The sequence below is a fragment of the Acomys minous genome (assembly GCF_964271855.1).
Source record: "Acomys minous genome assembly, chromosome: 6".
NCBI lineage: Eukaryota > Metazoa > Chordata > Mammalia > Rodentia > Muridae > Acomys > Acomys minous.
The window spans coordinates 19,584,662-19,656,750 of NC_140487.1; the positions used below are offsets into that span (position 1 = coordinate 19,584,662).

At 40.4% G+C, this 72,089-nt stretch overlaps 1 protein-coding gene across 1 annotated transcript; it reads left to right on the forward strand.

Moving 5' to 3' along the window:
• Positions 1-1,092: 1,092 nt before the first annotated feature.
• Positions 1,093-22,259, forward strand: SEM1 (SEM1 26S proteasome subunit). Its single transcript, XM_084785775.1, has 3 exons — positions 1,093-1,289; positions 19,651-19,744; positions 22,053-22,259. The coding sequence occupies exons 1-3, from the start codon at positions 1,214-1,216 to the stop codon at positions 22,093-22,095; spliced, it is 213 nt and encodes a 70-aa protein (XP_084641901.1). The 5' UTR covers positions 1,093-1,213; the 3' UTR covers positions 22,096-22,259.
• Positions 22,260-72,089: the final 49,830 nt, after the last annotated feature.

The window sequence follows — 72,089 nt, forward strand, 5'->3', positions numbered from 1 at the left end:
ATAGCAATGGAAATGAAACCAGGACAGAGTATCTGTATAAAATAAGACATTTCCACAAAAGACGGTCTACTTTCTACTTCCTGATATATCTTTTTTTTAAGAAAACATACCACTTTATTCATACTTATATCCACAAATCACAAAATGATTTGTTCAATCATTTTTCCCATTCTTTTTTTTTTTTCCTGGCACAGAGGAGTAAGCCATTGAAGTGTATCTCTAGCCCCATGTTTACTTATTTGGGAACAGGGTTACACTAAGTTGCCCAGGCTAATTTTAAACTCATATTGTAGGAAGGATCCCTTCTGCCTCAGCCTCCTGAGTAGCAGGGATTATAGGCCCCGAAGATCAGACCCACTTCAGTGTTCATAGTCTCTAATGATTACACTTGCATTTATAATTACCCATGTTTTATGTAGAACCTTAACTGTGGTGCTGCAAATAAATAAATTATACCACAGAGAAATTAAGTAACTCATCTAAGACTCCTTTTAGAGGCCATAGAGCATAGATTTATAAGCTCTGCAAATACGTATTACTATGTGCTTAATTCAAGCACTAATCCTTCTCACATCTGTCATTGTCTGGTGTTTTTCCATGTGCCACAACAATTAAAATGAAGAAAACGACACCCAAATTGTGTCTTTTGAACAACAATAAAATGTTTTTTTTTTCCACGTGTTTATTTTACCTGTCACTGCCTCTCAGATCAGGAGGCATGGAATAAAGGGAAAAATCGGAGGACACTCAGGATTGCTTAGTATATGAGTAACTTTGGCTGCTTCTGGTCCTGAGTTTCCTGTGATGTGGAGATACAGACATAACAGCATGCTCAAGGAATTGGCTAAGCCATGTTAAGGGCCTGACTCTTAGCTGATGTTAATTACTTCATCTTTCTAGATTTCTTTTCTTGATTGTAAGGTAATAATCTTTAGTACTTTTAAACGCTGTAAATATTTCACAATCAGGCGACTACATGAATAATAAACGAACTAACAAACTGTAAGATAAAAACACTCTACTGTTTTCAAGCTACAACCCGCAAGGAAGAGCTGGGAGGACCTTCGATATCCCAGCATTCCTCGCGCTGCCCGGTAGCTCTTCCCGGCTAGTCTCTATGGTCGCGCCGGCGTTGGCGGTGTCGGCGCCGGGCGAGTTCTGAGGCTTCCAACTTTGCGGTCGACCTGAGCGGTGTGGGCTTTGGCGCGGCGCGATGTCGGAGAAGAAGCAGCCCGTCGACTTGGGTCTCCTGGAAGAGGACGACGAGTTCGAGGAGTTTCCCGCGGAAGGTAACCGCCAGGCCTCGGGCCGGGCCTCGGGCCTCAGGTGGGGCGGCGCCGGGCCTGCTCGCTGAGTGCGCGGATCCCGGCTCGGCCTCCCTCCGGATGTCCGGGCCTCAGAGTCCTGGTAGCCGTCTCTCCATGTTTTGTGCCAGTGCAGCCAGAGTTTTGTGCCTCATCGCGGGGAGGGGCCAGGTGAATGAAGCCGAGCCCCCACGCCGCAGCGAGGTTGTAGCCTTTTCTCTTCAGCCCGGGACTCTGCGTCTACACAGTCTCTTGTTTTGCTTCGGTTGTACAGCCTGCCTTTGGTATTAAAGTTCTCCATAATTCCAGGGTTGCCCCCAGGTAGCCAGTGCTGCCTACTCCTACTTAGGACGGCGTGATGAGCCCTGTGGAGTAGTAGGATGGCACAGTCAAGTGTGGTGTGTACTCACTACAGATTTTGCCTTGACTTCCGCTCTTCTCTGATGACGGCCACTTGAAATAACATAGCTCAGGCTTCCAAAAACTCTTAAACGTCTGCATTCCAAATTAACTCCAGTGCTAGGGCTGCTTTAGTTTTCTTACTGTGGGTAATAATACAGCTGATGTTGAAGAGATCGCTATGATCTTGGGACCGTAAGTGCTTAGCTTGCATTAGCATAATCTACTTCTACAAATACAGAAGTAAATACTGCTGTATTCTGCGGTTATTTACGTAAGGAAACTGAAGTTTGGAACAATCGAGAAACAGGCCCATTGTCAACACTGTATAGAAATGATGACGCTGAAATAGGAACGCCTTGGTTTACATCCAAGCCCTTAACCTTAGGTCTTGTTAGATCTCTTTTGCTACTTAAAGTTTTCAGAACTGGTTACTTTATTGGCTGTTTTGAGTAGGATTCCCAAATATTTACCTTTCTGAAGATGGTAGCAAGAGAGTTGTGGTTAGTGCACATATGTGGCGTCAAGCAATTATCACTTGACAAAAATTGTACCAAGTTGTCCTATCATCATCTCATTGTGCATAAAACCACATCACTGGAACATTTAGTCTGTTTATGTGTAGTGCAGTGTTTTAGTTTTAGTGAAAGAGAACATTAGTATGCATATTGCACAACCTCATAAACCAATTTAGAGCACATTTCCTCCCAGTTAGGCGAGTATAATATATTATGGGATAGTTTACCTTTTATTTTAGTAATGAAGGTATCTGTTCAGTCTGGTGTTTTGTTTTCAGATTAAATAATAGTGGCTAAATGAGGGCAGGGTCAGATTCCTATTCCAACTCCCTTTTCAGGTGGTCTTTACTCCTTATTACCTACAAGCTGTTAAGACACTTGATTTACATAATATGGTCTAACATCCCAACCTGAAGCAATAGAGGGTCACATGTTGAAAAGCAAACAAAAACTCTTGAATTTAGTCGCCAACTCATGATGTGACAGGTCCTTGTGACCACCGCAGCCACCCAAACTTACCCAAGTAGCTATTTAAAATAACTAGATAGTTGAGATTTGACCAAAGGATGTAGAGGTAACTGTTTACTTGATGGTGTACAAGACTCAGCACCTGTCATCAGCTTTGTGTAGTGTAGTATGTGTCCTTCAGAGCCTGTGTTTTGAGCAGTAGTCTGTTTAAAGTGTTGGCAGTCAATTGTGTTCCAACATTTCATTAAAGCTAAGGAAAAACAAAGGTTCTGAAGACAAAAGAATGCACAAGAGACTTATTAGTTGAAGCGGCCCTGTCATTTATTGATCTTTCAAATTCGTTGTCTCCGTTTGTATAGAATCTCATTTGTTGAGAAACCATTATGTTTAAAAATGAAAAGTAACATTTGAAATGCACCCAAGTCTCCCCTGAAATGAATTTGTTATTCAAGTGCATGTTTCTTCTCTAGTTCTCGGTTACATAGCCTTTCCTTGATTTGAATTGGAGAGATTTTACTCCATATAAAGTTAGTCTACTGGGTGAAACCACTAAATATTTACAAATTAAAACTTTTTATTTCAAATTCAAAGAAAAAGAAAGCCTGAAACAATATCACTGAAGAATTTTTTTGTTTGAGAGTAAACATGTTCTTTCATATTTTTGGTGTTGTCATGGTATGCATTCTCTGTTGCTGTTGGAATGTGGTACATGAACCACCAGATTTGGCATTTGCATCGTTGGGGAGAATGCTAGAAACACTTCTTAGAATTTGAATCATTCATTATTTGAGTTTTCTGTTCAGTTATTAGTACCCTGATTTACTTTCAAGTACTTTCTCTTTGAAAAACCTGTTTTATCTTGTGATTGCTCTTTATGAAAAATACACCATTGACAAACTCACTAATAGAATAAGTGAAAAGTTATCTGGAGTTATCTCTGTCCTCTATAGGATGTCTTACTTCCAAGAGCTTTGTTAATAGGAGAGTGCTATAGAGTGGGGCTGAGCACTCTGGGTTGTCTGTAGACTATGGACTGTAGAGCTTGTCACAGGCAAACCATTGATTTGTTTTCATAGTTTGTCTGTTGGGAGTGGTGTTGCTACAACTCCTTCTAGATAGGAACCTGCTGGCTGGGATTTCAATTTAGAAATTTTAAAGAAGATACATTTTATTTTAAAAAGAAAATTTAATGTTTGCACTGAGACGTCATTGTTTCGTCTTCTCTTCTTCTACGTGAAATATAACATCTGGACTGCGTCTCTGAAGGTACAAAGGAACAAATGTTCTATTCTCTCCCCCTACCTCCCAGTTCCCATGTTTAGTCTGAATCTGTTCACATTGCCAATTCCTTTCAATTATTCTAATTGGTGGGTATGTACATTAATGGTCATTAAGTAGGAGCTGTTACAAAATCATGTTTTGAATCTTTGTGGATCACATTTTACCCAATTTTTAGTTGTTTATGTTGAATGAGAATAGGCTTTATAAGGAAGCCATTCAAATTCATAGTTCTGGTATGGCTGATTATAATATATTGCTGGACACCTTCAGAAAGTTAAGAGTTTTAGACCCAGTTAACAACTTGGTCTAGAGAACATTTCAAATTTTATCCATTATGCAGTTAGTTTGGTGGTTACTGAGTAGGTTGTAACATTGAAGTTGTATGATTGAAACTTCTAACTACTTTTTCCTTGTCAGACAGATGCTGAAAGGATCTGCTGTAAAGTATTGCTAATTTCTCTCTACTAACATTTAGAAATGGGTGATGAAAGTGGGAAGAAACAGTGGTCATTTAAATTCTTTTGTTTAGTTGCTTTTTCCTCTTCCAGATCTAAGATGTTTTGGCTTATACTGTCTTTTTTAAAGAGTATTTAAGTGAAATTGAGCAACAGGATTTGCAAGCACTCTGCTATGGTAACTATTGTGTTTTTCCTGTAACCAGTAAAACATATGTCTATACTGAAAAATCAGGAGTACAATACTACCTACTACTTCCCTCTACTCCACTAAATTCATAGATAAGACCTTGGTATAGCTGAGAATATTGAGAATCAGTCTCTTGAGTCCAAGAGTGGATTGGTGATCCCAGAAGCTTCTGCTTAGTAACTAAAACCCTCTCACTCCTGTCTGACACAGAAGGGCATCTTGTAGAGTGTTTTCATGTATCACAGTCACATGACTCATAGAGGTAAAAATGGCCAGCATTTTGTGAGTGGGAGACAAGGAATTTAAATATGTAGTTAGAATTTTATTGCTGTGAAGAGACATCTTGACCATGGCAAACTCTTACAAAGGAAACCATGTAATTGGTGCTGCCTTACAGTTTACCGGTTTAGTCCATTATCGTCATGGCAGGAAGCATGGTGGCATGCGGGTAGGCAGACATGATGGAGAGATAGCTGAGAGTTCTACATCTGAATCCACAGGAGGCAGAAAAAAGAGACAGTAAACAACTAGGCCTAGCTTGATCTTCTGAAATCTCAAAGCCTGCCCCCAGTGACATACTTCCTCCAACAAGCCACACCTACCCCATCAAGACAACACCTCCTAATAGTGCCACTCCCTGTGAGTGTGAGCATTTTTATTCAAGCCACCATATGTGTGCTATACCTAAGTGTACTTAAGAAAGAATTGTCATCATTAAAATATTAACATGAACATTGAATACTAACTGTACTAAGAAATTATCAGAAGGATTTTTTTAGATAAATGTAGAAGGCAGACAGGGCCATGATTGACCACTTTTTATACTGTGCCAGTTGGTTTACCTAATACCAATGAGGGCTTTGCTGTTAATGATCATTAAATGTAATGCAGTAGTCATATAAACAAGATCCTGCAACATTTAAGTTAGTTGCATGGTGCTAGTATGAAAAAAAAATGTGTGTCATTCAAACTTTGAAAGAAGATATGTAGTCTACATGGTAAATACGAAGGTACCTACTGAAAGTCCATTTTTGGAAATTGTATTCTGAGCTAGGAAGATGGCTCAGTGATTAAGAGACTGCTCTTCCAGAGAATTGGGGTTCAATTCCTAGAACCCACATGGCAGCTCACAGTTGTTTGTAACTCCAGTTCCAAGGGATCTGACACCCTCATACAGACATTCATGCAGGCAAAACACCAATACACATAAAATATAAATATAAACAAACATTGTATTCCAAAAAGAAAGCTTTTGAATCACAATCAGTGGCTGTTTGTGGAATGGAGGTGTTGAGACCCTGTAAATATTAATTCTACCTCCAAACCTTTAATGCATTTATTTGTGTATTTCTCGTGTATTTCTCGTATATTTATCTTACCATGTGCTGACAGACTCTTAATTCAATGAATTATAATTGTATTACTTTTATCCTTACTCTCTGGTATGAGTATGGCAAACTCAAGCTTGTTTTTGTGGTTTTTGACATTCTCTGCATTTGCTTAGCTCATTTAACACAAGATGCTCCAAGCTAATCTTGTATTTCCTTACTTTGCTTGGAGTGGAGAACAGGATCTTGATTCTAGTTATGCTCATGGCTTTTAGCTGTTATTGCTCCCAGTGGAATGAACTAGAGAACATGCAAGTGTGTGTGTGTGTGTGTGTGTGTGTGTGTGTGTGTGTGTGTGTGTAAAACCACTTGGAGTTCAGAACCACAAATTCTTTTAGCTTGTTTTCCTTTTCAACGTTTGTAACTCCCTTCTCTAGTTACTACGAAACACCTGGCCTCTATATCTTAAATGTATTGTCTATTGGTTTATTCTGTTTTCTGCTGGCCTGTAAAGCTCTGCTCACCTCATATGTGCTTAGCATTGTATATACCAGAGCTCGCTCTCTCCTCCTCCTCCACCTCTTTCTAATATGGATGACTTCTCCACTGGCTCCAGGCTGTCTGTGACACACCAGCCACACATATTGCCTCTTCACAGAAATATTCTCTTTCATTAGCTTGCATTTTAAACTTAAACATATATCCTCAAATTTCCTTTGAGAAGAGTTATGCTGATAAGTATTTCCATTTACAATTCACATTTTTCTATTGTTATTTTGTTGTTGTTGTTTGTTTGTTTTTTACACTAGATATTAAACATTTTAGTCATTGACAATCTTTCGGGCTAGTTTCATTCTTTTAGTTGTGTGGTTGTGGGGTGTGTGTGTGTGTGTGTGTGTGTGTGTGTGTGCGCGCGCGCGCGCGCGCGCATATGTATATTGAAGCTCAGAGTTGATGCCAGGGTCAACCTTCTCCATCTTATGTTTGAAACTGGTCTCTCAGTGAACCTGGAACTCACCAGTTTGGCAAGACTATGTAGTCAGCAAACCTTCAGGATCTTCTCTCCTCCCTAATACATACAACAGGCGCATACCACCACACTCACTTTTCTACATAGGTGCTAAGGGCTAAACTCTGGTCTTCATGGTTGCACTACAGGCATTTTACCCAACTGAGCTATCTCCTAGCCCTTCTTTTCTGTTTGTTTATTTGAGTGAGATTAGCCATTATTCTTTTCCTTGAATTGCTAACCTTAATAAATAATGATTTATAAGTATTTTTTTTTTTTTAGTTGTGAAAGGTTTTCCTAATTGTATTAGCCTGCTTTGGCTGCCAGAATAATACATAGTAGACTTGATGGCTTAAACAACAAAATTTAGTTTCTCCCTCAGTCTGGTGAGACAAGTGTTGGCAGACTCATTCCTGGTAAAGAGGGAAGCTACCTTCTCTCTCTTCTACTCTAATCATATCACGAGCTCCCCACCTTCATGACCTCATTCAGTCCGAATTATCCCCCACCCCCACATTAATGTGCTATTCATATAAAATTTAAAGACACACAGATGTATGTGTGTATGCATGTATACATACATACATACATATGTCACATACTTTGCAAAAACATGTATACATTGTTTAGGGACTAAATAATCCCTATGGAGATAGGAGATAAGAGTTGTAAATTAGAATGCTAAACAGTATAAACCAGTTCTTTGGAAACTAACTGAGTAACTGTTTTAGTGCTTATGTAGAGTATGCAAACAACAGTTGTGATTTTTGTAGTGTTTAACATTACTATCTGATTGTTAAGCTTTGCTCATTGAAAGCTCAATTATGAAAACATTAAAAAAGAAATCAAAAGATCACATAATTTTTACAATTTTAAGTATTTAAAATTCACCAAATATCAATACCCAATTCAGTAGCTGTGGTGATGTCTTTATTTTGGGAGAGGTCTTTGCTTACATTTCTTACCTTCCTCCATGTGCTTCTGTAGTTAACACGTAACAAGGGATTTATTCGTGTGGTATAGATTAGCTACCTCCTGTAAGTCTGGTACTAAGGAATACAGAGAGAAAATGACTTTTAACTCCATTGCCAATCCTAAATGTTTCACATGTCCCTTTTACTGTTCGTAGCAGCTCTGAGGAATTGATATTTTACCAGAGGCTCAGCAAATAAAATAAGATAACCATTGTGATACTAAATAGACACTGCACTGAAACAGATTTTAACTCTATGGAGGATCTGTATTTTAGTGTAGTTAGGAATAAATACCAGTTGCTTTGTCACCAAGTAGAGTGCTTTAGTTTTGGGAAATGCCTATCTGGAGAGAATCTCTACCCTCGCCTCCCCAAGACCTACGTCCCTGGTTAAACTTGAACAGTTTTGGTTTAGTCTATATTACCTGTTGGGTTTCTGGGTTAGATTTCTGTTTCCTTCCTCTGTAGAGTGTATTTGTGTGTGTGTGTGTGTGTGTGTGTGTGTGTGTGTGTGTGTCTGTGTGTCTGTGTGTGTCTGTGTGTGTCTGTGTGTGTGTGTGTGTGCTCGCGCACACGTTGGGATATTAGAGCACAACTCATTGTAAAGTCCAACAACAGTTCCAAAAAGAGGACATTATTTCCATGTATTTAAGGCTTAAGTTAGCACTGTTGAACAGATATTTTAAGAGATGGAAATGGAGTGAACAGTGGGCTCAGTGGTTAAGAGCACCTCTTGTAGAAGACTTGGGTTCAATTCTCAGAACCCATGTGGCAGCTCACAAACACCTGTAACTCTGGCCTCAGGGGACCTGACCCCTCTTATGACTTCCTTGGGCACCAGGCATGCACACTAAGCACACATATGCGGGCAGAACATTCATACACATGATTAATAAATCTTTTTAAAAGAAAGAGATTGAAATATAGAAAAGAGGCTTCCAAAAGAAGGGATAAGTAAGTGCTTGGTGGTGAAAATATGTGTGTATTTACTACTTGTGGATGAGCTAGTACTGGTGAGGTGGGTAAAGATTTGCTCTACAAGCCAGATTGAGTGCACATGAAGGTGGAATGAGAGTCCACCAAGTTGTCCTAAGTTGTCTTCTGGCCTCTACATGACATGGCATGTGCTCCCCCACAAAAAAAGAAAGAACTAAGAAATAGTATTTGTAAACATAGGTAGCTAGAAACGTGATCTTGGAAATCTTTGAAGTCTTAACTAGTTTGGACTGTATTCTTAAATAGATTTGAAGTGGTTATAAGGGGTTTTATTGGTTTTTAAATTTTTGTTTATTTTGCTTTTGACAGTGCAGCCTGTGAGTTTTGTATAGGCAGTAATCTATTTGGGAGATATTAAACCAGCAGGATTAATTTGCAAAGGTAATACCAAAGTCAGATAGACTAAGTAGTAAATTATTGAATTAACTCAGATAAGAAGGGTCTCCACTAGGTTATTAGGAGTGAAGTCAGCATGATAATGCATGCATAACAGGAAGCCAGTTGACAGCTTTGGTCTGCTAATTATATATGGGGTGCTAGGAACAATAAGAAATCAAGGGGGTTGACTTTGCACTTTTGTGCCAAGGAAATAGATGATGGAGCTCAGTTTGGAAAGCACTGAATAGTGAGAATCAGGGTCAGAATTTGAGCCAAGAGTTTAAGTCATAAGGATGTTTTGAAAATAATGATTTCTGGCAGCCCTATCAAATTAAATTGAAGGTACTGATTAATAAGAACAAGGTGGAAACATTTTGTGAAATATGTTATTAATGCAAAGAACTGGGTTTGAACTTTTTCAAAGGTAACTATAAATAGCTGTCTAGGTTATTTTGAGCATTAGACATTCGTTTTGGACTCCTTGCCACAAGTAACTGAATGATCATCAGGGTCCTGGAGGTGCCTTTATGTGTGGATTGATTTTGCTTGTTTACTCTGAAGCTCTCCTTTGATATAAACTAGAGAAAGTACATGAAACAGTGGTGCTGTGCTAGGGATTAGGTCTTGTCTACTACATAGATCTGTAGAGTATAATATAGATGTTTGCATTGGGATAACCTATAGATACCAAAGTTCTGGAAAGAATCTACTCTGTTTTTGTGATCTAAAGGAGGAAAACCTCTAAGTTGATGAGAGTAGGTGTGCAGCCACCTCACATTTGTGTCAAGTGTTAACTTGTAATTGTTCTGTTTTCTTTTCAGCTCACTTGATAGTAAGTGTGAAGTTTCATGTTTTCATCATGTAATGCTCTGCATATGCTCATGTGTTTTTCTGTTTGATGAGATTTAGTTTCATTTATTTTAAAAATATTTATATGTTTTCTTTGAGAATTTCATACAGCACATCTGGTTGCATTCACCACCCCCTCAACTGTTCACACACCATCTCTCCTCAGCTCTGTGCACTCACTTCGCCCGTCCCTGAATAACCTACAGAGTTCAATTTATGCTGTCCAAATACATACTCAGGGTGTGGAGCCAGCCAGCCAGGAGCTACATCCTTAAAGAAAACCGACTCTCCCTCTTCCAGAAGGCATCAACTGTCCATAACCTCCGATAGGGATAGGGGCTCAGTAACCCCCCTTCATGTTGGCATTCTGCTGGCTTGATCTTGTGCAGGTCTTGTGCATACACCCTCAGCTGCTGTGAGTTCATGAGTGCAGTAGTCTTGTCAGGTCCCAGACACTGTTTTCTCCAGTCCTCCAACCCCCTGGCTCTTACAGTCTTTTCATCCCACCCCCTCCATGTTCCCTGAGCCTTGGAGAAGGGAGTATGCTATTCATGGCTCATTTGTGACTTAATGTTTCACAGATACTTTCATCTTTGCACTTTGACCAGTTTTAGTTAATCATCATTCACTGCATAAAGAGACTTCTCTCACAAGGTCTGAGGGTTGCACAGATATGCGGGGAGAGAGACATGAGCTTAGAGGAGCTCTTGATACTGTGTCCATGTGGCAGAAGAAGAACAGTAGATTCTCCCTTGGGGCTGATACAAAACATTTATAAACCATTACACTGCTAAGTAGAATTTTTACTTTTCTCCACGGAGGCATACTTTATGCCTTTAAGGAATTTGTGAATATATGTTAGAAGATAGGAATATTAAAAACATTTTCTAAGCAAAAAGCCGTTTTGACACTTAGATGTCAATGTAATAGATGAGATATTTGGTAGTCTCAGTTCTTTAAAAATTTAAATCATAATTTAAAATATAATTCTTGGTTGGAAATGAGAAGAAAGCTAACCTTAAGACAAAGTTATAAATGTAAAATTACTAGAAATTTATTTTCAATTCTTTTAAAAACATGGTACTCTCTTTTTAAAACAGTACACATCTGGAGACAGACATTGAAGTAAATAGCTGTAATTAATTAATCACAATTCTGACAGTATGGTTACTGTTGAAGTTAAAATGTATATTCATTTATATATTAAAGGACATTAAATATTAATAAGGCATTACTTAAGGCTTTAAAAATAAATGCTTAATAAAATTGCTTGTCAATATTGTGTTCTAATTGAAAATTAAAACACAATTCAAATATCTATTGCAAAAGATACCCGTGTTATACATTCAGAAATGACATGAATTGTAACTTAGATATATCTTTTGTATTTGGTATGGAGGATTTGTATGTATTGGAAATACTATTTGGAGATATTAGATTCTATTAAGCTTTTCGTAGAACAAGGTGAGTACATAATCCTATTTACTAAACAAAATTGCCAGTTCCCCTGTAAAATAGATGTTATATTCTGATTTGCCAGTATAACTAATTTTCCTGATGCTCTTATCAAATAATTAAAAATGCTTACTAGTTGTAAGTCAAACAAAAACTATTTCTTGGCCTCAAAAGATGGTGCAGCTGGTGAAAGCCCTTGCTGTCAAGCCTGACAATGAGCTCCACACAGTGGGAGGAGAGACCTGGCTTACAAGCTGCTTTCCACATGCACACGGTGGCAGGTGCCTTCATGCACACACAAAAAATAAACAAGTGTCCATAAGAAGAAATTTATTTCTCAGATTCTTCATTTATAGTAATTGGAAGGATAGGATCTGAATCACCTTTACTTTACTTTATGATACCTATGATAAGGTATTAAATTTTAAAAATGTGTTCACATTTATAAGACTAATGAGGAATTTGATTCAGTATTTCTATCTTTGTAACCAACAACAGTTAAATACCATATAAGAATACCTGGAAATGAGCTGGCAAGATAGCAGGCTCAGTGAGTAAAGCACATACTACCAAGCCTGACAACCTGTGTTTGTTTCTGGGACCCACATGGTAGAGGGAGAGAACCAGCTCCTGGGAGTAGTCTTCTGAATCCACATGCACACCGTAGCATCTGCACTCACATACGTAGCTGTACTCGCATACAAAACAATTTTTTAAACTACCGGGGAAATAGAGCTATTCTCATGAATCTTCAAGCCTTGCCTGTGAATTTATTGCCTTCCTTCCTTTGTGAGGCATTTTTCCCCCAAAGAACTTTATTTCTGCATTTTCCTTTCTCTCTTGTTAAAGCATGAGATGGCTGTTTAAAGGAAGGAAAGATGCTTTATTCTTTTATGCCAAGTGCTCATCTGTATTCAAGTGATACATTAGAAATCGTGTCATCTTAAGAAACAAAGACTAAGGTTAACAACTTTGACTCAGATTAAGAATTCACACTTCATAAAACAAATCACCAACCCGGTTACATTTCTTGTTGGTGATTCTCTGAAGCATTTGGTTACAAATTGAGAAGTTTCCCCCTCTCACAAAGCTAAAAGAAGTAAGCCATCGTGGAGACATTTGAATGACACCAAGTAATAACAGTATTGAAACCAACATTTTGAATCAAATAATAATTTGGATTAAAATTTTCTGGAACCCTATAATTTTAGTGTTTCTAAAAAGGCAATTGCTTTAGAAGACAATTAAGGTTCTGCAGTGCTTTTGAAAGACTTCATAAGCTTTATCAAAAAAATGCTATATTTTTATTATTTTATATTTTAAACTTACATCTTTCTACACATAATCATTTCCTTTTTAGGGACCAGTACAAATGGAAACTGCTTACTTAATAGGAAATTATTTAGCTGGAAGTGTTTCAGGGTGACTGTAGGCTTAATGTTTAAGTGCCCTATGTATTCTTCCATTGTAGTTTTACTCACGTTTCACTCCCTTTTTTCAAAAACATAGTGTAAAGTCTTTATTCAGGTTATTGTTTGGTAGTTTTGTTTTTAAACTTTTAACTCCCTTAGATATGATTATAAAAATTCCTCAAAGTATCTCAACAGGTATTTGACATTTCCTGTTTCTGTGCTTTAGCCAAACAGAATATTTACAGCCATGGTTTTAAAACTGGAGGGGTGGAGGATTAGTTTTTAAAAGTTAATATCTTTTTGTGAGGCAGCCTTTTCTTCATCTGGTTTTGATTGTGGTGGTAGTGATTATTCTCAAACCAAATGGGCTAATGTAGAGTGATCTTTAAGACCCTTTCTAGTTCCAAGTATGAGTAATTTTTAAATAGTCATGTCTTGACCATCTTATAAAAACTTCAAGTACAAAGCCTAAATTTGTTGTAAGGCAGTTTAGTGTAGTAGTTTCTTTTGAATTTTAATAAGAAAGGGTTTAGTATTACCATTTCTTTAGGCAGAGCTGGGGGATAGTTAGATTACTAAATGGCCATAGAACTACAGTTAATACGGTAAGACTGGAGGAAGGACAGAGAAGGGAGGGGGATATTATCAGCCAGCGCTCATTCCATGTAAAAGGATAATAAATTCAGTTATTCTCTTACAAGTTTGACAGTCAATACCAGGTTATTATAAACAAATCTGGTATTGTTTGAAGGCTTTGTTCAATTTAAATTAAAAAAGTAAAACCATCACATTGATCATTGGTGATTTAGTTACGTAGAGAAACATCTATCTGAAACGAAGTTTTTAAAATATTTTTTTATTTATGTGTATGTGCCTATGTGAGAATATGCCACATGCATGCTGCTTGCATGCAGGTGTACACAGAGGGCCAGGAGAGGATGTCAGACTCCCTGGAGCTGGAATTAAAGGTGGTGTGAGCTGTGGGTGCTGGGATCCAAACATGGGTCTTCTAAAAGAACGATGAGCACTTAACTGCTGAGCCAAGTCTCCAGCTTCGAAGTTCTTGTTGTATTTAAATTTTGATCCTAGCATCCATTGTCTCTTTCATGTAATTTCTCTCTCATGGATTTCATGTAATGGTTTTCTTCTTGTTATTAACAGTAAAAGGCACGGTGATAGTCCATGAAGGAAGTAATCTCATCCAAATTGACATAGCTGTGTTAAGTATAGGGAAACAAGGAGTAACTTAAGATATTTAGGAATTAAAATTGGAAAGGATGTGACTGGCAGTTGAAGGAGGAAGAGTAGCTAAGATGTCTTCCAAGTTTCTGTTCTTTTCCAGTTTGTGAAACAAGGTAAATGGAAGTGCCTGACAGAACAACTTAAATGGGAAACATTCTATTTTGGCTCACAGATTGAGGGAGATGTCAGCCCAGCAGAGCAGAGAATGCATGGTCCCAGGGTGCAAGGTAGGGGCTTGTTCACATGACTCTACTTAAGAAAGGTAGAAAGCTCGATTGGACAGCCGTCCAAAGCCCAGGCCTGGTGATGTACTCTCCCCAGCCAAGCCTACCTCCTAGAAGCTCTACAGCCTTCAGAAGAGTGCCACAGCCTGTGAGCTGATAGTTAAACATGGCCTATTTCAGATTCTAGCCTAAGATTGAAATCTCCGTAGCTGTTTTTCTTCTCCCTTTATTGAAAATAGATTTAATTTTCACATGATATATCTTGATTATGATTTTCCCTCCCAGTTCTTCCCATCTGTAGCCACTCCCTTTCTGTCTCTCATTAGAAAACAAACACGCTTCTAAGGGATAATAATAAGATAAATTAAGATAAAACAAAAACTAACCATCAGAACTGGACAAGAGAAATAGAGAAAAAGAGCCCAAGAGAAGGCACAAAAACACACTCGGGAATCCCATAAAAACACTAAACTAGAAGCCATAATATATACTCAAAGGACCTGTGCAGACCTGTGTAGGCCTGTACATGCTGTGTTTCTAATAGGTCACTAGAAAGATGAAACTAATGATTAGGACATACTTACAGAAAATACCCAGTTATTGCTGGGTTTTGGATGAAGGGGAGGAAAATTATTAACTAACAATTACTATTATCCAGGGTGTTAATAGTGATACTCAAAATTTCTACAAGGTGGTATTCGCCGAGGTGGAGTTTTGTGCTGACTATTTTTTTGACAACTTGACACACACTAGGGCCATCTGGAAGAGGGAACCTCAACTGAGAAACTGTCCCTACCATATTGTCCTGTACTTAAGCCTCTGAGTCATTTCCTTGATTATTGATTGATGTGGGAGGGCTCAGCCCACTGTGGGTGGTGCCAGTCCTGGGCCCTGGGTTGTTGACTTAGCTTGAAGAGACCAGAAAGTCTCACCTTCTCATTTGTCTTAAAGATTCAAAATTAACTTCATCCAGATCTACAGAAAGTGATCTTACAGTAGGAAGCGTGTGCTGCATTGTCTAACTTAGTGGTGATGCTGTTTGTTCTGTTGGCTAAGATGACAATGGCTCTGCTGCACAATTTCCTCTTTACAATGAGGAAGCAGCCTGTCCTGTTTACCACCCATTTTTCATTCCATAATTTTAATACTGGTTAATGAGCTTTCCTAAGTTACAATAAAGTTTTGCAAAAGATCACTTCTAATTCTGTACTTACACAAATAGAACTGTAAAGAATATTATCTTTCTGTCCAGTATTTGTTGAAGACTGGTGTGGTTTTGTTGTCCTTTTTCCTAATTCAATATGTTACTCCTTTAAGGAAGTTTCTGTGAGCTTTTACATGTTTTCTGGCATTAAAAAGAAATCTCTTAACTTGCTTAGTGGTTTGCATGTCACAGATTTGAAATCAACCATTTCTTCAGGAAGCTGTGGTAGCTTTTATAATGGTGGAATAAATGAATAATGTTTGAATTAAGTTCAGAAGTAGAAGTCAAGTAATGAATGGGTTTAAAAGCTAGTACAAAGAGATACAGAACAGCATTAGATGTTTAGTCATTTACAAAATTCTAATCTGGCACACAGGATTGTTGGGTGGGTCAAGAATTACGAATGCTTGCTTTGCATGCATGAGGACGTGAACTTGAATCCTCAGAATCCATAGCAAAGCTTGATTAACAGCTGTACATGCTTGTGACCCCAGAACTGTGGTGGGCAGAGATAAGAACACAGCTGCCTGCCAGCCTACTCCAGACTCACTGGCAGACCCTACCTTAATCAGGTGGGGGGGGGGGGAACCGAACACCTAATGACCTGGGCTTCCACACATGTGCACGTGCACTCCCACACTCACATGTATACCTATATACACCAAAAAAAATTTTAAGTAATTTCAAAATATGAAGTGTAAAATTAGGAGCTAATTAAGAATTAAAGATCTTATATGTCATTCTTCATTACAGTTTCTACATTAGAGGGATGTGCATAAGACATGACAAACATGAAGGAGCTAAGAGTAGATTTGATTATTTAAATTTTTTTTCTTCCTTTCTTTGATACTTCTAGTACAGGACTTTTCTACATAGCTGTGGCTGGCTTGGAATTCATGAACTTCTGCTTTAGTTCTGGGATTACAGCTGTGTACTGCCATACCTGGAAAAATAAAACAAATATATTAAACCTGTAATCATGTCAGTCAAGATTATAGCAGTTGTGTAAACCTAAGCAGGAGTTCGAGTGCATACACTTCTGTTTCTAGATAATTTGGTATCATTTAAAAAGAAAGAAAAGAGGATTAAAGTAGTATCTCTTTGGAGACTAAATTTTCATCAGGATATGAAGTGGAAAGAACAGGTGAAAAAAGGGTAGTGTTTTGTTTTGTTTTGTTTTTTAATATTTTTGAAATTACAATATAATGGATTTTTCCTTTCTCTTTCCTTCCTCTAATCTTGCCCTCCCCAGCTCTTTTTCAAATTCTTGGCTTCTTTTTTTCTGTTGTTGTTGGTGGTGGTGATGTATGTTCCTAAATACATAAATACAGTGTGCACACAGTCTGTGTAATGTCACTTGTATATGTATGTTTTCAGTGCTGTTTGGTACTGGGTAGCCAGTTGGAACCAGCTGCTGTATGCTTCCCCGGGGGAACACTATTTCTCCAGCTCTCACCATTCCTTAGTTGCCTGTAGTTCTTTCTTTAGTGTTGAAGGCTCATGAGCTTTCTCTCTTCCATCTTGCTATGTCTCTTGGTCAGCTCTTACTTAGTTAGCCATGTTTGTGAGACTTTATGGGTTTAGTTTTTAACATTTCTAAGAGACACAGTCTCACAGCAAACTTCCTATTCCTCTGGCTTTTACAGTCTTTGTGCCCATCTTCTGAAATGATCTCTGAACCTTAGGTGTAGGAATTGTGTTGTAGGTGTATCAGTTGGGGCTGGACATGGTCACTTTTTCTCTGAATTTTGATCAGTAGTGGTTTCCTGTAATATTCTGCATTTATTGAAAAGCAAATTTTCTGTGATGAGTGAGAACTTATCTCTGTGTATATGTGTAAATATTTAGAGTATAGTTAGGGGTTGGTTGTGCTGGTTTAGAAAAGTGGTGGCTGTAGGTTCTGCTCCCAAGGTCTGTGTCCTAGGATAGTTGCCTAGATCTGCAGTACCAGGCATGATTTCCCTCCTGTTTAGCAGGCCTTAAGTCCAATTCTACAGCATTTGGTTTACCATCAAACTATGTGCGCTGCTACAGCATCCTTCGGGATATGGTGCCAGGCTGGTCATCATTGGTTCATAGACACCAACGCTGGGTAGGACTATTGATTGCTTCCTTCCTTTTTAAGCTTGAATGGCACCTTCCGGTACCATGAAATACAGTCCTCAGATAGGAGGTAGAAGCTTTCAGATCACATCCAATTCAAGTCTTCTGGCCCATGTATCCCAAGTGCATGGTGTCTTAGCAATAGGGACTTGCCTAGTGTGAATGTTCGTTCTAGATTAAAGGTAATAGGAAGAGAAGATCAACTTTAGGATGATTTTAGGAGCTAAATAAGCAGAAATTGTTGCATTATAGAAAAGGGATTTTAGGATGATTACTTTGCTTTTTCTCCTGTAGGTTAGTTAAGTTGGATTTGTGTCCAGAGTCAGTTTTATGTAGTATTAGAAAGTGTAAAGGGTGGTTCGTCAGTGGAGCTACATTTGGAAATGAACAGTGTAGTGCTGAACTGTTACTGCGGGGTACACTAAAGCAGAGGGTGGTCAGCGATGCAGTTCCCAGTTCAGACATCCCATGAGATAGTATCCAAAAGCACAAAGAAAAAGATATTTGGAGGTAACTTATATTTCGCTGTATGTCTCTTACTTTCTGAAATAGAAGCACTAACTAAATGCTGGTTGTAGTAATGCTAATTGATTAATCCTTTGTTTGAATACAGAGTCATTTAGAGCTTCTGTGCTGTTAGTATTGTTTTAGCAGTAGGTATTTTTGTAAGTATATGTGTGTACATATATACAGATATGTGTACACATGTATGTCGAGGTCAGAATTGAATGTCAGCAGTCTTTCTCTATTCCTCTTAGCCTACATTGATGCAGGAACTCACAGATATTTCTCCATTCTGGGCACCGGCCACCGCAGGTGCTGGGACTCTGAACTCAATTTCTTACGCTTGCACACTTTATATCCAGTCTCTCCAGCCTCGATAGCTATTAACTAACCCCTTACAAGAACGCCTCAAGGTATTTATACAGGTGTTTTTCTGGTTCTGAGTAAAGCTGAAATCTATCTAAACCAGAAGGAAAAAGAAGAAGAAAAATATTAAAGTAAGACAGCGACACCACCCCCATACATTTTCTTCTGTCAAAAGTCAAAACGGGGCTTCCTGGTGCACATCTGTGATTTCAGCACTTGGGATATGGAGGCAGGAGGATCAGGAATGCAAGGCCACACTCTGCAGCACAGTGAGGCTAACACAGGGCTCGAATTGAGATCCTGTCTCAAAACACAAGTGCATGACAAAAAAAAAAGTCTAAATTGTATATTGTTTTTTATTTGCTAAGTATTAGTGGTGGCTTATCATTTGGATTAGTTTCTTTTAGTTGTTAGAGGCTTTCGTACAATGTGTTTTGTTCCTATTCATCCCTTGCCCCAAATTCTTCCCAGATGCACCTCTCTTCCCTACCCAGCCAACTTTGTGTCCTTTTTTTTTTTTTCCTACTCATCAAGTGCACATGCGAAGTGTGTGTTTCCCATGTATTCAGAATATTTGGCCTTCCCTGGAGCATGGTAACTTACTACAGGCTCTTAGAGAAAAACTGACTCTTGCTCTCAAAGCAGCTATTAGTTGCCAACAGCTCCTCAGCCGGGCACAGGCGCTCATGCCCACATCCCCTCCGTGCTGGGATCTGACCTGGTTTGTCTTTGCACGAGGATGGTGTGTGCTGACAAAATCACCTTGAGTTAATTCTGTGCAACTTCCCTGACTGTATGAGGAAGTGAGAACAAGATAACAAAAGCTTGGAGAAGTTAGAGGGAGATTACAATTTTTCTTAGGTAAATTGTTTTGTTTCTTAGGCTGTTGCTTTGTTTTTGAGTTGTGGGAGTACTTAAGGGCAAGTTCTCTGCAGTTTTTATATTTGTGAAAATAACGTGAAAAATACTGAGACATCTTTTTCCATTTTTAGACTGGGCTGGCTTAGATGAAGATGAAGATGCACATGTCTGGGAGGACAATTGGGATGATGACAATGTAGAAGACGACTTCTCCAATCAGTTACGGTAGGTTTTCAGCCAGAGTTTGCTATAGCTCAGTTTAATTCATTTTAAACCGTCCATATGGTTTAACATCCATAGATTGTTGCCCTCTTAAAACTTTAGAGATGATTCTTTCGTGATCTAAAATAAGACACATTACCTTCACCCTTTGGATTCCTAAGCAAGGCTATTTCAGGAAATTGCATACAACTTTGTTCCTTTAAAAAAGGTAGTGAAATAGAAGCATGTTTACTATTTTTCACTAACACGATTCTGTCAACATTTCTTTTCAGCCAGTATTGAATAACTGAGGAGAAATTAGAATCATAGAAGTAATTGGGGAATTCAATTAGTCATTCTCAAATTGGAGATTGAAGTTATAGTAGTCTGTTGTATTTAGATACAAATTCACTTTATTTGTCTATTCTGAACACTTCATGTAAATGTTATAAAAGATATGTTCTTGTAAATCTAGCTTCTTCTACTTAGTGGAGTCTTTCCCAAAATCAGAAATGTGGTAACATATTTTAGTACATTATTTTTTTTTATAACTCAGTGATTCTCTAATGTAGGATATACCATATTTTATGTATTTGCCACTTAGGGAACATTTTTGCTTTTTATATGCTGTGTGCGTAATGTGCTACTGTAACACACATGTGCATGTATTTGAGCACCTATTTTCAGGTTTCAGGGAATATGAAATGACATTTCTGGGTTGTATGGTAATTCTCTGTTTTTAACTTTTTGAAGAACTGTCAGACTTGTCTATAATCGCTGAAAAGTTTTCCCAGTAGCAATGATAAAACATATATTATTCATTTATTTTTTTTTTAATGTAGCCACCTTGTAAGTAAAGGCTATAAAGCAGTATCTCCTTGTAATTCCAATTTTAATTTTCCTAGTGACTAAGGTTTTGTGTACTTCTTGACCATGTGTAACATTTGTGGAAGATTAAGTCCTCTTCCCATTTTAAAAGGACATTTTTTTGTTGTATGGTGAGACTTCTTTGCATTGTCTTGGTGTGAATACCTTGTCAGATATTCTGCTGGGTTGTCTCCTTTGTCACTTGCAAAATTTTAAAGTTTGGTGGTTGAATTTATTATTATTTTTATTTTTATTTTTTGTTACTTATACTTTTGGCATCAGATTTAGGAACTCATTACCAAATTCAAGAAAATGAAGATTTATCCCTGTGTCTTTCTGAGAGAATTATATAGCTTAGCTCTTACTGCTAGGTCTTCAGTCCATTTTGAATGAATTTTGTTCTGTATGTATAACTCTCTTTTACATGTAGACATTCCAATACCGTTTGTTGAATAGGAACTCTTTCCTGTGTATAGCAGTTATGCTTGGGATAACTGTACAAATTGGTAAATTTTTGATATTCAAGTAAACTTTGAAAATCTCAAAGTTTTGTTCAAGTGTCTAAAAATACAGCTGAATAGTAGGATGTCCACCTTGCATGCATGAAGCACTGGTTTTAGTTCTTTTCTCCACCCAAACAACCAAACAAACCAAAACTTAACTTTTAGGGCTTGGGAAGATGGCTCAGTTGTTTACACACTTGATGCTCTTGAGGAGGACCCAGATTCAGTTTCTGGTACCCACGTTACAGTGGCTCACAACCATCTGTGATTCTGTTTCCAGGGTATTCAGCACCCTCTTCTGACGTCTTTGGGCAGGAGGCATATAAGCAGTACACACATGTGCATCAGGCAACTTCAGACACATAAGATTGATAACTCTGAAAGAATATTTTAAATTATATCTAAATGTACATTAAAAATAGGACTTTAGGTGATGGAGATTGATTTTCATTCAGAATTTTAGACGCATCAAGATAGGAAAGATGTTCTCTTCATGGCTTTCAAATACAAATAGCCAAAACACTAAGAATGTAACATTTATATAATTTCTGATTGTGTCAGGGTTATTCTTGCTGTAGGTAGTTTATTGTATATATGTGGAATAATATAAATGTATATGTAAAAAAATAAAAATTTTAAATAAAAAGAAATAGGACTTTAGTATAGCATTTGCAGGTTCTTAGAAGATAGGCTCTCATCTATTCTGTAAGTAGATTCATATATGAAAAAATTAATGAACATAAAATTTAGAGGATAAATAGTTTTTTAAAAATTATTATTATATTGACTGACACCCAATTTCCTCCTATGGTTTCATTTTAGGAACTAAAATACAGCTATATTGTAATGTTTTTAAGCTAGTGACCCAAGCTTAATTTAGTTACTCCACTGTGTCTTAAAAACAGCTGTTTTGGGATTTATCAGAAAGAGCACTAATACTGTGCTTCTTTGTCTTTTTTCAGCGCTGAGCTAGAGAAGCATGGATACAAGATGGAGACTTCATAGCATCCAGAGATGTTGCAAGAACCTTAAACATGGACTGTGGGTTAAATTCTAGGACAGAGAGACCAGGATGGGATACTTTGCAGAATGTTTATTTCATTATCTGCTTGGATTTATTTTTGTTTTTATAACAAAAAAAAAATAAGTAAATAAATGTTTTGATCTAATCTTTTGTTCAGATGTCTTGATCTTTTGTCTTTATTCCTTAATTTTATATTCATGCTTTTCAAGAAACTTATTATATTGTCACAGTAAAAGTTCACATTTTAACATTTTTAATATTAATCAAGTAGATGTTGGGATTCATCAGATTTCCAGGTCCAGTTTTACAAGATATTTCTTTTATATCACATTAAACCTTAATATTTTCTGTGTTTTGATATTGTAGGCAACATTTACTGAAATGTATAAGAGGGCCCATCAAACCCTGTGATTTTAAAATATTAATCATTTTAAATCTCTGTAACGCACTTAGCTCCTGAGCCATTAATAATGTTCTTAGTGGTTGGTAGAGACCATTGGCTCTTTGGTTACACTTCTCTTTTAAAATTAGGGAATTGAGCTTGGGACACTTTGGCACCATGTGTGTTCTCAGCTGCTGCACACAGTCATTTCACATAGTAGTGTTTTTGGAAGCTATTATTCTTGCTGTGCCTACTGCTTGAGTGAGATTTAATTTAGCGCATAAGGAACTTTTTGAAGAAATATATAAGATGATTTTAGAAATAGTTATGAACCTAAATGCCTTACTTATTAGGAAGTAGAATATCAGTGTCCATACTAACCAAGCTGAAATGGGGGAAAATCCTGCCCTGTGACAGAGAATTGACAGTTTGTACCACTTTGAACTCACCTATCCATGACATTGGGGAATGGTCTTGGGTTTGTTTGGGCTTTTTGTTTGTTTGTTTGTTTGTTTTTCCTTTTTTTATTTAGCTACTTAATGTCTCATGTTTACCACTCAACTTTAGCTTTCATCTATATTCTTTTCTTTCTTTTTTTTTTTTTTCATCTATATTCTATCCCTGAGTAATTTTAAATAGAAATTTTAGCTAGCATAAGTCAGTAAACAGACACTAAAAGTAGTTGGTGACTTGAAACACAATGTTATACCCTAAAATGGCTTTGGACACAAAGATGTGTATTCTTGTCTTGACTACCTGGTAGAACTGTTAAATAATGGGATGAAATAAAGAACAAAAAAGAATTTGGACAGAGTAAATGCCCTGTACACGTAGCTGGTATTTTTGCAAACGGAGTGCCACAGTCACCCAGCGGGCATGTGTTGCCTGGCTGTCGCTTCAGTACTGTTAAGGTAGCTCTCACAGCTCTTCTCAGCAGCTCCTGTTCTGGCAAGCCTGCAGGGTGAGTGCTTCCAGCTGAGTTGCAGCCTCTTTTCTGCATGACCTTCAGCCAAAGCATGCGGTGTTCTCTGCGGTAGAGACCTACTGTCTAGTTCTCCGCTGCAACCAACAACTAGCAATAGCCTTGACAGTTGATGGGTCCTCGGAGCTTTCTGTGGCCAATAACTAACTCAGAGAGGTGGCCCACTCCTAGCACTCTGATTTTCTTCCAGCAGCCCCGAAGGCGCCGGGGACTGTCTTTTCCACTTAAAGTACCTTGGTTCAGACTCCTTAGTTGCCTTTTCTACTGTCTCTCCAGGTGCTTTGCCAAATCTTAAGGTGTTCACGGTTTAGCCTCATATAATGAAGCCTTTTCACAGAGCCCACTCATACCATGCTGAAGAGACAGCTACCCTGGGCTTCTTCCTAGCGTGCCCCACTCTTGGGTGGCTTGAGCTTGTGTACCCTCGCCTCGCCAGGAATATGTAACCACTTCAGCACATTATCCCATTGCACATGGGGAAAGACAGCCATTGGGATTGTCTCTGGATACTCCACCGTCAAGCAATCAGCTTTAGTCATATGTCTAAGCATCCATTTCAGGGGTCCTGCAACTCCTCCCCTCTACCTCAGTTTTGGATTCGTTTTCATTTCTCTCGGTTTGTACCGTATTCAAAAGGATACCGTGTGCTTCTGCTCTGCCCTTTGCAAAAGGAGCCATCTAGCTTTCCCTTAAGGCCAGTGGTTCTCCACCCTCTGGAGGTCAAAGGATCTTTTCACAGGGGTCACCTGAGACAATTGGAAAACACAGATATTTCCATTACAGTTCACAGCAGTAACACTGTTATGGCGTGGCAGTGTCGATAATTTTGTGGTTGTGGATCACCACAACATGGGGAACTTCACTAAAGGATTGCAGCATTGTTAAGGTTGAGAACCTGTGCTTTACACAGAGAACAGGCAATTTGAAGCACTTCAGTCCACTGACATGGGGCATTGGGAATTGGTTTTGGATTTCCTAACAATGTGACTGTTCTTGAACTCTTACCTCTAAATCCTAGCTTGAATATAGTCTGCCTTGAGTTTATTCCTTTCTCTATCCATGTATTTTCTAGTCTCATCCTCTATCTGTGGCTTCTAAAAATGTATATATGTAAAATTGCAGATGTTTCCAGTAATGGCCTGTCTGTAAAACTAAACCTCGATCCATCAGCTACCTTGATTGTTCTTACCTTGACAAATGACTGTCTTCAAATTTACTTGGTAAAATTGGATTATCCTCAATATGGTATTTGGCTCAGTTTTGCCTGTCTTACCTTTTCTACCTGATTATTGAATACCAAATTGTAAGAGCCACCTTATCTGTTGTTTTCTGAAGCACCCACCTATTGGCGAGGTCCATCAGCCTTTCCTTCATGTTGCCAATACCAGTCTGTTCAGCCTCCATTGCCCTCCCGCTTTCATCCGGAATATATTTCCCCTGTTCTGATGGCCGTTCTTCTTTCACATATGCTCAGGGAAAACACAAACCAATCCCAGGTCAGGGTGGGCTCTGCTTAATCTTTAGCCAGTCCTGGTAACTTTCTCCCTTGGAAATTATTAAATAAGCGGTGGGCAAATTGAAAGAATTTTGACCCAGTGAAATTAAAAAGGCTGTGATGCTCTGGGAAAGGAAACCTGCCTGATGCAGTAACCACACAAAGCCAGCCTCTCCCACAGGATGTAAGTGTGGAACCCCAATGCCACAGTCATCTGGAAAGCAGTTTCATGTTGTAGGTGAGGACTCTTAAAAACTAATTAATTAAAAACCTTGTGAAAACAGGATTCTGGGCAGGTGAGATGGTTCAGCAGGGAACCAGATTTTGATCCCTGGAACTTATATAGTAGAATTCCTGCATGTGCTGGCCCTGTATGTATACATGCAACGTGGTATTCACATAATAAATAAATGGAATAAAAATGAACAGGAGTAGTGTATGTCCCTGAGCCTGCCCTATGCCTGGCTGCCTACAGGAGTCTATGGATTCTATTTCAATGATTTCTATATGGCTTTTTTGTGCATGCTCCATTTGGCAGTAGAAGCAAGGTAAGATCTGCCAGGAAGTTTCGCAGCTTTCTTCAGCAAAGATCATAGCACCAATAGCAAGCAGCATTCTGAAAGCACACAGAACTTTAAAAATTCCAGATTTTCTGCCAGGCATGAGGGAGTATACCTTTTATCCCACTAAAACTCCAGATTGTTATCTTGACCTGAGCCAGCACCTCTCCGTTGACGGCTGTGTAACTTTGTACTTTTTTCTCTCTTAGTGTTTTTGTTTATAGTATTTGCCAGGGGTCCCTGAAGAGGAATTTTAATCTGGCAACGAGGCTGCTATGGCAAGGGGTCACACCCAGAGACCTAGGTCAGTGCAATCTGGCTGGAATCCAGACACATCCTTAGTACACACCTTTAATCCCGATGAAGTCTAATTGAGGGGCAGACAAAGTGATGAATCAGAGAAGGATCTGATAGAATGAGTCAGACATAGGATATGTCCCACTCTCATAAGGACAGGAAAGAGGCTGCTTAAGGGCAAGCAGAGAGAACACAAGAGTCCATTGAGTGGAGCAGAGTACAGTACAGGAATACAGTGGAGTGGTGGACACAGTACAGTAGAGTTTGGAAGTACAGATAGGCTCAGTTCATAGAGTTCAGAGACAGTTTTTCCAAGCAGAGCAATTCAGTGAGAAGCTGAGAGAAGCCAGTTTCAATCAATCAGCTTGGAGCAGAGTTTTAAGCCAAGACAGCTGAGTCGAACCAACCAGTGAGAGTTCAGAAAAAAACTAGAAAGGGTGAGCTTATTTAGCTGAGTCTCGGAGGCTGGAAACACCCCAGGCCTAGGTTAGCAGATGGAGGCTGGAAGCTGAAGCCTTCAAGGTCTGGCCTTGCAGAAGATTAGTTTGTATGGAGGCTAGCAGCATTCAGGCCTCAGCCTAAGGATACTTAGAGATGGTCTGGGCACAGCCCAAGCCATGTGTATTCATAAAGCTTAGGTATGACTCTCATCCCCTCATCTGAGGAAATAAAAACTACAGTTACAGATCCCTTAAGACAAATCCTTACCAATGGTGTTCTTATCATTGAATATCCTTGTTTTCATTTGTCTTCTCTCAAAAGCAGGCTTTTAGATGAAGAGTGAAATTTTTCTGGTTTATTTTAAGGACACCAAGAGGGTGGGAAAGTGAAGTAGGAAAGAAGAAAACTAATAAATTGTATGTCAATCAAGTAACCACTGGGGCAACTTGACCTTAATGCCACTTGGGAGGGTATATCCAACACACTCTCAGTTACCCCTTCCAAGCAGCATGAGAGCCAGCTATTTGCCATATGAGTCAGTCTTTAGTTGAGGGCTACGTAGAAAGGAAACTTCATTTTCCCCTGGTGAGGGCTGTACAGGAGAGTAGCCTGGCTACCAACGTTACAGTTACTGATGTTGAAAGTAGAGGCTCTTTGTCCACAAATAGTAAAGAAGTGGGAATCAGAGGACACCAATAATGTGTGCTACTGCTCTGTAGAGTACTTGGTTGTCTTTTGTTTTTTGTTTTTTGTTTTGTTTTGTTTTGTTTTTTGAGACAGGATCTCTCTGTGGTAGCCTTGGCTGTCCTGGACTCACTTTGTGGACCAGGCTGGCCTTGAACTCACAGCAATCCGCCTGCCTCTGCCTCCCATGTGGTAGGATTAAAGGCGTGCACCACCATGAATGCTTATTAGAAAGTGAAGCTTTAGTACTTCCTAATCACTTTGTAATCTAATTTCTAACGTTGACCACAGATCAAAAGATAAAGACAGTTTGGCAGAATCAGCATAGAGCAGACAGTAAGCAGAGACCCTTTGCAACAGAGATGGCATTTGCCTGCCCTTTCATCTGCATATATATCATATGTCTGTGTTTTCAGCCATTTCACACTTCATTGGCTGTACCTAGACAATTTAAAACTTGCCTCCTGTCCAAAAAACAAAAAGCCAAAAAAACAAAAAACAAAAACAAACAAACAAACAAAACCAGATCACTAATGACTAGGAAGTATACTTTTTTGTTTCTGCCCAGGGTGAAATAACTTCCAGAAAATTTTTCACAGCTTGTTACACTGACTAAAATATGGTATCACTGAAGCTCAGTGATGATGAACCGTGAATCTTGTTTATATTTTCAAGACCAGTTTCTAACTTAAGGTAAAACGATGTACTCTTACCCACATTAGTGTTTGTAAGTAGCGATGACTAATGTGCACACCTGAACCTTTGAAAACTCACACAGCTTTGTGTTTGGCCTTTTACGCATACAACTCATGGCCAAGTCCCTACCCTTGTCATTTGGTGATTCTATGTCCCAACTGAGGAGTGGACAGAGAGTTGATTTATAAGCAAAGCTATACTCTGCTAAGGCTGAGCAAGCTATCACTACTAGATACAGAGATGCAGTCTGTCATTATGTTATGTAGTAATTTTCAATAAATTCACCTTTGGTGATTGTAAAAGGGTATATTCTAAATTACTTTGTCTTTACAGACATCTACATCATTTCCTTTGAAGCAGAACTGTTAAGAAATGATACAAGAAAAACAGCTAATTTTTTAAAAATTAGTGTAAAAGCTAATAACATGTATTGGAAGGTTTCTTTATATTTCATGGTTTGATTTATTAAGTCTGGTAAACACGTAGAACCTAAATTTTTATTTAAAACAATATTCTATATATTCTTAGTGATGCAGGGGATCAATTGCTATTCTTTTTTAGTTAAACTTTTGATAAACTTACAAAATGGCTTTAAGCCAGTTGAGTTTATTTCATTAAAGAAAGCCTTTTTGTTTTTTCTGTTGTTCTTGACTAAACAAGATTGCTAATCTCATTTTAAAACTGTGTTAAGGGACAGAAAAGTCTAGGCATGGTTAGTCAGAAATTAGATGAGTGATAACAAATGATGCCTCGGGGATTCTCTGGGAGAAGGTGAGGAAAAGGGTGGGGCCGCAGGCTCCCACCTTTGTTTCATCAGTCAGTATACTTCGACCTTTATTTGTGTTAGACATTGGAATTCAATGTTGGATTTTATTTGAAAAATTGATTCTACTGCCCTTCTTTTAAAGTTTGATAACAGTGATCTAGATTTTCTACGATATTGGCAATTTCTCCTAAATGCCACCAAGTAAGTTAGGTTTTACTTTCTGTCCAGATTCAGGGTAGAGCCACTTCATACTGTGAAAATTATAAACATCTTTTCTAAGTTAGCTGAGTCTCTGTCATCTGTATGTTTGTGACCATGATGTTAAACTTAGAGAATTGGACCGATTTCTAAAGAGCATCTTCCTCTACCGTTTCATTTTGTAGATGAAGAAAAAAATCCAAAGTGGTTGTGACCCATCCCCAAGGTCACACTGGGTAGCATCGAGTACGGATTCTGACAGACGTCTTGCTGTTGCCCCGAGCCTGTTCTTGTAGACACCTATGTCATCAATTTTGATTACAGCATCATTTGCTAGATATTGGGAAATAGAATCTGTATAAGGGGAAAGCAATGAGAACAAATTAACAGCTAGTCAAAAATTGTAAGTATTTGTACTGCGTCACGTACAGTGCTGCTTACTGAAGCTGGTCTACGTGTGCTTTAGTAGATGTTCTTAATGCAACAAAGACGATGAGCCTTGGCTTCTAGGGTCAAAACAACCCTCTCAGCAATGGTCACTGACTTCATCTTGGCCACCGGAGAAGCATTGTCCTTTATAGTGATAGCACCACCACATTCCCTTGTGGGGAATTAACAGTGCCGCTAGCCTTCCTCCTCCCATTCTACTCTCAACCCTTTCCTTTTTTCCCCACAGTTTTAGTGGGATCTCAAATCAATGTCTAGGATTGACGGCCTAAAGCTAATGCTAGACCAGTTACACTAATTAATATTTGGGACTTTGTAGTTCAAGCCGGAGGATACACATATGGGGAAATTTTTCGGAACCCATGCAGCGCAGACCACTGACTAGTTTCTGGACACTTTCCCCATGGGATATCTTGGGTCCTATCACTTTAAGCCTGGCTCTCTTACCTAACATTGATTCTCCTAACTCTCCCGCTTCAAGTACGCCCCACCCTTTTCTAAGTTAAATAGAATTCGTTCACGTTGCTTGTCACCAGTTAATGCCTATAACTGTGTAAAAGATTCCACAGTTCTTTCTCAGATGTGACAACACTGACTGCCCGGAGAAGAGTAACATATACCAAAGTTTAGGCCTTTCATCTCAAACTCTGAGCCACTGCACCAAGAAAAGCTAGCCCTAACCCCCACAAGTAGCTTTTGGATTTTTGTTCCATTGACAAGCTTGGTATTGGGGGACCTGTTATGCAATAAAGCTAATTCCTTTCTCTGCGTTATCTTTGCTCCAGTTAGAGCCGACTTCCTAAGAAGCCGTCCCGGGCCTCTCGGGGCTGTGAAGCACTGTCATCCTCTTCCCAGTGTTGATTTTGATCTGCTAAAGTACCATCGTGCTGGCCCCTCCGCTGAGTGCTGTTGACCTCGTTCGCTGATTGCTCTTAGTGATTCCCTCCAGTGATTGATAGAACTGACTGGACAGTAATGAAAACAGAGCTGATTCGCTTTATCTTAGCAGGATTAAAGCCTGAAAACAAATCTAATTTTTTTTTATGGGGAAGGGAAGTAGGAACAAAAGATTTTGATCAGCGTCTTAAAGTAACATGAAAGGAAGGGACCGGAGGGTTTAATATGGTAAAAGGAAACTTCGTAGAGGAAGGGAAGCGCAACTGTCGGGCTCCTAATGGAAGGAGTGTGGACTCTCGAGTTTCCTTTTTAGCAATAAATGTGGTCACATTCTAGGCATGCTGAATACGCCGGCCCACGTTGCCTCTGGATAAATTCAGGATCTAAACAGGGGCAGGAATGAGGACTAAAGGGAATGTGAAAGGACAAGAATGAAAGCGGTTGCACCAGAGCACTGGGTGGTGTGATCTGAGATCCTTGCCTCTCCACGATGTGTCACTGGGAAAAGGGAAAACATAGCTCCTAGGCCATTCAAGGAAAGTACTGCCTTTCTGTCGGCAGTAATGAATGTGAATGATTTGCTGCTAAACGCTATAGCATACCACCAAGCATTAGTTGTTTATAACTATTTTAGATTTAATTTAAATTTCAACCATTAGTAATTGAAGGTCAGTTACAGGTTAGTCTGTAGTGGGTCCTATCACGATAGGATGAACTATTTAAAAAACAAAAAAAAAATCCCCTTTCATTCATTTTTTTTTCTCGTGGAGATATATAGATAATTCAGTCATAGGCACAGCTAGGCTTCAGAATTTCAATGCCATGTCATTCCTCTTCTATAAACACACTTTGTGTCAACAGTTGGTCATTAAGCCTCTGTTTCACATGGGGAAATGGAGTAGTGTCAGTCAGAGGCCAAGCTGCCGCCACCCTATACCATGCCTTGTATAAATTGTAAAATGTCACCCTGTCTTTCCTCCTGGAAATTTGTTGCCTCATGAGCTTGGTAAATGAGAGCCAAACTAGATTCCAGGCCTCTGTCTAAAAAAAAAAAAAAAAAAAAAAAAAAAAAAAAGGAAGCTACGTGGCTGTACATAGCATGCTTGGAGAGAGAGTTCATGAATTCCCATAACAAAGAGCAACCCTAAAAATCTGAGACCAGCAAAGAATCCACTGCCAGGAGAGTGTAGGGCAGAGATGCAGAGGAAAGTGAAGATGTGGCAAGCTACTGCATGGCTGATATCAGAACCTTAGTTGACCAGCGTTTTGACTGGGGGGGTCAGCTGGTCCTCAGTGCTGCTGGGCCACATCTTTCGTGGCATTTCTTGCTCAGAATGTGCAAGCCGGAGGGTGATGTATGATTGCCTGGTCCCCTCGTCTGATCTGGAGCTTGTTGCCAGAGAAGGAACTTCTGAAGTGCAAATTGGCAGTGAGGTGGTATTCTGTGCCTCCTGGGAGGATCACGCCCTAACTGGCTTATCCCCAAAGGAATTCAGGGAGCCATTATGGTGCTGTAGAGCCATGGTTCTCAAATTTCCTAATCCTGGGACCCTTAAACACAATTCTTCATGTTGTGCTGACCCCAATCATAAAATCATTCTTGTTGCTACCTCATAACTGTAAACTTGCTACTGTTATGGCTCATAATGTAAATATCTGTGTTTCTCAATGGTGTTAGGTAACTTCTGCGAAAGGGTCCTTCAACCCCAAAGGGGTCGCAACCCACAGGTTGAGAACCCCTGCTGTATAGATATGCAGAGAAATAGGTGCTGTGTGACAGAAACCACAAAAGTCTCTTATAGATTTGGGGTATTGATTAGCTCTAAACATGTTCTAGACTTGGCTCCCTTAAAAGACTGCACTGAACAAAGTGTTAGAGCCCAGGGCACTTCAGTGACAAGCTTTCCTCGCCCCTTTGTTCTTTCTTAGTGTCTTTGTATATTTTCACCTGTGGTTGAACCAAAGGTATGTGACCCAGTGAGGCTCCATCTGGGCATCCAGTGACAGATGCCTAAAAAAACAACAGAGATGGAGCTACGTTCTCTCAAACAACTGCCCTTCTCTACCTAGTGCACCTCAAAGCTAAACCCTAAGAGAGCCCGAACTGACTGTAGCAGTGAAGACTGCTCCCTCCTCCTACAGCTTGATGCCCAACAGTCAAGGCAGCCAGAACAGGCATAGATCTTGGTTTCCAGCCAGTCTTGTTCTTTCTTTGCAAAAAGGGACTCTGAGTGTACTGTGTAGAAGCCCCAGAGGAAGAGACGAGTGCAGATCCTCAGGCAGGATGAGGGGCTTGTCCCTCTTGGAGTCCCTGCAAAGCTCCGGTCCAACACAAACAAAGCCCTCGCCAAGGGGAGTATTTTGGTTTTCTAAAATCAGAACATTTTTTCTTAAAAAATATATATATATACCCCCAGGACTAGATTCCACATCCTGATATGAGCATCGTATAATAACAAGAGTAGATTTTCTGAGCAATAGCCTTCATGGTAAACTTAAAGATTTTAATAGTGTTGCCCAGGCGCCTAGTCATCTCTGTTCTGGGATATCCTAAGTTGGAGGGTTCAGGTCAGGACTTGTGCTCCAGACATGCTCTTGTGTTTCTTGCCTCTAGACTTTGCTTCCTCATGCAGATCCCATGGGCTAAAGGGACATTTCCTCCTTTCCTCCTTTTTCCCTCTCCTGCTCATGCCATCTTCCTTTGGAAGCCCTTTGAACACTTGGTTTGGGCTCATTGCCCCTCTAGCTTTGTATTGTACTCACCATCTTTATCTTTTATTTTTGTTCCTTGACCTTGTTTTAATAAAATTATCTGCTTTACAGAGACCTTTCCTCTTTTCAAAAACCTAAAGCCCTCACAGTTAGGAGCTGTCTTTACCCAGCATTGTCATCTCTAGGCCAAATAACATGCTCAGCAAAGCAGGCAAACCAAATTCAAGTGTGTGAAAAACTCTAGTAAGAAGAAGGCATGAGTCTGTGCTAGCTTTGGAAGCTAGAACTGTTTCTGTTAAGTCATTTTTGGAGCAGAGGAATACCAAAATTAAACTCCATAATCCAGCCATCCCAGGAAAAGGTACGTAGAAGGACAAAGCTGGACCCGAATCTCCTTGCTGACTTCCAACTCTGACTTTCAGTTCTAAAGCAGGTTGTTGATTCAGTGCGCTTTTATTAGTTTGGCCGCTAAATGGCTGTGAATAGCACACTCGTGGAGTTACACGGGGCCTGCTATTCTTACTGAGTCAACATGAATGCAGCTCATCATGAGAGATTTTGGGCAGTTGTACTGACTTGACATTTTCCTGGAACCAACAGGGAGCATTATTCCCATGTGGCAAGCTACTGGATTTCCTCTCCTATATCGTGAGTTATAAACACACTTTCCCCATTGACAGTTATTAGAAAGTAACACAAAGCAGATTGCTGGCTTTGGGTTTGCACTCCGTGGACATTTTATATAAGGCATATATATACATTCTCCTTGTGCCAGGCTGATGGCATTCTTGCAGGTTAAGCCTTCAAATCCTGCTCCACCATTTTAATAATTTCGTTGACTTAACCTTTATATAGATAAAGTGCTTTGCTCCTCTGTGCTGGTTAAATGAATGCTTGAGGTTACACTTCAGTCTGGGATCTGTCAGGTGATGATACAAGAGGCTTGACTTGAAGACCAACGCTGGGGCACACACGGACAGGCTCCAGACACTTTTGTATTCTATTGTGCTGTCTTCTGTCTTCCTATCTGGAGCCTTTCTTCTTCTTCTTCTTCTTCTTCTTCTTCTTCTTCTTCTTCTTCTTCTTCTTCTTCTTCTTCTTCTTTCCATCTGTCAATAGACTTGAATGATGTCCTTAATCACCCATGCTACCAACAGGTCTGGGTTATTTTTCCATTGTAAGACAAGAGTGTATTATAAAACTATCTATTTTAAATTATTCTGTGTTTTCTCCATGGGCTAAGTAGCAGTTTATGACTAAGATTAGATCATTTTCTTTCTTGAGTCTATTAGTTGTGACAAAGAAATTGAATTAAATATTTGTGTGTGTGTGTGTGTGTGTGTGTAAGTGATGGGCAACTTTTTTAAAAATAATAATTTGTGATTTGGGAAATCAAATTAAAATTTTAGTACCTACAAATAGAAGTGTCATGGAACACAGCAACAACAACTTATTTACCTTTTGCCCATCACAGCTTTCAACTAACAGAGTTGAGTTTTGGTGGCAGAAACTTTCTGACATGCAAAGTCTGCAATAGTTCCTAATTAGCTCTTTGCGGAGAAAGTCTGATGTCCCTGACTTAGATAATGAAACTCGGATTTCATATAAGGTGTCTAGTGCAGATTTTCTATGCAAGGACTGGTCTGTTAGTCTCCAAATATTATCATAACAGCACATCACTTTGTGGGGCTCGAAACAACAGGATTCCTTGCTTCCCCGCTCTCAAGGCTGGGAATCAGACACCTACGAGATCGCCTTTCCTAGCTTCTCATAGTGGTCTTCGGCACTCTGGGTTTCAGTTGTGTCATGCCAGCCTAGCCCTTGTCTTCATATGGTGTTCTTGTGTGTCTCCAGTAGCATGGCCATCTTCTTAAAAGACACCAGTCACACTGGATCCAGGGTCTACTCTATTCCCATATGACTGTCTTCAATCATTTCATCCTCAATGGCCACATTCCAAATAAAATCACAAATAATAATAATTTGTGATTTGGGAAAATTCCATGAAATTAAAATTTCAGTACCTATAAATACAAGTTCATTTGAACACAACCACAGTGATTTGTTTACCTTCTGCCCATCACAGCTTTCAACTAACAGAGTTGAATACTGATGACAGAAACTTTCTGACATGCAAAGTCTAAAATATACTTGTTTAATTACTTTATGAAGTAATTTATCTGATAGCTGAACAACTCTTATTTTCTTAATTGCTACCACTTTTATTAAAACTGTATAAGGTGACATACTAGGGTCAACATTCCAACACACCTATTTTGGGGCGGGGTTAGAGGGAAGGAAAGGAAATTCAGCTTACAACAACTAAGAATTTGGATCCCAAAAAAAGGGTTCATCTAAAGGTACAGAGAGAGTGGTAGAAACAAGAATAGAGTAGAGCCTGGGACTCTTAAGTCTGTAACTTTTGGGTGACTAGGGCTTCCACTGAGTTTGGAACGCCGAATGAGTTCAAAGTGAACTAATCTTTCTCACCTAATGTACACTTACTTTTATGAAACACTTTTCAGGAAATACCCACTTAAGCGCTAATGCTGGAACCCACTATTCAAAGCTTCAGGGTGTAATTGGCCAAAACCTCCAACACTGCACATTTTTCTCATTGATAGTGGGAAAGAATGGGTTTAGTGAGGTTTTCTTATTTTTACCCTGATTTCTGTTGTCAGCAAACATTCCAGAAAACAGAATTGAACTTACTCAACCTACACTATTTGTCAGCAACTGTCAGGGTTTACATTCTTCTTTCAAATAATATCCAAATAAAAAAAACATTAAAGAGAAAGATAAGCAGTATGAGGAATAACTTGTTTAAGTACTTTAAGAAGTAATTTGTCAGATAACTGAACAACTTTTTTTTATTAATATCTACCACTTGTGTTAACTGTAGGAAGCTTAAAGTTAATTCTTTTTCAAGGTTATTCTAAAAGGGTGGGTTTCCACTTCCATTATGTCTGTTAATGGCTGTTTGCAAAAAGGCAATTTTTCAGAGTTCAGATATCATTAAAATGTGGAATATGAAAAGGATGCCTTTAGAACGATGGGCTCTAAATATCGTAGATAAAGAGAGAGATGGGTATTATGCCAAGACAAGGAGGGGGGTGTTAAATCAGGTATTATTTACTGATAAATACTATAAACTATCCACTCCAGTATTTTTCAAGTGGTTTCATATTCTGATATTACAGGGAAGCCTGGGTGGCTGGGACTAAAGAAAGCCACCAGTGTGACTGAGCAGTGTTGCTCTCTTGGGCGGCATCCAGGCTTTCTGGTTTAATGCCTTGGAAGATGCTCCCACTTTCATGTGCCAGCATCCAGGCAGCTGGGCATGTGGCTGAGAAACCCTGGAGACAAACAACCCAAATTGAGCCCTGAGCCATGAGACTCGGCCACTCAAAACCTAAGATAATCACAAGATGAAGCGATTGCACTCTGAGAGGAAAAGCTGACAGTAGCATTGTTACGGCACAAAAGAGCTTCCCATTTGCTGCGGCTGTGAGGTAATTAATTGGCCTCGTGTATGCCTTTTAAGTAGATGGAAGTGAGGGGAAATTACCCCATTTGACTGATAGAAAAACTGAGACAAGGGCAGCTAACTTGCATGTGGTTACCCAGGGGATAGTTGGCTGAGACGCCAGGATTCCTGACTCCAAATTCATTGCTGTAACCACCAGACTGAAACCAGCCGCCAAAGGCTATAATTTGGTCTTGAAGCTGTGGCTATAGTTTAGACCACAATAGTGAGAGAAACACACTGTAAGGAGGACCTTGAAAATCTCTCAAGAGAATTATGCCTCTTTATCGGTGTTGATTATGCAACACTTGGAATAAAAAGAAGTTTCTGTCCTTACCACATTTTGTGGGTTTGGGTTAGGCTGTGTCACTCTGAGGAAACTGGGAAGGGTGGCTTCGCCATTCAGCCCCGGTTTTTAGAAGAATTGTGTTGAGTTTATGATGCATGAACCAACGTGTTAACATTATGCTTTAAAATTGGCAAATGTATATGGGCTTTGATGGATATGGGAAGTTGGGCTAGTGAGGGAGAATTAGAGACTTGGATACTGGAAAAAAAAAAGTCATACTTTGTGGGGTCATGTGGGTAATTTGGATTAGACCTGAGGGAGACTAAAATTCTGCAGGGATCTAAGCAGACATAGGTCTCACAGTAAGACACATGTCTCTGGAAACAAAAGTGTAGTAGGATTCTATACTGAGTACCAGGCTATAGTCCTGGAAAGAATACCTCAGACATCACAAGAATTGAGTATATGTCTTTGGGTTCAAAGCTCAAGAGGAGCCTTGTCGATGTCCTGTCCTGACGGGGGTAGACTGGAGCAGAGGCATCAGGTAATAACCATTATGTTAGCAATCGCACAGCTGCGTGCCCTATGAGTGGAGTGCTACGTTCTTCATCCTTCATCTCTACTTCCAACGCTATAGTGTAGGGTTAAATATTTATAATTTATGACATGGAGAGTCTCAGAAGGGTTGACAAGTAGGGAGAATGTCATAGTGAGACATGAGATGGAGAAGAGATAGGAACCTGGGACTCCAATTCCACTCCCCAAGCATTGTGCTTATTTTTAACCACACAACGGACACACGAGAACCTGACTTCACAGGCGTAAGGGAAGGAACCTACTGTTCAAAACTGGCAGGTACTACTGTGAAACCAACTTTTCAATTTTAATTGTAAAGACAGCTCTTTCATTGTATAATTTCACAGGAGCAAACTTCACTAGGTATCTTCAACAGTCATTTTTTTTTTTTTAGCTAAAAAAAATGCCAACCTCACCAATACCTGTATCATGCCTATTAAAATTATGATTCATTAATATTATCTAATACCCAACCTTTGTTAAATATTTTTTAAATTAAACAGAAAAATGTCATCTTACCTATTGAGGTTGCTTTCCAGACAGTTGTGACACTGCCTCCTAAATATTTATATTTATATCCATATACTGCTCCCAACCTTGGCTAGAGAAGTTTCTTATTGTACTGGGTAGTGAGTAAAGCAGAGACTCATTACTACTCATAAGCCACTGTCAGTATTCAGCCGTAGATGTGACATCGACAGACAGACAGACAGAAACACACACACACACACACACACACACACACACACACACACACACACACACTCATCAAGGCTCAGGCAACATGACGGAAAAGGGGATGAAAAGAGTGCAAGCTGGTGGATGGGGGACTGTTGTGAAATACTGTTTTCTGGACATGTCGTGCCTGCTACAACATGGACATACAGCAGCCCTGCTTATGCACACAATATCAAGCTAGTGAATAGCTCCAGCATCCGGTGGGAGGAGTTTTCTAATCTCTCATCCCTAAGTGAAGAACTATTGTCAGTTGATGGGCGCTGGGGGAGGAAGGCCACTTTTCTTTGGGGATGTGGCCACTTGTAGGTTCCTCTCTCCTCAGTAAATGAATGTATGCCTGTACACACAATGGGGCCAAGCATGATGGCGCATGCCTTTAATCCCAGCGCTTGCGAGGCAGAGGCAGGAAGATCTCTGAGTTCAAGGCCAGCCTGGTCTACAGATCAAGTTCCAAGACAGCCAGGGCTACACAGAGAAACCTTATCTTGAAAACCAAATCAAACCAACCAACCAACCAGACAGGTAGACTAAGATACATTATATACATATGTGACATTTCAAAGAATAAAAAACTAATAAAAATAAAAAATATTTTATCTTAATGTAGTTAAGTAATATGATTTTGCTCTGATAAGTTACACTTTTTTTTTAATTCAAGACATCTAACTAACAACCACAACTCCTTTGCCTTTGTGCAATTAAGTCTTGAACACATAGTCCATATAGGAACTTATTTCTCTGTGGATGGGATAGTCAGTGTTGACAAGTTGATGAGATTTAGAATCACCATGGAAGTAATATCAGGCCATGTTTGTGAATGTGGGCGGCACTATTCCGTAGTCTGGGGGTCTGGACTGAATAAAAAGGAGCAAGTGAACCGAGCACAAGCCTCATCCTTCTCTGCTTCCTGAGGCAGGGGCAAAGTGACCAGCCACCTACTCCTCCTGCCACCAGTCCTTTCCTACCATGGTGGGGGGAACTCTCTGAAACGCCAAGGCAAAGTAAGCCCTTCCTTTTCTTTGCTTCTGTCAGGTGTGGCCCAGCAGCAGGGAGAGGAAAACTAAAACAGTAGACAGTGAAGTAGGATTTCACCTTTTCTCTATGAATAGCCAGTCACCCAAATACTATTTATTCAATAACTCATTCTGTTCCCAGTGATTTGCAGGGCAACTATCATCTGTAGTAGAAATGGCGACTACGTTGCAAGCCTCGCTTTCCGTACTACTCACCTGATCCACCTGGACAAGTTTCTTTTTGTGTCAGGAGAATAGCATCCCAAGTTTTAAAATACAGCAAATCTTTATAATTGGTAAAGGACGTCTCTCTTTATTTTTTTCTCCAGTTATATCTTAGCTTCAGTGACTATTTGTTTTTCATATGAACTTTATAACCAGTCTGTTATATATCCATGAAATAGTTTGTCAATATTTTGACCAAAACAGCATTGAATATAATGAAGAATTGTGGGGTTGATATCTTAATGATTAAAAAAAAAACTTTTCCAGTCAGAAATGTGGTACTCCACTCATTTTTTCATGTGCGGGTACCTTTTTTAATAAAACTTCATGGATCTCCAAGAGATTTTGCCTGCTGTTAGAGCAATGTGTGACAAAGAACAGTGGTGACAAGATCAGGACATGACACACTGCTGCCGGGACTAGCAGTACCTTCTGCAGGCTCCTGTGCACTCTGCATAGCTCTTTCTTCTTCATGTCGATGAGGGCAGTTGCGGTCTCCATTCCCCAAGGCCTTTGTGAGCAGTAAATGGATTGATACACGTAGAGGTATGAAAACTGCCTGATCATAGCAAGAACCATGCAAACGTTCCCTTCCAATATTATTTATTCCCAGCTTTGTCTCATTTCTCTTTATATTCAAATAAGGCAAGGTTTTTGAATTTTCATCTTTCATTTCTCCATTTCTTTATGCAATTGCTTGTTGCATATTAGTTTTAAGCCTAATTATATGGTGATACTATTCCACTTGTTTGAAATGTCTTTGGGATTGCTCCATTTGGTCAATTTTTCATAAATATGTCATGATTTCTTCAGAAGTAATCCTCACATTATTGGGTATAGATTTCTATATGTGTTTATTATATCAAACTTATGAATTGTTTGGTCAAGTATTATATGTTACCATATTTTAAATATGTATATTTTACAAGATCAGTGGTGAAACTGAGATAATAATATAAAAATATCACTAAACAATTTAAAAGTTTTTAAATGCATGTTGGAAATTTTATATACAATAACAATGTGGTTTTCTAAAATAGAATGTGGACTTGCTTTGCATTTACTAGAATTAAATCAAGTCCTTATGTTCATAATGAAACAATTTTTCATTCAAAAAATAATGAAATTGCAGAACAATTTTATCTTTATCTTTCAGGTAATTTTTTTTCTTTTAAAGTATCCTTGTACACTAAGGACAACAAGGTGTGTTGAAATATCCTACTGTAAGGAAGGCCCATTTCTCTCAACAATCTATCAACTTTTGGTCTAAAAGATTGTAAGTAGTTCTAGAACTATTATCTCTTCATGGGGAGAAGAGACTATTTTCAGGATGTCAAGACTCTATGGATCTTTTCTACGCTACTCAAATCTTATCTGCTATTATTATAGCTTTTTAATTATATTTTATTAGTTCTTGGTGAATAGTTTTCCCTTGCCCTCTTGTTTTCAATTACCCAGTTCCTTTTGTACATATTGAGTGTCCTATCTGATAGTTGTGTTTTGAGTGTGTGTGCCTGTGTACACATGTGTGCCACGTACAGCCAAGGGTTGGTAGCATGTGTTTTTCTCAGTCCTCCCCACTTTGTTTTGGAAACCTGTCCTCTCACTGAAGCTGGAGGTCATTGACTCAGCTAGACTGGTACCAGCGAAGCCCAGGGATCCGCCTGTTCCCACCACCCGAGTTCTGGGACTACAAGTGCTGGCTGTGATAGCCAACTTTTTTGTGAGCCCAAGGCATCAGACGAAGGTCCTCACGCTTTTGTGACAAGTACTTTACCAACTGAGCCATCTCTCTAATGCTGACACTGTTATTTTTTATGGCAAATTTAATACAATTACATTTATTGTGGTTTTAAAATATAATTTGACTTCTTAAAAAATCATCTTATTTTGTCCCTTTTACTTGTCTCTTTTATGCTGTCTCTGCTTGCCTTTGTGGAATGATGAGTTTTTTTTTTAAGTTTTGTTTTTGTTTGTTTGTTTATTTGTTTTTTAAAGATTTGTTTTAGAGCTGGAGAGATGGCTCAGTGGTTCAAAGCACTGACTGCTCTCCCAGAGGACCTGAGTTCAATTCCCAGTGTCCACAAGGAAGCTCACAACTGTCTGTAACTCCAAGATCTGATACCCACAGACATACATGCAGGCAAAGCACCAATGTACATAAAATAAAAATAAGTAAATTATTTAAAAGATATATTTATCTTCATTGTTTTTAGTTATGTGTATATGTATGTGGTGTGGGTAGACAGGTGTCTGCCCCTAAGTTGCGAGACTATTCTGATCACCTTCATGCCATCATGAGTATTTCTATCGCTTTGGGCATCAGAGTAAAAATTGTTATTTGGGGCTTCCCTGGTTAAGAAAGAGTGCTTCCTGCTCTTCCAGAGGACCAGAGTTCACTTCCCAACACTCTCAACAGACGAATTCTAACAGCTTGTAACTCCAGTTCCAGGAAGACTTGATACCCTCTTCTGGCATCCTTAAGCACCTACACTCATGTGGCACACACACACACACACACACACACATACACACACACACACACACACACACACATACACACCCCTTTACAAAAGAAATTATTAGTTTTTGCAAATAACTATATGTAGGCTTGGCTTTTCTTAATATTTGCTTTTCCTTTCTTCCTAAAATCATCCTTTGGAGGTTTTCTCAGTAAAGGTCTTTTAGTGATGATCTCACATTTGTTTGCCAAAACCATCTCATAAGCCTTTGTTCCTGAAGCACCATGCCTCGGGTGTGAGTTGGCTGTTACTTTGTGTCAGAACTTTGAAAATATTGTTTCAGTGCTTTTTTTTTTCCCCTGGCTTCCTGTGCTGCTCTGGTAAGTTTGCACTTATAATTTGTGGATCATTTTCTTTCCTGTTGCTTTAACAATCTTCCCTTTTGATTGTGCTGTAGAATTTTCAATTCTACAATTTCACCAAAATGTATCCAGGAATGGGTTTATTTTATAAAATTCTTCTTAGTACATACCAGACTTTTTTTGTGTCTGTGAGTTCATGTTTCCTCAGTTCTGGAAAATTTGGGGCCTTCAACTCAGAAGTTGGCTTTCTCCACGCTCCTGTCTTTGGCGGGGAGGAGAGGAACTTGCCTACTTATCCCAGGCTGCTTGCTTGTTCTGTCTTTGCTTCCCAAGTGCTGGGGGTGCAATCAATGCACCATGTTGCCAGCTGGGACTGGTATGGTTGTTGTTGCTGCTGTTGTTCTATTAAAAACACACCTAGGGGTTGGGGATTTAGCTCAGTGGTAGAACACTTTCCTAGCAAGTCCAAGGCCCTGTGTGGTTTCAGATTTGTGTCACTGACATTTAAAATGTGTTTTGGAGGTGACTAGCATTTTTTTTTTCATCATATAAAATGTATATACCAGAGCTGGGCGTGGTGGCACACTTGAGAGGCAGAGATAAGCGGATTGATGTGAGTTCGAGGCCAGCCTGGTCTACAAAGCGAGTCCAGGTCAGCTAAGGCTACACAGAGAAACCCTCTCAAAACAAAATGTATATACCAATGTCCTAGTGTGTGTTTACATACTGATGAAATGCAGGGAAGAGAAGCATTGAAATTTATACTCATCAGGTTTTGACTGGGCACTCATTCTGTGTCCAGGACTGGCCACTAACCACTAGGCTACATAGATAATATAGGGGTAGTAACAGGGAAGTCCCTGAGCCCTGAGCTGGGAGAGTTCCCGGCCCTTAAACAGTACAGCCCATCCTCTGATTTCACTTGGGACACATCAGCCTAAGTAACCTAATTGAGTGTCATAATTGACTTGGGAGACTCATTTCCTTCCTTGGAAATCATTAAAGGTAGCCATGGCATGCTTGAAGCTGCACTTTCTCTAATGGAATCCCCTGGATCTGTTCATGAGGAAGAAAGGCCCTGTCAGCAGGGGGCTGCTCAGTCCTGCTGGCCCATAGCCTGCCCAGACCTGCCCTCTCTACAAAGGCCTCAGGAGCTCCTCAGGCCTCCCCACTGGGCATCTTTCAGAGGACACAAAAAGGGCATATTGCCATTCCTAATGGAGGCAGCCTTCCTGGGCAAATAGCTGGCCCCTGGCGTAGTATTGGCCATCACCCCAATTAGTGAGACACACTCCATGCCGCTGAAGAATTTGTAGCAGGAAACTCCTTTGTGAGTGGCTCAGCTCCTTACCTCTGTGAAATACCTATGTGCTGTGACTCCCTTTTCTTAAGTCAGTCCTTACCTTGGAGAATTTTCCACCCAGCTGAGAAAACCCACTAAAGAATTGGCAATTCCCTCTGTTGATTTCAGCAGCAAGCTGTGAGACTTTGGAGCAGGCACTCAGCTCAGAAAACCTTGGAGTCATGGGGCGTTTGTTCATCCCTTCATTTAATCTCTACTCTGCTGAACGAAAAGTAAAGGAGGCGCATGAGCTCCATGAAAAGACACTGGGTTCAGGCTCACAAATGGAGTGCTGGCTGAGATTCAGTTCTGTGACATCCATCCTTTTATCTTAGTCTTCAACATGCATCTCTCTCTATGGCAGCATTGCCACATCCACACACGCACACACAGACACACACACATACACAAGCACACACGCACATATATGCACACACATGTGCATGCACACATACATGCACACACAGACACACACGCATATGCACACACACATGCACACACACGTACACACACACACACACACACACACACACACACACACACACACACACAGCTCCTAGTTTCAAGAATCTTCCTATTCCTGAGAGAGCTTCTGGTCTCTCAATGGCATGTCTAAATAGATCTAAGAAAGAATTCTTGGGTCAATGGTGGGTGACATGGGAACATTCTCCTTGTCCACTGCTCCCTTCAACCATCTCACTGTTCCAGAGTTCTTCAATGTGTTCAACTTAGATTTTCTTTACTATTTCAATGGGATAAATAATAGAGTTTTTATATTGTAAAGGCTTTGGGGCCAGTATTTTCTTAGTATACACCATCACAATTTACACTATCTTATGTTTTACATATATATTTTAATATATATATTTGTAACCTGCGCTTTCTGCAAGTGGACTGTCTCATTTCCAGCTGCTGGTAGGGGTGGGCACACATGGAATGTGCCAGAATGAGGCTTCATCATCCGTTCTTTCCCACAGGCAGGATTCACACGTTATTTTTGTGGCTTCACCTAGAATCACTGTTTAAATGCAGATGATTCTGATGTAAGGACCATTTCCTGAGTTTCAGTGGGAGAATCCTGCTTTTGTGCTATTGGGTCCTAAACTACCTCTGACACTGAGAGAAATAAACATAATTTATCATGGATACTTTCGAAATACAAAATGTGTAAGGGCAAAGGAAGCTGTGTGGGAAAATAAACGGCTATGCTAGGGTCAGCATAGTCAGAGGAGGTGGGCAGAAGAGGCAGAAGACAGATGCATTCTGGGTACCTAGGACTCTGAGGACCTAAGACAAAAAGGACCCAGCCAGGAGGCCCAGCCAGGCACTAGGGAAAGATGTACAGACCATAGCCGACTTGGAATTAGTGGGTGTAGTCAGCTAAGGGCTGTGAACTGAGACTAGAGGGACCAGGAGCCATTGACACACTCAGCAAGATGGATTCAATGTAGAGCTTAGGATCCAGGTGGGAGGATCCTGGATCCAGAGCTTGTCTCTGAAGGGACTGGCATGAAGATGGAGATGGAGATAAGTGGCCCGAGCCAGAACTTCCCTATATGACAATTTTCCTTACTGCACAAGTCCACTAGAATCTGTTTTGGGACTCTGGTCTGAAGTTTCTGTCGTCAAGATTAATAGTTACTTGCTTTGTTGCCAGTTCAGCCTTCACTTTTCACTCCTACAGAAATCTCTCTACTTCTTTGTTTTATGCTCTCTGGCCTCTAAATCATTCCAGTTTAGAAAGCAACTTTATATTCACGATGTACTAGACAAAATGGAAATTGAGTAAACAATTCAAAGCACACACAGTCATAAAGTGCAAAACATGTAGGGAGCAGAATAGCACACCTGACTCCCGATGTTACAGAGTGGATTGACTACAAAGGACACTTAACATCTTCTGAGATGGCTGGGTTGACTGCAAAGGGGCAAAGAGTGATGTACTTCCTCATACCCTTTCTGATGGTGGTAGTGTAACTGGTATGGACATGCGTCAGAACCTTCTAAGTTGTTCTGGACTCTGTCTTTAACTGCTGGAGAAATGACCCAGCAGTTAAAGAGTGCATGCTGCTCTTCCAGAGGACCTGAACCTGGAACTCCAGCTTCAGGCATCTGTTTGCCTTCTCTGGCTTCTGTGTGCATATTCACATGCATATATACATACAAATAATAATTAAAAATAAAATAAAACCTTTGCAGATTGGACAATGAAAATGCTTGCACTTGGCTGGGTGTGGTGGTTCATGGCTTTAATCCCTGCACTCAGGAAGGCAGAGGCAGGTGGATCTCTGTAAGTTTGAGGCCAGCGTAGTCTACAAAGGACATCCAGGACAGCCAAAGTTACACAGAGAAACACTGTCTCAAAAAACCAAAACATACACACACACACACACACACATACACCAAAAAACAAAAACAAACAAATGAACACAAAAAAAACCTTGCACTTGAGTACACCTCATATAATTAAGTAAAGAAATAAAATAACTGATGATACCAACAGCTAATGAGTGTAAAAATAATAAAATATTATAAAAAAACTAGGTGCAGTTGCTGGACAACCAGAACTCAGTGAAAATGAGAGGAAGTGGGTACTAGATTCCTTGTTATTCTTCTTTTGAACAATATTGTGTTGCTCTCCTCTTCTGTCACTACCTGAGCCAGATTCTGGGATGAAACTTTTCAAACATTTTAACATCAGCAACCCTTAGTTGACCTCTCACTAAAGGAGAAACATCTTTAAGAAGCGTTAACTTGTGTAACGCAGAGCTCCTGGTGACTAGCCTTCAGGAAAATGAGTGGAAAGTCCCATGGAAAGAGATTGTGCTATCAGTCACCCCCTGCTAAGCAGCCAGTCTGGAGGACAGCCTGTTTGTCTAACCAGGGCAGGGGTGGTGCCTCATAAATGCCCATGGTCTAGTGAACACGGTGTGCTGGTGGTGACCCAGTCATGAGGCCTGGGCTGGCACAAAAGGTTTTCACCAAGGTTGACTTCTTGGGAACATGTAGCTTCTCTGTCTCAGCTCCTGATTATACAGAGGAAAGACAATGCTGTCTAATCAAGAGCTTATAAACCCGACTCCAAAGTCTAGGTCTTCCTCCTTGACTTGTAAACTTGGCCTGGCTTTACTCTTTTTTGGGGAGGTTAGGGGGGCTTGGTTTTTCGAGACAGGGTCTCTCTATGTTAGCCTTAGCTGTCCTGGCCTTCCTTTGTAGACCGGGCTGGCCTCGAACTCACAGCGATCCGTCTACTTCTGCCTCCCAAGTGCTGGGATTAAAGCATACCCGGCTATGGCTTTGCTCTTTACATTGCTGTCAGATTGAAAGATTCTGGGCCTGTGTCTCCTGTTTCCGTGAACTGTCCCTAGTGAATTCTGGTGTCAGGGCTCCTTGCCTAGTTGACATTACCACTCTACCTCTCAAACTCTGAACATAGGAGTTCTGTGATGAGTACAGGGATTCCTCCCCCCATCTGCTCTCCCAGCATCCTTTGCATCCCAGCAAAGGATGTGGCTTGCTGTTCTCTAGTCAGCCTCTAGTGGACTGTGAATGTGTATGACTTTCTTCAGGTCTCCCACCCGATCACATTCTCCTCGTTTGGGCAAACAGCCCAGCTTCCAACTACATAGAGAAACAAACACCATTAAGTATAATTTCTCTCCCAGAGACAAATGTATCCCTGTCATTTCCCAATACACCTTCCTTCTTTCTCATTTCAGAAGAAAAGAGGGGTGGTTGTTAGGCAGTGGATGGGAGCAGGGTGGCTTGGGTTTCTGCCTCGCTCTAATGCTAGCTAGCGTGCTAACTTTGGGAACACCACCTAGTGCTTTAATTTACTCATCCTTAAACAGAGGTGATAACAGCATTGATTTCGTAGACCACAGGATAAGCAGGCAAGGAACATGGGGCCGTGTGATGCAGTGCCTGGTGGGAGGACATGTATGTGTGGACGGCACGCTTGCCATGCCCCCTTCCACGTAAACGCTACCTGGCCTCTGAGTCCATGTCTCTCCCCACTGTGGTCCTCATTGCAGGAGACGCGCCTGTCCCACCTCTCCTCCAACTCTGGGATCATGTGGCAACTTTAACAGATTTCCCCTGTTAAAAATCTCACGTCTCTGCATCTTGAAACTTGCAAATATAACTTGCTAAATATATAAATTTTAGAAAAGTCAGGCTTCCTTTTTTTCCCCCCTCCTCCAGGGAAACTACCTCCTGTGTTTAAAACGCTAACTGTGTGCCATCTCCTTTTATCTCAGTTTATGCGTGGAGGGACAGTGAGCTGTGCTCCACAGCGTTCTGGAGCCAGGGAAGCCTACAGTAGGAATTTACTGCGCTATTTACCACTATGTGAGTTTTGGGTATATTAGCTACTTCACCATTGCTGTGACCAAAGTACTTGGCAGAAACAACTTACGAAAGGAAATCATATTTTTGCTCCCAATATCTAGGCATCAGTCCATGATTGCCTCATCCCATGTTCTTGAACATCATGGCCGAGGGAGCCCGTGATGAAGGACATGTTTTCACATATGGCAGGACCAGGCAGCAGACAGAGATGAGGCCAGCAGATGCTGAGCCGTACTCGTCAAAGGCCCACCTCTGCTAATGTACCTCTGCCAACCAGAGCCTACCACCTGTTTATGTTCTACAGCCTCCTAAAATGGTGCTTCCAGCTGGGCAGTGTATTCAAAACATGAGCTACTTGGAAATATTTCAGATTCAAACCGTGGCCTTAGTAAGCCCACGATATCCATGTTTGTCACATGTAAAATGGAGAGTCCAGAACCGGCCACTGTGGAACTGTTCTATCAGTTCAAACAATTCTAGAAAGGCTTCTAGCTCCACACTTGGTACACTGGCCATTCTGTCACCAATGCTATAGGATAAGGAATCTCCCAGACCGTGGTGTTGTAGTTGCTGATGGACCCAAGCCAGTTTGCAGTTGTAGTCACACATCAGCACTAATGGTGCTGTCAAAGCCACAGAGAGAGCAGAAACAAAAGGCGAAGGAGGGAAGCGTGTTTATTCTGCGCACAGACTCGCTTCAGAGCACGCTCGAGTGATTATCTGTTTGAGTATGTGTGTTTCAGGTGTAATTCCCACAATTAGCTTTTCACTTCCCGTCTCAAACAATTTCTAGCTAAGGAAGAAAGCTGAACTTTTTTCTCTGGGAAACATAAAGAAAGTTTTTCTGAGGTAGCTTAGAGTATTCTTGCAACTTTATTAGTATTGTGTATCATGTCCATTATGATATTAAAGCTTTCAGGATTAACTGATCACCCAAAAAATTCAAATAATCATGTAGCATAGGCTTTAAGGTCAGTTTTTAAAGTATTTTCCCCTGTTCTTTCTGTGTTGGTGATTATTTTTCTGTCATTTCTCTCAAATTTTTTTTCAACAGAAAGAGAAGATGCTTAATATCCTGAACAGGGTTGAAGTAGCTTCCAAAATATCTACAACACAGAAGATGTGGGAGCCTTATCTTTAATAAAGAACTTTGTCATAAAAGTTAACCAAAAATGCACTTTTCTACAAGTAGACAACAGGTATGAACAGACAATTCTCAGCCTAAGTAAGAATGGCCAGTAAAAATCGTATAACAAACAATGAATGTTATCTTAATGTGAAAATTCTTCATGACCAACTAAGATTATATTAGACCTGCAGACTAAAAGACATTCTGCCTTTGCAGATAAACTTACTGCCTCCGTTTTATATGCTATTGAAAACCAACAGAAGAGCAATAAGGTAAAAAGGGATAAGAAAAGGCATAGAGCAAAGTGGCCAGTGGCAACATGCTAAATGTTCAAATAAGGGGGCAAATTGCCCCCCAAAGTCCACGTATAAATTAATTTCTAGACCTGAATTTGGTAAAAACATGCCTTAAGGATTAAAAACGTTCCTGTCACCTTGCTCCTCCCCAGCCCTGAAGGCTGAAGCTTCTGTCAATCATAAGTGCCATTCCCCTGAGCAGCCTCTGCACCACCTCCCCCCCCCCACTGCTTTGCCCCCAGCCTCCCCCCGCCTGCCTGCCTCCTTCACTGCTACCTCATTTATTTTAAGAAATAGTAGTTGTCGTTAAAAAAGTATCTCCTGCCATTTAATAAGCTTCAGGAAATCATATTGTAAAGAATGTTTTCATAGGATTCTTAGTGGAAGGACCTAGCACCTTTTCTAGCATAGAATTTTCCATTTTCCTGGTCCCTAACATATTATCATCCTGGCCACAAAGGGATGACCCTTCAGACAAGGTTTGTAATGGCCATACTATTGTAACAAAAACAGTCTTTGACTTACTACCTACATATTGTTTAAGGTTACTTTGGAAGACATGGAGACTTTCTGTTACACAGCCCCACCCCCTTCATTTTCTTCCTGAGTGGATTCTTCCCTCTGAGTCCCAGTAATCCGGAGCACAGAAGTCTAAAGTCAGCATGCTCAGAGGGGAGCAGGTCATAGCTTCCCTCACCTCAAAGCACTGTGTACAAACTCATACCCAGATTACTAGAGGAGATTTACACAAAAAAGTTACTGTCCAAAAGTGGAATAAACATAAAAATAGAGAAATTTATTTTATATCTAGTTATTGCCACAAGACCACATTTTTACTTGACAAAAAGTTTGCATTTTGTCTGTAGTTGTTAGTATATTTGTCCTTGAATGTAACTCCTTTCACTGGATGTTTGCATTTAGAAGTTAATGGTTCTCAGTGGAATTCTAAGTAAATTCTCTGAATTTGCCCATCAGATACAAGACAAACCTACAGTGTTATTACTGTTATTTATAATTCTTTTCCCCAATGCTTTCATGTTAAAGCTGCCGGGGGGAGGGTGGGAAACCCTGAACTCAGTCTCCCTAAGTAAGTCTCTTTTGGCATTGACTTGGTACATGAGTCGGATAAAATATTACTGAGCAAAGCTCCTTAGAGAACATGCTTGGAGTCTAGACTCTTTTCTCTTTTGATAATGTCACCTTCAAACTGACAATGGTGTAAGAAAAACCAAAGAACTCATCACATCTCACTGAAGTAGTCGCTCTCAACTCTCCTGATGCTGTGACCCTTTAACACAGTCCCTCACTGCTACATAACTGTAATTTTGCTACTCTCATGAATCATAATGTAAATATTTTTGGAAATAGAAGTTTGTCAAAGGGGTTGCGACCCACAGGTTGAGAACTGCTACAATAATTTTTTTTTTAGTCTCAAGCAGAAGAACTTCCCACAGTTCACTCTGTGGATCCTTACTTTTGCAAGATGCTCATAGGAAAAGAGATTTCTGTGGCCAGTTAAGGAAATGGCCTCGCCCACTGAGCTATTCATAGATTAACAGGGCATATTAGCACGAACATGTCTTGAGACTTCCTGTGGTTTTTGTTTTTAAGCTCCCCTGCTCCCTTCTCTTTTTCTTTTTGTTACTTTGTTTATAGCTTGTTGATTTCCAAATTGGTTTGACCACAGCCTTTTTACAGGGAAACATTGGTATTTCATGGAACATGAAAGCTACAGAAAAATCACTGGGTGTCTTTATGAATTCTTTTAGGGTCATGGAAACGATGTGCAATAGAATTTGGGGTCCCATACTTTCTTATTTAGATTACATCTTGCAGTTGTTAAGGTGACAGGGTCCAGAGATGCCTAGGAGACAGGCTTCTGGGTGTGGCTGTTAGGCACTACTTGGACTGGTTAATTGAAATGGAAGGTCTCACCTTAACTGCCCAACAGAATGAACTGGACAGGGAGCTGGCCTTCACTGCTCTGTGCTTCCTGGTTATGGATACATGTGACTATGATTCCATCACCCTGCTGGACTGTTTCTTAGCACTGTGAGCCAAAGGCAAGCCTCCTTTCCTAAAGTTGGCTCTGTTAAAGCCTTTTATCACAGCACTGAGATAATATGGAAAACCGGCACCAGAAATGGTGTCATTTCAAGCCCAACCGTGTGTTTCTTAAGAAAATTTTTTAAAATTTCAGATTAATATAGATATTGTTCAACTATATATCATTTTATATAACTATTTTTTTTTGCTATAAATGTCCTGATATTTATTGGGGTTTTTTTCCTTTTTAAAAATTCTTCTCAAATATATTACAACCTGACCACAGCTTCCCCTCCCTCTCCTCCCCTCATAAACAAATTTAAAAATTGTATGCACATGGGAATTTTGCCTGGTGTATATCTGTGCACCATGTATTTGCTGTGTCTGAGGACTCAGAAGAGGGTGCTGGATCTTCTAGAACTGGAAGTGCAGATGGTTTGTGAGCCACCATGTGGGTACCAGAAACTAAACCTGGGTCCTCTGCAAGAGCAACGTGTTCTCTTAACCACTTAGAAATCTCTCCCCCTTAGTTCTTAGGACTTTGAAATTGATTTATGGAAGGAATGCAGAAGAGTTTGAGATCAGGTAGAAAGGCCCTTTGATGCTATAAGCAGAGCTTCAGGGAACCTTCTAGCAGGAGTGTGGAAGATAAGTATTGGATGAAAGGACAACAGCAGAAGCTAGACTCACGAGGTTCCAAAGGAGAACAAGGGCTTTATTAGGAAGTGGGCTAGTGGCCAGTCTGGATATTTCAACAATAGATTTGGCTATGTTCTGAGACCTTGGGCTTAAATTAAAAACAATTAATCTGTTTCTTTTGCAGAGGGAATTTCAAGGCATCATAGCATTTAGGCTGTGGATATCTTCCACTCAACACTCTTAGATCTATAGAAGATGAAAGAACAAAACATTTAAAAAATGCCAAGTTTAGCAAGAACAGTTGTAGAGAAGAGAGTACAGCTGTGTGAATGCTCATTCATGACATAACCAGCCCCCTGTCAAATACCCAATGCTTCAGGCCTGTGAGCATGTCAAGGCCTTCCCCAGGTAAGGCTGCGGAGAAAGGTGATGCTTTCCTCTGGTCCAAGCAGAGAAGTTGACAGTGTGTGCAGAAAATATCAGCAGTAGCTTCCTCCTCCCTGATAGCTGCAGCCTAACACTGCTTCCCTACAGACTTCCAACCAAGATTTACTAAACCACCTCCTGCTTCTTCGCCCACTTGCATCTAAGAAACATGATGCGTTTTTCTGTGTCTGCATCAGAGTGCATGGCCACCCAACCCCAGCGTTCCGTGTCTGTTGCTTCTTTAGTCTCTTGCCTCCTTCAGGTTAAGCTCAACACCATGCAGGTCGCATCGGAGGGTGGAGAAGTTTAAATTTTTCAACAAGGAAAGTAAAAGTGATAAAGAATCTGTAATTCTCAAAGGAAAATCTCACTCTGTTCATTGGGACAATTTAAAAAATGCTTCAAGATGACTCCCGTTAAAGGCTCTGACAAGTGAAAAACGCAAATGCACATGAAAGGAGAAAGAGAGAAGTGAGAATACTGCAGAAGTGATGACTCCTTTTTCAAGTCATCACTCAGCAGAAAGTTGGGACAGCTATTGGGACTTGTTATTAGGACACCAGGTGAGAGAGGTATAGGAGAGTGGGGAATTAGAAGGATCCAGAGGGTCCTGGAACCCTACAAGAAGACCATCAAGGCTGGCGCATCTGGACCCAGGGAGCCTGCTCAAACTACTGTACCAACCAAGGACAATGCATGCAGGAAACCTAGACCCCCTATTCAGATCTAGCCAACGGATAGCACATTCTCCACAGTTGTGTGGAGAAGGAGGACTGACTCTGACATGAACTATTTGACCACTTCCCCTTGGTGGGGAGGCTTGGTGGCAGAGAAAGGGTAAGCAGGCTGTGATCATATGGTGGGGGAGGAAGTCCCCTTCTGTCACAGGCCTAGAGGAGGGAAATAGAGTGAAAGAGGGAGGGAGGGGGGAACAGGAAGATACACGTGAGGGGATAACAATCAAGATGTAATCTGAGTAAATTATTTTTAAAAATAAAAAACAAACACAAACAAAAAACCTGCCTAGGAAAGTGGTCTTGCAGATTCAGCACAAGGTATACAGAGCACGCTAGGTGTTGTTCAAGGGGCAGCAGACTAGATTTTGAACTGACTGGGAACTTGGCAGCATCACCCATGTGGGTTTGTAGGCATGAAGGATGCAAGATTGATGGAGTCCTAGAATCTTTTTCTGTGATTTCAGAGAACCACTGAGGCCCAGCAATGTGTGGTTCCATCAGACTCTCTTCAAGGTAGCCTTGGAAGTGCATGACATGAAGCTATGAAGATGAAAACTATGTCACAATGCAGACCCTACAATGCTGGAGTGATGCAGGCCAGGGGATTTCTGCCAAGGAAAACTGCAACTGTAGAATGGAACCAGCCAAAGAGAGAGAGCCTGTGTGTTCTATGGGCAACACATCTGGACATGAGGGGTGGTTACTAAAGTGCTTTAGAGTCCAGATGATCAGTCTATTATCCCAGATGCTGATATAGAGTTGCAGGATTTGGTGTTTTCCCTGACAGTCTGGTTCCTGCTTTGGTCTGATCTTTTCCTGGCTATGCCCCCATTCCTCTCGTTTAGAATGAGAATATTTGTGCTGTTCCATGTGACTTACCTTTTTTTAAACAGTTCACAGTTAAGTGATTGCCTTAATACTTAAATGAGACTTGGACTTAGGAATTTTTAACAGTGTTGAAATCATTAAAGGCTATGAGGACAGAAAGCGCAAGGTTATGAGTTAGCAACGATAGGTTTGGGTGTCAAGTTTACAAGCTGTGGACTTGTGATGCTTAATATTTATTGATAACTTGACATGATCTAGAAGACACTTCTGTGCTGTAGGGAGTAGATTTAGGTGGGGTGAGCCACCCTAACTGTTGGATGGAGCTGGGAGAAAGGGAGCTGAGCACCAGCTCCCATCACTCTGAGCCGCCTAACTTCAGGTGCAATGCGGCTATCTGTCTCAAACTCTTGGTGCTGTTTCACAAATGAACAGTGTGGCAAATCACAGTAGAATATTGGCCTAGAAGTAATCCACACAAGTCCTGTCACAGTCTCACAGGCCTGTAGAGGTTCATTCACTGGTCTCATACAAGATGGGCATTAGCAAGCTTACAGATGGTTGGGCTGAGTGGGAAAGTTTATGAGCATATAAGACTATATTGGCTGCCTTTATAGTTTCTGGGTAGTAGCCATCTTACAGTCATACTATTGGGACTAACTGAATATTTCGTTACAGCTCAAAAACATCATAATTTTCAAAATGTGTTTGATCATAAAACCTTTTAGGGAAACTAGTATTTGTAGTGAGAATTTTGGTTTCTTAAAAAAAACAGTTATGTTATATGAATATGTTCTTGTTTTATTCCCATGGGTGGGGTATGGTGGTGCTTCAGATTGTCCATAGCTAACTATAATGCATCTTATGCTTTGGCAGGGGCATAACTTGTACCAGCTGTAGATAGTTTAATTCTGGGAACTCTTGAGAGGGTATAAATCAGAGAGCCCTGGGAGGGCCTGCAGTGGCTACTGCTCTCCCTGATGCCCCCTCCCCCAGACTGCTGGTTTGTGCTGCTGCTGAGTTTGCTATTGTTGGATTGCTGGATTGCTGGATTGTTGGACTGTTGGATTGCTGGATTGCTAGATTGCCATATTGCTGGTTTGTTCATTTGCTGGACTGCTGGATATTCTGATGAAGAAGATTGGATTTGCCCCCAAGGAATCCAATGTCCCTAATCATCAGGAAGTTGCCTATAGAGGGCTATGCCCCCTTTCTCCTCTATGCTTCTTTCTCTTCTTAATGTTGGGGGCTTGGAAGGGTTTAGGGTGGAAAGGAGGTAAAGGTATAAGAACCCAAATAAAATAGATTTTTAAAACACACTAACAAATTTTATCAACATTTCATGAAACTAGCAGACTATGGAAACCATACAGGACACCCTGATGAAGCACAGTGGTGAACTGTAGTTTATCAACTTTCTTCATATTAAGCTATGTAGTCCCACATTTTTAACTCCTTATGACTCCTGTGTAACTTGCTTTACTGATGCTTTTATTCAACTTCATTAATGAGTACTTTAATCTGAAATTCTCAAAGAGCCTTACAAATGCATTGTGGTATACAAAGAGCTTTAATGCCTAGAACCTTTTTTGTTGGTGGTGGTTTTGGGTCTGGGTTTTTGTTTGTTTGTTTGTTTGTTTGTTTTTGTTTTTGTTTTGGGTAAGGTTTCTCTGTGTAGTCTTGGCTGTCCTGGACTCACTTTGCAGACCAGGCTGTCCTCCAACTCATAGAGATCTGCTAGCCTCTGCCTCTCTGAGTGCTGGGATTAGAGGTGTATGCCTTTTAAGGATGGTCCACATTCGGTGATTCATCCAGGAAGGAGTAAAAGCACTCAACCATTTTGGCCAATGTGAGAGAGCTCTGGAAGCCATTATATTTCATTGTCCCAGTCCTCAACGGGGACAGCCAAGGCTTTGTTATGCCTGCGCTGCATTTGGATCTACCCGGATCCATTAAAAAATGACCTGCAGAAAAATATAAGTTGACTTCTGTTCACTGTTACTTCCTTTCCTCTTCCCAAGTGTAGAGTCTACATTCCATCTGAGCATCTTCCTACAAAGAAGCCCATCCATACCTAGAGTTTGTTTCTTCTCCACGCTTCCTGGATGTCCAGTTGGTGTTTCATGAGCCCAGTGTCTGTGTGTAAGTCCTGACATGACGTAAGCTCTTTGTGAAATACACAGGTAAGCCAGTTCCCATTGCTGTGCTGTGCATACACAAGATGGAAGCTAAATCTGTCTTGGGTGGGAGCAGCTTCCTTTTGTGCAGATGGACGCCATGCTTGGAACTCTGGAAATTTGACAGTCCTTCTCAGATTTAGTGGCTCTCTCCGTGTGCACTCCATCTGTAGGTACTTCCAGGGTATAGGTCTCCCTCTCTCTCCCTTCCTTCTCCTTCTTTCTCTATCAGAGCTAATGCCAATGTCCAGAATTCCATCTCTTCCCTTCCACTTCTCCTATGATAGTTGAATTGATATTTTCCTCTATGAATTGTTATTCGCAGCAACCTTCTTGACTAATGCATTCAAAAATTGTGAATGCCATTTTCCCCTTAAATGGGCCCCTTTAGACAAATAACTGCTAAGCATTTTTTTCCTGTGAATATGTAAATAGGTTAAAAATGAAGATGCAGCCAGTGTTGTGTGAATATTATTCCAACATTACACTTAAGATCCTTTCAGCCCCATTTGCTAACATTTTGTACTCCTAGCCAAAGTGCCAAAAATTGCTCTCTCTCCTCATGCAATTTTCAAAAATTTTGCTGGCACAAAATGAAGTAAAATCTCTCTGTGCAGGAGAGAGCCAACTTCATTTAGCGTGTTTTACAAAGTGCTAAATAGGTTTTCTATTTTGGGAGCGGAGTGGCAGAACGTGTGCTTCCTGCTATCCTGATCAAGCATTTGCAATTCTGTCCTTTGGATTACATCCTCCAGGTTGTCTTTGGCTGTATTAACACAAGGCTTATTATTTTCGTCAAAAGAAAAGAAATAAAATTACTGTATGTTTAAGGGAAATGATGTCATCGATGCCAGGCTATTTTTATTGTTTTTAATTTTTTTTTTTTTTAGTATTTAAGATAAGATAAGGTTGTGGGAGCAGATTCTGGGAATCGCTTTGGTCTTCAATAGTTTTCAAGGTAATAGCTTTTATTTCCTTTCTTTTTTATAAACTGGAACAACGAAAACTGGGTTATGATCTCTCTGATAAGGAATATAGGACCCTAGATTACTAGCATCATTTCTAGAGCCATCAAATTATATATATATATATATATATATAGTATATAGTATATATATAGTATTGTATTTTTATATTAAATATAATACATGGCTAAATATTGATTCTTTGGATGTGTTTTCTAAGATGATAAGTACCTTTAAGAACAACATTGATAACCAATATTTAGGAGCTACTACATTTCCATGAACAAATTCTGAGAACTTGATTTTCATACCAGATTTTATTATTTAGATTGACTTCAGACTCTGCATTCTTTACCAGTATACAATTTCATCTCACAAACATTTTATAATCCTCTCAATATTTGAATCATAAAAACACATACTCTTTTTTTTCTTTTAATCAACTATATTTTGTGTTATAAACATACTCATTTGTAATAAGAAAACAACAATAAAAGTAAGTATGCATATAAAAATTTGGCATTTGTTTAAAAGAATAGTTTGATTGAAGGGGTTCACCATGTAACTATTACTCTACCTCATGCAGGGATCCTCTGAGACAGAACAATTACACCAGCTGATTGAGCAACATTATTATTCACAAACAGGCACCAAGGAGAAGAAGAAGAAGAAGAAGAAGAAGAAGAAGAAGAAGAAGAAGAAGAAGAAGAAGAAGAAGAAGAAGAAGAAGAAGAAGAAGGAGAAGAAGAAGAGGAGGAGGAGGAGGAGGAGGAGGAGGAGGAGGAGGAGAAGAAGAAGAAGAAGAAGAAGAAGAAGAAGAAGAAGAAGAAGAAGAAGAAGAAGAAGAAGAAGAAGAAGCAGCCTACAGTTCTCCCAAGAGTGCTGCCCATGCTGATGGAGCTTCACCTGTGAACATACTGTATTGTATCACAACTGTGGGATTCTGAAAGCACCTTGGGAATCTAAACTCTGTGGGGAGGCAGGTGTGAAGAGGCTGAGCTGGATCCCTAGGTTGAAGCTTTGTAAGTTACCCCATAATAGAAAGGATGGGAGTGGAATCCAGTGTATTGTGGACAGTCCGTCCTTGTTTCAGAGTATTTAATGGCTGGCCTGGGAGGACAGGGCTTGTACTCATGCTGCTCACTGTCCTGAGGAAGTTTCTTTGAAAATTTCTCTTGAATGTTTGTGAAAACAGGAAAAAAATTACAAACAGAAAGAATGAATATCAGTCTGTAAGAAAACTTACTGCTAAATTCTGGGAGCAATCCGTGCAATCCAGACAGACTTGGGAAGATTCTCCCACCCTCCCTTTGGTGACATTCCTAGGGTTTGCTTCTTAAGATAGACCATAACCCAGAGCCCTGAACATCCTCTACCCAGAAGTTGTGAAACCACATCTTCACCACACGTGACTGCTTGGGGAGGCTTCCTACGCTTAGAGGAAGCTTCCTTTTCTCCTTCCATGCTATTTAAGAACCAAGCCCCAGAAAACATGGTCCAAGAAAGGACCATCACCTGTGAAATGTTAGTTACCTCAAAGAAATGGAGGGTAAGAATGGAAACTTTAAAACCTCCCTTGGGAGAGGGAAGGCTATGAAAGGACATCTAACTGAAGATTTAGACATTTTCAGTTAGCAAGAAGGAAGTATGAAAATGAAATATTTTATTGTCAAATATGAGCTCTTATCGTTCATACCTTCTTTGAGATAAAGGGAGTGGGGTCTAAAACGAGACCATGAAACCACAGTGTAAAATACTGGAAAGGATTTAGACAACAGTGGCTACATGCCATGTAGTCATTGGGAAGGACCACTGGTGGAATTGTGAAATAAGAGGGGAGTCTGGCTATCAGACACCAATAGTCCAACCTCAGACCTCCCTGATATTCTTGCTACCCTGAGGACAACTCCAGATCCCAGAGACATGCAACTCCAGTTTATGGTTCACAGCCATCTTGAGAAGACTTGCTGGATGTCAGAATCACACAGGTGAGGGAAATGAGTAAAATGGCTTGAGACCTCAACATGGAAATAGAATCAGTTACAACAATGAACCCACAAACTGAGGAAAGCCTACAGATGGTAAACCTAGGGGAGAGAACAGGAACTACAGAGGTAAGCATCACCAACAGAATACAGAAGATGGAGAAGAGAATCCTAGGTATAGAAAACACAATTGAGTAAATTGATATATCTGTCAAAGAAAATACTAAATCGAAACAATACCTGACCCAATATATCCAAGAAACGAAGGACAGGATAAAAAGATGAAATCTAAGAATAATAGAAGTAGAATAAAGAGAAGAAACATTAATAAAGCTTAAATCACACATCGAACCCCACTCATCAATTAGTGGGAGACTTCAACACCCCACTCTTGCCAATGGATAGATCATCTAGCAGAAACCAAATAGAGAAATAATGAAACTAACAAATGGCATGAATCAAATGGACCTTATAAATATCTACAGAACTTTTCACCCATACACAAAATAATATAACTTCTTCTCAGCATCATATAGAACCTTCTCCAAAATCAAGCATGTAATTGGTCACAAAGCAAGCCTCAACTAATACAAGAAAATTGAATTAACCCATTGTATTTTATTAGATCACCATGGATTAAAGCTGGAATTCAACAATAACAGAAATGACAAAAAGGTTACATACTCAGGGAACCTGAGCAACTCCCTACTCAATGACCACTAGGCCAGGGAAGAAATTAAGAAGGAAATTAAAGACTTTTTAGAATTGAATGAAAATGAAGGAACCACATACCCAAACTTATAGGACACAATGAAAGCAGTGTTAAAAGGAAAGTTTATAGCACTCAATGCCTTCATAAAAAAAAACTGGAGAGATCTCATACTGACAATTTAATAGCACACCTGAAAGCGCTAGGAAAAAAAAAAAAGAAGCAAACACATTCAAGAGTAGTAAATAGCTGGAAATAATCAAACTCAGGGCTGAAATTAATAAATAAGAAACACAGAGAATAAAACAAAGGATCAATGAAACCAAGAGCTAGTTCTTTGATTAAGATCAACAAGATAGACAAACTCTTAGCCAAACTAACTAAAAAGCAGAGAGTATCCAAATCAACAAAATCAGGAATGAAAAAGAGGACATGGAAATCTAAAGAGCCATTTGGTCTTTCTTCAAAAGCCTGTACTCCACAAAATTGAAAAATCTTAATGAAACAGACAGTTTTATTTTATTTTTTTCAGACAATTTTTTGACATATTCCACTTAGCAAAGTCAAATTAAAATGAGATTTAATGATAAATGATAAACTGTTAAATGAGTCCAGACAGGACTCCTAGTGGAAGGAAGGAAACACCAACCCACCTACAATAACTTCGACCCAAAATTTACCCTGCCAACAAGATGTGCAGGGATAAAGATAGAACAGAGTGAGAGAATGTACAACTAATGCCTGGCCACACAATAGAAGAGAGCCAACCCCTGATACTATTAATGACACTCTGCTATGCTTGCTAGCATAGTTGTCCTCTGAGAGGCTTCACCAAGCAGTGGTTCGAAACAGATGCTGACACAGACAAACGTTGGGCAGAGAGCACGGAGCCTTGTGGAAGAGTAGGGAGAAGAATAGAGGGACCTGGAGGGGACAAGAGTTCCACAAGAAGACCAACTAACTAACTGGGAGCTAACTAACCTGGGCCTAGGGGTCTTGTGGAAACTAATGCACCAACCAAGAACTATGCATAGACTGGACCTAGGCCCTCCTCACAGATGTAGTTGATGGGCTGTTGGTCTTTATATGGATTCCCTAGTAAGGAGAGTGGGGCCTGTCTCTGACAAGGACTCTGTTGCCTGCTTTTTGATTACTTCCCCTGGCGGGGCTGCCTTGCCAGGCTACCTTGGAAGACGATTCTTTCAGTCCTGATGTGACTTGAGGTGCTAGCATGGATGGCAGGGATCCTCTTTTCTGAGGAATAGGAGAGGCAGGAATAGGGGAAAGAGGGAGGGCGAGTGTGACCAGCAGGAAAGGAAGGAGAGGGTTAAGATCAGGGTATAAAGTGAATAAATACATTAATTAATTTAAAATTTTAAAAAATAGATTGGTTGATCAACCCAAGACACACCTATGGACACTTGATTTTTGACAAAAGAGTCAAAACCATACAATGAGGGGAAAAAGCATCTTCAACAAATCATGCTGGTCTAACTGGATATCTGCATATAGAATAATGCAAATACATCCATATTTATCACCCTTCAGAAAGTCCAAGTGGATCAAAGACCTCAATATAAAACCAGAAACACTATATCTAATAGAAGAGAAAATGGGGATCAGCCTTGAACTCATTGGCACAGGAGACAACTTCCTGAACAGAATACCAACAGCTGAGGCCTGAAGATCAACAGTTAGTAAATGGGACCACATGAAATGGAAAAGCTTCTGTAAGGCAAAGGACACTGTTAATAGGACAAAAAAGCAGCCTACAGAATGGGAAAATATCTTCACCAACCCTACATCTGAGTCAGGGCCAAAATCCAAAATATATAAAGAACTCAAGAAACTAAACATCAACTAACTAAATAATCTAGTTAAAAAATGGGGTAGACAGCTAAACAGAGAATTATCAACAGAGGACTCTCACATGGTCAAGAAGCACTTCAAGAAATGTTCGTGGTCATCATGGAAATGCAAATCAAAATGACTCTGAGATTCCACCTTACACCTCTCAGAATGGCTAAGATCAAAAATTCAAGTGTCAGCTCATGCTGGCGAGGATGTAGAGAAAAAGGAACACTCCTCCATTGCTGGTGGGAGTGCAAACTTGTACAGCCACTGTGGAAATCAATCTAGAGCTTTCTCAGAAAATTGGGCATAGCTCTACTTTAAGACCCAGCTATACAACTCCTGGGCATATACCTGAAAGATGCTCCACCATATAACAAGGTCATTTACTTAACTATGTTCATAGCACCTTTATTTATAATAGCCAGAATCTGGAAACAACTTAGATATCCCTCAATTGAAGAATGGATAAAGAAACTGTGGTACACTTACATGATGTAATACTACTCAGCTATTAAAGACAAGGACATCATGAAATTTATAGGCAAATGGATAGAAATAGAAAATAGCATCCTGAATGAAGCAACACAGTCCCAAAAAGACACACATGGTATATACTCACTTATAAGTGGATTTTAGCCATATAGTACAGGATAATCAACTATACTACAATTGAGAGACCCAAAAAAAGATTAAGTAACAAGGAGGACCAAGGGAGGATGCTTAACTCTCACTCAGAAGGGGAAACAGAAAAGAACAGACAGCAGAAGTGGATGCAGAGAGGGACCATGGTAAGAGAAGGATCGTGGGGAGAAATGAAGGTGGAGATAAGACCTGGGGAGAGCAGGAGCCGGAGGACAGAGGGTTTGCAGAAAGATGAGAAACTGTGGCTGGAGGCATCTCTGTGACAAGCTGGAGACCTACAGCAGGGTAGGCTCCTGGGAGGATGTGGGGGTGACTCTAGCTGAGACTCCTAGTAGCAGGCGTCACGGAGACTGAAAAGGCCACCTCTAACTAGACAGGACTCCTAGTGGACGGAGGGAAACACCAACCCACCCACAGAAACTTTGACCCAAAATGTATCCTGCAGACAAGATGTGCAGGGATAAAAATAGAGCAAAGATTGAGGAAATGTCCAACCAATGCCTGGCCCAGCCTGAGACCCAACCCATGGGAGAGAGCCATCCCCTGACACTATTGATGATACTGTGTTATGCTTGCAGACAGAAGCCTAGCATAGCTGTCCTCTGAGAGGCTTCATCCAACAGTAGTTCAAAACAGATGCTGACACTCACAGCCAAACATTGGGCAGAGCGTAAGTAGCCTTGTGGAAGAGTGAAGGAAGGCTAGAAGGACCTGGATGGAATAGGAGTTCCACAAGTAGACCAACAAAGTCAACTAGCCAGGGCCCGGAGTGGGGGTGGGGGGCTTGTAGAGACTGAAGCACCAAGCAAGGACCATGCATGGACTTGCCCTAGGCCCCCTCCTCCATCTCATGTGGGTCTCCTTGTAAGGGAACCAGGCGCTGTCTGTCACATGGACTCTGTTGCTGCCTTGGCAGACCACATGTGCTCAGTCCTGACCTGATGTGCTAGGGTGGGTTGATGGGAGTCTCCCCTTTTCTGAGGCGCAGGGGACCGGGAATAGGCAGGGAGGGTGAGACTGGGAGGAGAAGAGGGAGGGGGCTCTGGTTGGGATGTAAAGTGAATTAATTAATTAATCAAAAAACAATAAGAATTAAAATGTAAAATGTAGGATTGAAATCTACATTTTTATAAGAAAAAAAAATCGCCACAATTCAGTGCATAGGAAATGAACATAAAAATTAGCTTAAGGACCATTCCTACAAATGTTAACTATGGGAAAAGCTGAATAATGTGAAAGGACAGAAATCTAGACGAAAATAGAAGCGAGGCTCCCTGAAAGAGAAAAAAACAAAAACATAACCGAGGAAAGTATCCCTGAGAATACATGCAGATTGGCATTTGAGAGTGAAATCAACGTAACTTAAAAAGAAACTTTAAAATGCTAGCCATAAAATATAGTTCTTCTATAATGGAGTGAGAAAGTCTTGATGCTTTCATTATTTTTTTTATTCAACGTACTTGTATTGATTCTTTGGGAATTTCACATCGTACACCCCAATCACACTTTCCAGTTCTTCATATCGGCTTCCTGCCCTTCTGAGTCCCCAGCCCCCAACAAACAAACAAACAAACAAACAAAACTCCAATTTGTGCTGTCTGTATACTCATGAGATCATGATCAAACTCTCAGTCTCCTGCCCCTTTAGAACAGAGTCCTTTCCTTCTCAAACGCCCTCCAGATGCTATCTATTGTGGAGAGGTACACCTTAGCATCCTTATCACACTTTGGAAGACTCCTCTTCGATGGATTCCTGTTTGGGCTGTCACTTTGCGGGGCGGGGTGGTTAGGGACGGTAAGTGTTGTCAGAGAAGCCTTCCAAGGTCTTCTCTCTCAACTGTGTCTCTTCAGTCATCATTATCACTGCCGCTCTAGTTTCTGTGCTCTTTACAGTCGGCGGAAGCAGGGACGATGGGGCGACGGCTCCAACCATGACCATGTCTCCCGGCTACAGTAGGACCACAGGCCCAGACAAGGCTCTAGGAGGCAGACCTGACCACAGACATCAACCCTGGTCTCAGGGCACAGCTCATTTGCCTCAACATGGCCCCAGTGGCAGCATGGCCCACAGACATCAACTTGATCTCAGGATCAAGACATCTGCTTACTGGGAGGAGACAAGGGAGGGGCCTACGATTGGGATATAAAGTGAATAAAGTATTCTAAATAAATTTAAATTTAAAAATTTTGCTTAGACCATCAGACATCTACTTGACCTTGGGTGGCAACACGGGCCACGGACATCAACACAGACTCCAGCTGTGTTGGAGCAAAGGGAGGAACAAAGCAGAAGGACGACGAACCCAGAGGTGGCCCTGAATGATGACAGCACGAGCCCAGCCTTCTCCATAGTCTTGGGTGGCAGAGCAGGCCGCTCATATCAACACGACCAATGGCGGCATCCCATCCCACGGACATCAGCCTGGCTTCAGGTGGCAGTACAGGACAGGGACACTCTCTTGGCCTTCAGTGGTAACATGGGCCACAGATTTCGACACAGATCCGGCCTGCACCAAGACCACGGACCGCAGATATGGCCCTTGGCGGCAGCACAGGCTGGAGCATCACCATGGCCTCAGGAGGCAGGGCAGGCTACTCAAATCCGTATCTGCACACCCTGCGGCTCAGCCCATAGAGACCAGCAGGGCTTCAGGTAGAGTCAATGCTTTTATTATTAAAGAACGAAGAATTAAAATAATTTAAACATTCAGCTCAAAAAGTTAGAAAGTGCGTAGCAAAGCAACCCTGAAACAAAGCAGAAGTTGCAAATACAGAAATATTTTAGAGGAAAATTCATATATACAAAGATATATAAAGATGGCAGAATAAGCAAGCCTAAGAATTATCTCCTGAGGGAATAAAGCCCTATTACATCTGTAGTTAGCGAAACAAAGGAAGGAACAAAGGTTATGAATAAGCCCACCCAAACTGTGAGTGGGAAAGAAAATAATAGTGGATGTTAAATGGATTAAGTTTTAAGAATAAAGAGAAAAAATAATACCCCCCCCAAAACTAAAAGACTAAAACAATTGCTTAGGCATGAGTTAACTATAAGAAAATATAGAAAACACAATAAATATTTTAATGTTTTAAAAGTTTTTTTAGGGGGAAAAGCTGGCTTTGGAAGTGCTTTTAAATTATTTCTTTTATTTTTTTGAGATTATAATATAATTGTATCACTTCCTACTTCCCTTCCCTCCCTCCAGGAAAGAGCAGTGCCTGGTGAATCAATGCCAGAAGTTCATCACCTCTGGAAGCATGTGCATGGGTAAAATCATATAGCCTTGGGAGCTTTGAATGAGAGTGTCCAAACGTCTAAGGAGATTGCTCCCAGCGTTTGTTTTAAAAAGATTGTCTTGTTTGTCATCCCAGAACAGTTGTTTTTATTTAGAACCAAATTAAAAAGCAGACACCAACAGTTTTTTTACTTACCCCCAGATTCCACACTGGCTTCCTCAGTCACCAACATCACCAGGATTGCACCTTAGTTAGGGCCAAGAAATCACCATGGAAACAGCCTCATCAGGCAATACCCAAGAATCTCATCAGGACGCACAATCTAGTCTTGAACCAGAGTCCCAAGCCAGTCATTCTTCTATTTACACAGCATTCTCACTAGCTTGCAAGTCCCCGCGATTCATCCATCCTGCTGCTCTGACCCCTGATAATCACTGAATTTTTTTTTTTTAGTTTCATTATTTCCCCTCTTTTAGAATGTCTCCTACTTAGAATCAGATATTAAGTAGCAGTTCAGGTATCTTCTTTCACTTAATGATATACATCTTTTGTACATATTTCATGAAACACTTCTTTTTAGTTGAGAAAATATTCCATTTTTCCAGGTGTGCAAGACTTTAATCTCACACTCAGTAACTTGGGGACATCTTGGTTGCTTCTAAATATTTGGAGTAACACATAGCACTGCTGTGAACATCTGTGAGCAGGTTCTTGTGTGCACAGAATTTTTTGGTATTGATGACCAAAAACTCTTGATTGCTATATCCTATCAAGAGTATGTTTCATTTTATAAAGAATGATTAGTCTTTAGAGTAAGTGTATCATCATGTATTTTGCATTCATTTAATCAATAACAGTTTGTTGATCTCTGTCTTTGCCAACATTTAGTGTTGTCACAATTCTAGAGTGTGGCCGCTCTACCAATTAGGTGCTGGGATCTCGTTTCTTTTTCATTTTAACTTGCATTTCCCTGATGGCATGATGTGGGTGGGACACCTTTTCATGGGCTTCTTTGGCATAGTTGGTGAGAAGTTTGTGAAGATCTTTTGCTCTCTTTTTAATCAGTTTGTCTGCTTTTAAGAATTTGGATAATAGTCACCAGACCTGTATTTTCTTCTGTTCTAGGTGGTAGACTCAGTTGCCTATATGTTATCTAACCCAATTCTCACAAGAATAAGTCAAGTCTGTCCCACTGTCATATTCACTTTATAGAAGAGGAAATTGAAGTGTTAGAAAATTAAGTGTCGTAATTCCTTTTTCTGGTGTTATAACAAGAGCAACTTAGGGAGAAAGGGTTTCTCCTGGCTCACTGCTCAAAAGTGCAGTCCATTAGGGTAGATGAAGGCAGTGAGAGCCTAAAGCAGCCAGTCACATCCTACTCACAGTCAAAAAGTTAGTGAGAGCATGTTGCTTCTTGACTCCCTTCTTCCATTTGATTAATCCAGGGCCACCCATAGTGGGCAGGTTTCCCCACCTCAATTTACACAGTACCTTACAGGTATGTCCAGAGGCCACTCTCCCGGATGTTTCTAGATGTTAACAAGTTGACAACTTGGATTGCCCACCATATCAAGTAACTTGACCAAAGTCACACTTTGAGTAAAACAGGACCAAGCTCCAGCCCAGGTTGTCTGGCTCCAGAGTGACACTCTAGCAGAAACTATGCTATCTTTTATGACAGCAGATCTCTGGAAGTGAACAGTGTATACATCTGAACACTTGTAAAAAGGGAGGCTGTAATATTCCCGAATCTATTCCTGACTTAACAACAGCATTTAAGTGGGAAGGTAAGGATAGGTTGCTTTTTAGTATGGTAAAGCAAATATTTTTAAAACCAGAGACTCCATAAACTCACCTTTGAGGCAAGCACACCCATCACGACAAATATTTGTATGTTGGCTCTACTAAATGCAAAGAGCCTTCGTGTGTGTGTGTGTGTGTGTGTGTGTGTGTGTGTGTGTGTGTATGTGAATGTGTATTTGTGTTTGTGTGTGTGTGTGTGTGTGTGTGTGTGTGTGTGTGTGTGTGTTAGTGGTGGGCACACAAAGGGTATAGATCTAAAAAGGGAACATGATTACTTAAGGTGGTTAGTGACATGATACTCTCCCTAGGAAAGTTAAAGTTCCAAAATGACTAAAAGAGCATCATATGCATATTATGTAGAAATTAAGTACAGAGAAAACCTGGCTTGTCTTACCACAGGAGGTACAAACATAAATGTCTTTACAGGCCAGAGAAGTGATGAAAATGCATAGCCTGTCCTCCTGTGGAGAAGATACTGTTCATAACAGAACAAATATGTAAAACAGATAAGATTCATAGGAAGGACACAGAATCTTTATACTAAAAACTGAGCTGCATTCCTTGATCCACTGGACAAGAAACAGGCCAAACCAGGCTGGCCATTTAGAATAGTAACAGTAAGAAAAGAGAAAACTCTATCCCCCTGTCATCTATTAAAATGTGTGTTATAGCTAGAGTAATTTAAATTTTGTTCAGTTGTTTGGCAGAAGAATAAAATAATTTATTAAAATAGAAAAAATAAGAGCATCATAAACATACACAAAATTGCAGCCAGTGGAGCCATGGTTCATTTATTCATTCAAAAACAAGGAGGTCTAGTTATGGGTGAGACTTCGGTCTATACAGTAGACAAGAAACTACAGTTCTATTGAAAATTTGACAGAAATATCATCCAATGTGGATGTGTCATTGTGATTTAAAGAGGGGACATTTATGTAGGGGAGTGTATAGCTAGAAAAGTGAGGCGTGTTGGTGAGAGCCGGAGCGGTGACACCCACTGAAGGAAGCTCCCAGGATCGGGGTAATCAAGAAACAGATCATCTACCACAGAGGAGCAGAGCAAGCCATGGGCAGCTGCGCGGGGTGAGGTGGAAAGTCGCTAGAGTTTTAGGACATTGGACCCAAAGTAAGGAATTGGGGTTTTATTTTATGAGCACAAGAAGGTTTCTCCACAAAAAATGGACATTTGTCTGACATACATACCACATACAAAGGTAGCTAATCCACTGTGGAAACTCACAGGGTCTAGAGATAGACGGGACTGAGATAGAGTGGAGTGTTCATAGTTGGATGAACTTTGGATGCGTTTTGGGGAAGAACACAACAAAATTAAATTTGTGACTAAAGAAAAGGAAGACTCCAGGGTAATTCTGAACTGTGGGCTAAAGGATCAAGTGCGTGAAGTCAGAAGATGGGCAGAACACCAGCAGTGGGGTTGGTGTGGGACATTTTAGAGAAGTACAAGGCAATTAAGCATCTAGTGTTGTGATGAGAAGTCTGATTTGAAGCATCCATTGGGAGCAGATTTTGACCTTCGATAGCAATTAGAGCCAGAGTACAGGTGAGGGCACTCAGGAGACAATGGACTCCAGAAAGGAGCCCGGCCCACTCTCACAGGTGAAGGGCAAGGAGAGGAGGAGCAGGATGGCAGCAGAAAGAAACAAGGGAGGTGGGGGAAGACTAGCCACAAAGAAGTATTTCACAGAGGGGACAGCATCGCAACAGGGCTAAGTCCTAAACTCAAGTGAAGTTAAAAATAATGGACTCCAATACCCACCTGGAAGGCAGCAATCTGAAGGAAGTTGGTGAACACAGAATTCCTGCAGAGCGAGAGATGAGAGGTGGGGGGCTGTTCCTTCTCACAACTTTGTCCATGTAAGTAAAAGGCTGTTAGAGTCCTCCCAAAACAAAACAGCTCTTGGGTTTGTTAAAAGCAGCTCCAGTCTGCCAGGAGGAGAAAGGCTGCAGAGATTCTCGGTACAGTCTGTCATTAACTTGGTAAAACAGAGTTTGGTGTTATAGAGAAGGAAATGGAAGAAACACTTCAAAAAAATAATTAAAACTCTCTAAGTTGGGTTAGAGTGGATATTTTTACTTTGTAAATATATGTTTTCCAAATCTTTCCGTAATATGCTTTTTTTTTTTAAGCCAAAGAAGAAATGTCTTTTGTTGTTACTGTTGTTGTTTAATCAACCATTTTTTTAAGGAGCCTACTGGGTCCAACACCACAGGAAGCAGTAATTGAGTGTAGCAAGCTACGTGCATTGCACTGGCTGCCTGGCTTGCACACAGCTGTGGTCTATGAGACAGTGAATAGTTCTAACATAGGCCAGGTGCTATTCTTAGTGAGGCACAAGGCACAAAGTGGAAGTTGGGAGGCCCTGTAACTCCATGTTACTCATCAGAACTACAGAGTACAACTCTCAAATGAAAGAACTTGACACAAGGTCACAGTGATTGAATCATCTTGGGCTACATCATCAGTGGTTAAGGCAGAAATTGGCCCTCATTGAGTAAGATCATAGAAGAAATCTTCAGGACATGGTGACCAATTTGTGGTTACACCAAGTTCTTCGGTAGAGCTAGATGTAGGGGAAACCCCAAGAAGTATCACTTTCCTTTCTCTTGAGAATGCCTGTGCATCGGTTAGAGAGTATACATATGTTGCACACAGAGCCTGGGGTGGCCACACTATGTGTGTCTCCATCACTACAGGAAGCTGTCCACTAAAATCCCTAGACTTCTTCTGGATCCTGTGTCCTAGATTCAGTCACTTGTCTGAGTCCAATTAGGGAAAGGTTAGCTCTAATTAAGTTTAAAGAAATGTGGTCAGTAAAAAGAGGCCACAAGAGGGAGAGTTCAGACCTGAGGCTGGGAGGAGGATGTTTTACATGACGCCTGTTATGGATGTGGGCTTAGTAAAGCTGCTACAGAGCCCATTGCTCAATCTGAAGTCTGCCTACCGCCGCATGTTAAAAATACACAGAGGACCTGGATTTCTACATCTGACTCAGCAGAATGAAGGGGAGGCACCTTACTGTATCTGAGGCAAGGATTTCCTGGGTTGGAAGGGAGAAAAGGAAAAATGTATGCAAACTGGGATGATTCAAAATTTTTCATATGTCTGACTCAGAAACAGTGAGTTAAGGACTATTTTAGTTACTGACCTGGCCTTTCCACGGTGTCCTTTGGCAAGTGCTGAAAGGAAAGGATCCCATGAGATGAGGGTGTAAGTACAGACGTCTACCAGGAAACCACACTTAGATGCAGGAGATCTGTAAGTGTCACTGGCCTGACTAACACACCTTTTCTGTCCCACTGTATTCTTCAGCCTCACACAGAGATTGTCACAAAGTTCTTATTCACTTGTGAGACAGAAAATGCACTTCTTGTTTTAGCTTTCTGTTCAGCTTGGTACTCCCATGCTTCTAGAATCTTCAATTTGTAATTTGAAGACAACTGTAAGGTCGATGTCAGGGTTTTGTTGCTTTTGTATCAGGCTGGTCTCAAACTCATGGAGATCCACCTGCCTCTGCCTTCTGAGTGCCGGGATTAAAGGCTACTCTCTCTCTTATCATTGCTAGAAAGTCTTGTTTCCATGCTTGTATTTACCTTTATCTGATTTTACTTTTATGCCTGTGCCCAACTCTGTTTTCCATTTAGGTTCAGGGTGTTGAGTTCTTTGCTAAGCACAATGAGTAGTCTAGTCTTCTGTCAGTTCAAGCCCTCAGACAACGTGCTTCTGTGTAAGAGGAAAGGGATGCCTTGCTGAGGGCCATACTATAGGCAGCTGGTTCTACACCTTCTCAACCACATGGGTATTGGCAAATGGCCCACGCAAATGATGCTTCTCCTCTCTCCCGCCCTCTCTCCCTCCTGCCTTCCCTCCCTCCTTTTGTCCTCCTTCATTTCTTCCTCCTCCCTCCCTCCCCCATCTCTCCCCTCTTCCTTCCTTCCTCCCCTCCTCCTTTTTTTCCCCTCTGAAATACTGTACTGCCTGGGTCCTTCTGTAGTTATATAAGAACTACCCAGGAGTGGCCCCTGAGCAGACTCTTTATCTAAAAGCACCCTAGAAAGTTCTAACACTTGGCCAAGAGCAACAGTCAATGCTAACTGATGCATTTTAAGTCAGGCTTTCTGTGACTTTGACAAAAATCAATACTCTCTATATTGATGGTTCCCAAACTAGTGACACAAATTAGCAAACACAATAAATAAGAAATCTGAGTGGTACCCACTCCAATTCAAAGTATGGGTCTCACCCTGGAACGTGTTAAAACAGCAATCTTATGGCAAGTCTTACCTGCAGTTGATTTTATCACTTTAAAGGGTTTATTTATTTATTACATATACATTTACATTATTCCACATATATATATATAGTAAATATTAAAGTTTTTTTTTGACACCACTGTAGCCTTGCAATTTCTACCTTGAATGTTGGAGTTTGTCATTTTGTCATTTATTTTAATTTATTTAGTTGCCATCCCAAAGTGACAATGTAAAGGAAGAATTTGAAAATATTGTTCCCCAAAAGTATCAATCTCTTTTCGGGGAGTCAGCTGCACGCTCCTGAGGGATGCCATTGTGCGCCTCTGGCTCCGGCTGGTTTTGTCTCTAAGTGTTTGTTACTCTTCTTTCTTTTCTCCCTGATCTTGTACATGGTTGGTGACTGCAGGAGGAAACGTGAGGGAGGCGAAAGCCTTCTTGTTCTTCATCTGAAACCGAAATGACACTCTGAATATGAAATGTGAATCACTTAGAGATGCTTTGACACCTCGCAGTGTGGGAGGAGACGGCAGAGCCGGGTGCTCCCTCTGAGCAGGTTGGCTCGGTTCAGTGGGAACAATGGTGTCCCCCGAGGATGGCAAAATCACTCTGGAGCCTCCTCCAACTCTCCAAAAACAGCAACCTCCTCACAGGGCAGAAGGTCTGTTCCTAAGAAAGAGTTTCAGCGCAGAGAAGCCTGATAAATATATTTCTACTTAAAGTGAGTCATCGTCACTTATCACTGAAGCAATTTTCTAGATGTGACGGGTTTTTAGAATTTGCACCCATTCCTTCA

Excerpts from the sequence above, each read along its gene's own strand:
- SEM1 (XM_084785775.1), top strand. The coding sequence starts at position 1,214 with ATGTCGGAGAAGAAGCAGCCCGTCGACTTGGGTCTCCTGGAAGAGGAC. Across the intron at positions 1,290-19,650 it reads CGAGGAGTTTCCCGCGGAAG|ACTGGGCTGGCTTAGATGAA; the intron begins GTAACCGCCAGG and ends TTCCATTTTTAG. Across the intron at positions 19,745-22,052 it reads GACTTCTCCAATCAGTTACG|CGCTGAGCTAGAGAAGCATG; the intron begins GTAGGTTTTCAG and ends GTCTTTTTTCAG.